This window comes from Sphaerodactylus townsendi, linkage group LG02 (genome assembly GCF_021028975.2).
Source record: "Sphaerodactylus townsendi isolate TG3544 linkage group LG02, MPM_Stown_v2.3, whole genome shotgun sequence".
NCBI lineage: Eukaryota > Metazoa > Chordata > Lepidosauria > Squamata > Sphaerodactylidae > Sphaerodactylus > Sphaerodactylus townsendi.
Window position 1 is genome coordinate 152196277 of NC_059426.1, and position 71347 is coordinate 152267623.

At 46.5% G+C, this 71347-nt stretch overlaps 2 protein-coding genes and 1 long non-coding RNA gene across 4 annotated transcripts in view; 1 reads left to right on the plus strand and 2 right to left on the minus strand.

The window, feature by feature from the left end:
• Nucleotides 1-24646: 24646 nt before the first annotated feature.
• On the minus strand, nucleotides 24647-26446 carry LOC125426637. Its single transcript, XR_007243553.1, has 2 exons — nucleotides 25820-26446; nucleotides 24647-24835 (listed from the first exon to the last, which is right to left on the minus strand). It is a non-coding gene; the product is annotated as an uncharacterized LOC125426637 (long non-coding RNA).
• On the plus strand, nucleotides 26431-38413 carry PSMC1 (proteasome 26S subunit, ATPase 1). Of its 2 annotated transcripts, none has more exons than XM_048485184.1 (11): nucleotides 26431-26519; nucleotides 28645-28698; nucleotides 29704-29800; nucleotides 30501-30625; nucleotides 31755-31940; nucleotides 32383-32511; nucleotides 33979-34075; nucleotides 34534-34723; nucleotides 35970-36121; nucleotides 37766-37920; nucleotides 38089-38413. In XM_048485184.1, exons 1-11 carry the CDS (start codon nucleotides 26517-26519, stop codon nucleotides 38221-38223), a joined length of 1323 nt encoding a protein of 440 aa, XP_048341141.1. In that variant the 5' UTR covers nucleotides 26431-26516; the 3' UTR covers nucleotides 38224-38413. The 2 variants fall into 2 exon arrangements, with proteins under 2 accessions (XP_048341141.1, XP_048341142.1); XM_048485185.1 differs by lacking the exon at nucleotides 26431-26519 and adding an exon at nucleotides 26595-26613.
• A 7091-nt stretch (nucleotides 38414-45504) lies between these two features.
• The window catches only part of NRDE2 (NRDE-2, necessary for RNA interference, domain containing), a 31482-nt gene continuing 5639 nt past the window's right edge, over nucleotides 45505-71347 (minus strand). Inside the window, exons 4-14 of the mRNA XM_048486227.1 lie at nucleotides 69979-70125; nucleotides 67106-67565; nucleotides 65035-65440; nucleotides 61322-61455; nucleotides 58278-58401; nucleotides 56403-56575; nucleotides 54829-55215; nucleotides 52369-53270; nucleotides 50516-50654; nucleotides 48364-48435; nucleotides 45505-46209 (exon numbers count right to left, since the gene is read on the minus strand). Of these exons, the coding sequence (XP_048342184.1) occupies nucleotides 46084-46209; nucleotides 48364-48435; nucleotides 50516-50654; nucleotides 52369-53270; nucleotides 54829-55215; nucleotides 56403-56575; nucleotides 58278-58401; nucleotides 61322-61455; nucleotides 65035-65440; nucleotides 67106-67565; nucleotides 69979-70125 (3070 nt within the window). The 3' untranslated portion in view covers nucleotides 45505-46083. The remainder of the gene's footprint in view (nucleotides 46210-48363; nucleotides 48436-50515; nucleotides 50655-52368; nucleotides 53271-54828; nucleotides 55216-56402; nucleotides 56576-58277; nucleotides 58402-61321; nucleotides 61456-65034; nucleotides 65441-67105; nucleotides 67566-69978; nucleotides 70126-71347) is intronic.

A 71347-nucleotide genomic window follows, 5' to 3' on the forward strand; every position in this document is an offset into this window, starting at 1 on the left:
CCTATGTTCTCATTTTGTTTTGCAGCTTTAGAATCTCACGAGGGGGCTGGGTATGTGCTTTACATGCTGCAGATTCCAGGTTCCATACTGCTATAGCATTATGTTCTTCTGATGTCCCTCTCATCTCCAAATCTTGCCCAACACTTGGGGGGGGGGGGGGGTGGGGGGGGGGGGGGGTGGGGGGGGGGGGGGGTGGGGGGGGGGGGGGGTGGGGGGGGGGGGGGGTGGGGGGGGGGGGGGGTGGGGGGGGGGGGGGGTGGGGGGGGGGGGGGGTGGGGGGGGGGGGGGGTGGGGGGGGGGGGGGGTGGGGGGGGGGGGGGGTGGGGGGGGGGGGGGGTGGGGGGGGGGGGGGGTGGGGGGGGGGGGGGGTGGGGGGGGGGGGGGGTGGGGGGGGGGGGGGGTGGGGGGGGGGGGGGGTGGGGGGGGGGGGGGGTGGGGGGGGGGGGGGGTGGGGGGGGGGGGGGGTGGGGGGGGGGGGGGGTGGGGGGGGGGGGGGGTGGGGGGGGGGGGGGGTGGGGGGGGGGGGGGGTGGGGGGGGGGGGGGGTGGGGGGGGGGGGGGGTGGGGGGGGGGGGGGGTGGGGGGGGGGGGGGGTGGGGGGGGGGGGGGGTGGGGGGGGGGGGGGGTGGGGGGGGGGGGGGGTGGGGGGGGGGGGGGGTGGGGGGGGGGGGGGGTGGGGGGGGGGGGGGGTGGGGGGGGGGGGGGGTGGGGGGGGGGGGGGGTGGGGGGGGGGGGGGGTGGGGGGGGGGGGGGGTGGGGGGGGGGGGGGGTGGGGGGGGGGGGGGGTGGGGGGGGGGGGGGGTGGGGGGGGGGGGGGGTGGGGGGGGGGGGGGGTGGGGGGGGGGGGGGGTGGGGGGGGGGGGGGGTGGGGGGGGGGGGGGGTGGGGGGGGGGGGGGGTGGGGGGGGGGGGGGGTGGGGGGGGGGGGGGGTGGGGGGGGGGGGGGGTGGGGGGGGGGGGGGGTGGGGGGGGGGGGGGGTGGGGGGGGGGGGGGGTGGGGGGGGGGGGGGGTGGGGGGGGGGGGGGGTGGGGGGGGGGGGGGGTGGGGGGGGGGGGGGGTGGGGGGGGGGGGGGGTGGGGGGGGGGGGGGGTGGGGGGGGGGGGGGGTGGGGGGGGGGGGGGGTGGGGGGGGGGGGGGGTGGGGGGGGGGGGGGGTGGGGGGGGGGGGGGGTGGGGGGGGGGGGGGGTGGGGGGGGGGGGGGGTGGGGGGGGGGGGGGGTGGGGGGGGGGGGGGGTGGGGGGGGGGGGGGGTGGGGGGGGGGGGGGGTGGGGGGGGGGGGGGGTGGGGGGGGGGGGGGGTGGGGGGGGGGGGGGGTGGGGGGGGGGGGGGGTGGGGGGGGGGGGGGGTGGGGGGGGGGGGGGGTGGGGGGGGGGGGGGGTGGGGGGGGGGGGGGGTGGGGGGGGGGGGGGGTGGGGGGGGGGGGGGGTGGGGGGGGGGGGGGGTGGGGGGGGGGGGGGGTGGGGGGGGGGGGGGGTGGGGGGGGGGGGGGGTGGGGGGGGGGGGGGGTGGGGGGGGGGGGGGGTGGGGGGGGGGGGGGGTGGGGGGGGGGGGGGGTGGGGGGGGGGGGGGGTGGGGGGGGGGGGGGGTGGGGGGGGGGGGGGGTGGGGGGGGGGGGGGGTGGGGGGGGGGGGGGGTGGGGGGGGGGGGGGGTGGGGGGGGGGGGGGGTGGGGGGGGGGGGGGGTGGGGGGGGGGGGGGGTGGGGGGGGGGGGGGGTGGGGGGGGGGGGGGGTGGGGGGGGGGGGGGGTGGGGGGGGGGGGGGGTGGGGGGGGGGGGGGGTGGGGGGGGGGGGGGGTGGGGGGGGGGGGGGGTGGGGGGGGGGGGGGGTGGGGGGGGGGGGGGGTGGGGGGGGGGGGGGGTGGGGGGGGGGGGGGGTGGGGGGGGGGGGGGGTGGGGGGGGGGGGGGGTGGGGGGGGGGGGGGGTGGGGGGGGGGGGGGGTGGGGGGGGGGGGGGGTGGGGGGGGGGGGGGGTGGGGGGGGGGGGGGGTGGGGGGGGGGGGGGGTGGGGGGGGGGGGGGGTGGGGGGGGGGGGGGGTGGGGGGGGGGGGGGGTGGGGGGGGGGGGGGGTGGGGGGGGGGGGGGGTGGGGGGGGGGGGGGGTGGGGGGGGGGGGGGGTGGGGGGGGGGGGGGGTGGGGGGGGGGGGGGGTGGGGGGGGGGGGGGGTGGGGGGGGGGGGGGGTGGGGGGGGGGGGGGGTGGGGGGGGGGGGGGGTGGGGGGGGGGGGGGGTGGGGGGGGGGGGGGGTGGGGGGGGGGGGGGGTGGGGGGGGGGGGGGGTGGGGGGGGGGGGGGGTGGGGGGGGGGGGGGGTGGGGGGGGGGGGGGGTGGGGGGGGGGGGGGGTGGGGGGGGGGGGGGGTGGGGGGGGGGGGGGGTGGGGGGGGGGGGGGGTGGGGGGGGGGGGGGGTGGGGGGGGGGGGGGGTGGGGGGGGGGGGGGGTGGGGGGGGGGGGGGGTGGGGGGGGGGGGGGGTGGGGGGGGGGGGGGGTGGGGGGGGGGGGGGGTGGGGGGGGGGGGGGGTGGGGGGGGGGGGGGGTGGGGGGGGGGGGGGGTGGGGGGGGGGGGGGGTGGGGGGGGGGGGGGGTGGGGGGGGGGGGGGGTGGGGGGGGGGGGGGGTGGGGGGGGGGGGGGGTGGGGGGGGGGGGGGGTGGGGGGGGGGGGGGGTGGGGGGGGGGGGGGGTGGGGGGGGGGGGGGGTGGGGGGGGGGGGGGGTGGGGGGGGGGGGGGGTGGGGGGGGGGGGGGGTGGGGGGGGGGGGGGGTGGGGGGGGGGGGGGGTGGGGGGGGGGGGGGGTGGGGGGGGGGGGGGGTGGGGGGGGGGGGGGGTGGGGGGGGGGGGGGGTGGGGGGGGGGGGGGGTGGGGGGGGGGGGGGGTGGGGGGGGGGGGGGGTGGGGGGGGGGGGGGGTGGGGGGGGGGGGGGGTGGGGGGGGGGGGGGGTGGGGGGGGGGGGGGGTGGGGGGGGGGGGGGGTGGGGGGGGGGGGGGGTGGGGGGGGGGGGGGGTGGGGGGGGGGGGGGGTGGGGGGGGGGGGGGGTGGGGGGGGGGGGGGGTGGGGGGGGGGGGGGGTGGGGGGGGGGGGGGGTGGGGGGGGGGGGGGGTGGGGGGGGGGGGGGGTGGGGGGGGGGGGGGGTGGGGGGGGGGGGGGGTGGGGGGGGGGGGGGGTGGGGGGGGGGGGGGGTGGGGGGGGGGGGGGGTGGGGGGGGGGGGGGGTGGGGGGGGGGGGGGGTGGGGGGGGGGGGGGGTGGGGGGGGGGGGGGGTGGGGGGGGGGGGGGGTGGGGGGGGGGGGGGGTGGGGGGGGGGGGGGGTGGGGGGGGGGGGGGGTGGGGGGGGGGGGGGGTGGGGGGGGGGGGGGGTGGGGGGGGGGGGGGGTGGGGGGGGGGGGGGGTGGGGGGGGGGGGGGGTGGGGGGGGGGGGGGGTGGGGGGGGGGGGGGGTGGGGGGGGGGGGGGGTGGGGGGGGGGGGGGGTGGGGGGGGGGGGGGGTGGGGGGGGGGGGGGGTGGGGGGGGGGGGGGGTGGGGGGGGGGGGGGGTGGGGGGGGGGGGGGGTGGGGGGGGGGGGGGGTGGGGGGGGGGGGGGGTGGGGGGGGGGGGGGGTGGGGGGGGGGGGGGGTGGGGGGGGGGGGGGGTGGGGGGGGGGGGGGGTGGGGGGGGGGGGGGGTGGGGGGGGGGGGGGGTGGGGGGGGGGGGGGGTGGGGGGGGGGGGGGGTGGGGGGGGGGGGGGGTGGGGGGGGGGGGGGGTGGGGGGGGGGGGGGGTGGGGGGGGGGGGGGGTGGGGGGGGGGGGGGGTGGGGGGGGGGGGGGGTGGGGGGGGGGGGGGGTGGGGGGGGGGGGGGGTGGGGGGGGGGGGGGGTGGGGGGGGGGGGGGGTGGGGGGGGGGGGGGGTGGGGGGGGGGGGGGGTGGGGGGGGGGGGGGGTGGGGGGGGGGGGGGGTGGGGGGGGGGGGGGGTGGGGGGGGGGGGGGGTGGGGGGGGGGGGGGGTGGGGGGGGGGGGGGGTGGGGGGGGGGGGGGGTGGGGGGGGGGGGGGGTGGGGGGGGGGGGGGGTGGGGGGGGGGGGGGGTGGGGGGGGGGGGGGGTGGGGGGGGGGGGGGGTGGGGGGGGGGGGGGGTGGGGGGGGGGGGGGGTGGGGGGGGGGGGGGGTGGGGGGGGGGGGGGGTGGGGGGGGGGGGGGGTGGGGGGGGGGGGGGGTGGGGGGGGGGGGGGGTGGGGGGGGGGGGGGGTGGGGGGGGGGGGGGGTGGGGGGGGGGGGGGGTGGGGGGGGGGGGGGGTGGGGGGGGGGGGGGGTGGGGGGGGGGGGGGGTGGGGGGGGGGGGGGGTGGGGGGGGGGGGGGGTGGGGGGGGGGGGGGGTGGGGGGGGGGGGGGGTGGGGGGGGGGGGGGGTGGGGGGGGGGGGGGGTGGGGGGGGGGGGGGGTGGGGGGGGGGGGGGGTGGGGGGGGGGGGGGGTGGGGGGGGGGGGGGGTGGGGGGGGGGGGGGGTGGGGGGGGGGGGGGGTGGGGGGGGGGGGGGGTGGGGGGGGGGGGGGGTGGGGGGGGGGGGGGGTGGGGGGGGGGGGGGGTGGGGGGGGGGGGGGGTGGGGGGGGGGGGGGGTGGGGGGGGGGGGGGGTGGGGGGGGGGGGGGGTGGGGGGGGGGGGGGGTGGGGGGGGGGGGGGGTGGGGGGGGGGGGGGGTGGGGGGGGGGGGGGGTGGGGGGGGGGGGGGGTGGGGGGGGGGGGGGGTGGGGGGGGGGGGGGGTGGGGGGGGGGGGGGGTGGGGGGGGGGGGGGGTGGGGGGGGGGGGGGGTGGGGGGGGGGGGGGGTGGGGGGGGGGGGGGGTGGGGGGGGGGGGGGGTGGGGGGGGGGGGGGGTGGGGGGGGGGGGGGGTGGGGGGGGGGGGGGGTGGGGGGGGGGGGGGGTGGGGGGGGGGGGGGGTGGGGGGGGGGGGGGGTGGGGGGGGGGGGGGGTGGGGGGGGGGGGGGGTGGGGGGGGGGGGGGGTGGGGGGGGGGGGGGGTGGGGGGGGGGGGGGGTGGGGGGGGGGGGGGGTGGGGGGGGGGGGGGGTGGGGGGGGGGGGGGGTGGTGGGGGGGGGGGGTGGGGGGGGGGGGGGGTGGGGGGGGGGGGGGGTGGGGGGGGGGGGGGGTGGGGGGGGGGGGGGGTGGGGGGGGGGGGGGGTGGGGGGGGTTGGCCTAGTGCACAGCTGAAGCTATCTGGGTGCCAACTCACCCTGTATAGAACATGGAGGTAACCGTTTGCAGTATAAGAAAAAGAAACACTCACAGACAGTAGATTTAGTTCCAACAGGAATATTTCATCTCTTGTTTCTCAAAGGAACAAAAAAATAACAATAACTATCCACCCCCAACTCTGACAACAACAATTCTGAGTTCCAACTCCGAAGGTGAAGGAGAGGTACTGAATTAAAAGTAGTCTTCTTATATAGTTTTGTCCAGCAAATCATTAGCTAGATGATCTAATCATCCTGGCCTGTGACCTTTTCACTTCTGCTGACTGTTACATGCCAATCACTGCAGACCCAGACAGAGAGGCTCCGACCTTTACAATTCTGCTGACTGTTACATGCCAATCACTGCAGACCCAGACAGAGAGGCTCCGACCTTTACAATTCTGCTGACTGTTACATTCCAGTCATTCTAGACCAGCATATGACCACCTTGCAATTTTCAATATCCTGACAACTTAACTATATGATACATAGTCCTCATATTTCCCACATTTCACCCATTTTGTTACCAGGGTGTACGCTAGCAGTCTCATGCTTATTCCCAGGCATATGTAATTTCTAGCTGCAGTGCACAATTTTCCTACATCTCCCTCCTGTGACTATCCAACATGTCCCATAAAATCCTGTTTCTAGGAGTTCCCTGCCTCCCAGGAACAGGATTTTGAAGGGCATTTAAGAGTTCAGGAGAGGGAATTATGCTCCATCGGCAAAAATCCTTGCATTTCTGGAGATTCTAGTTAGAATCCCAGCCCTAAAAGCCTGCATTAATATGATGCACAGCATCTACCCATGACAGACCCACATCTGAAACCTGGATAATTGTGGCACATATAAGGTCCTTTTCTCCAGTGTCCTTTCCCATTTCCATGCTGGATAGGAAACAAAACCAAGGGGTAAGCTTAGATTCCCAAACTTATGAGGGCCTGCAGGCAATCATCCACAGCAGGGGTCTTCAAACTATGGCCCTCCAGATGTTCATAGACTACAATTCCCATGAGCCCTACCACTTGGCCATGCTGGCATGGGCTGATGGGAATTGTAGTCCATGAACATCTGGAGGGCCATAGTTTGAAGACCCCTGATCCACAGGGACAGGTGGTTAAGACTTCCCCATCATGGTTGTTTTCCCAACTTGACATTGTCCCATGGAGCCACTGTGGAAACTTATGTGTAGCCCATCGGTACTTTTCCAAGCAGCTTAGAACAAGTTAGCACAGAGCACATCAATCATCCTTCAGCCCATCCATTTCTGATGAGACTGAACATAATTTGGAATTAATCATGGTTGTGGTGATGTTAAATTAGGATCTGGCACTCGGAGCCCTCTCTGTGGGCACGCGCACACAGAGTTCATCATATGGGGGGCGGAAAATCACCCCACACACACACACACACACATCTAGGCTGACCTGGGCCACTGAGCACGACATGCGTGCACTGCGGTGAGGAAGGAGGACTCGGCTGGCGGGCCTGGTGACTGTGCTCTGGGTGGCTGCTGCCCGAGGGGGGGGGGCGCAGAAGAGACAGAGATGCTAGAGAGGCACAGAGCAGTGCGCACCAGACTTGCTGGAGGCTAGAGCAGGCTAGCCCCTGCTCGAGCAGGTGGGGCGGAGGAAGAGGGAACCAACCGGTTTTTTCTAAACTTAAACCTCAGCATTCAGGTTAAATTGCCGGGTTGGCATTTTGCGATAAATAAGTGCGGTTTGGGTTGCAATTTGGGCACTCGGTCTCAAAAAGGTTAGTCATCACTGTTTTAGGCGATACACCAAATTAATTTTACTTTTGACCCTAACACAATTGATTGGAAACTAGACCGCCCTCTGTAAAAGATGCATCAAAAACACAATTAAGCCTGACATTCAAAATCAAAGGGTGTTTGAAAACTGTATAGTAGACTGGTAGAGCATAGTAAATACCGTCAAACTCCCACCATCAAAATAGTTATCTTTCAAATTAATTAGGAAGGAGGGATTGAAGAAGAAAATAGTGAGAGTTTAAAAATTCTGTTTATGATGGAGAGTCGTGGTTTCAAATTAAATTGTTTTCAAATTAAATGAACATACACTGAGGATAGGTGAAGGTTTGACAAAACTGTGGTGAGAATAACTATGTACTTTCTGCCTGCCATACGGTTTCCATGTGAGGTGGCAGTGATTGTGTGTGTACATTGTTGTTTACTGGCAACATTTGTGGGATACAAGAGGAAAAGTATGGGCCATTTATGCATTCTAAGAAGCAGTCAGTTCTCTAACTTTGCTCCACAATAGGGTTGCCCTGTTTACACCATTCTTTTTTTCCCTTGCATTTTTTTGTTTCCCTACTTTAGCCAATCCACCATTTCCCCCACCCTTCGCCTCTTTGTTGTTGCCTTGCAACCTCCATTTGGGAAGTTGCCGGGGGGGTGGGGGCTTTTGCCTAATGATAGATTGCTGCAACAGCCTTATCAATTCCACTGAACCAGTCTACCACTCCAGTGATAGACTTTAAATGTTAATTTGTTTTTTAAAAAGAAGCCAGTGCAGGGAGGGGGTGTCTCCAAACCTTTTGATCACCCTGAAGTTGACCATTAGAGTAAGAGGAACTGCTGTGGGGCCAGGGGCGAATTGGGTAGTAGTGAGGAAACCCCCATAAAATGGTAATATATTGGGATCTTCTTTGCTTTCCTTATGAAGGAATAAAAAAAGTTGCACTTAAAGAACTTTCAGAAACCATGGGGATTCTCTGATTGGACAGCAGGATGAGTGTCAAAGAGGGGGAAATGTGTGCATTACCGAGAATCAAATCTGAAGCTCAAAGCGAAGAAGCCTCTTGCACTGCCAAGCTGAGTTATTTTCCCCACTGCTACTTTAAAAATATATTCTAACTGTTAAGCTAGGTAACACACCAAAGCTAACCAGCGGAAGCACAGATGGTGGGAAGTGCTGTAAAGCTGTAGCTGACTTATGGTGACCCAGTAGGATTTTTAAGGCAAAAGGTGTTCAGAGATGGTTTGCTATTGCCTGCCTCTGTGGCTTGCTATTGCCTACTCTGTGTAGTGACTCTAGACTTCTTTGGTGGTCTCCTATCCAAATACTAACCCGGGCCAAACCTACTCACCTTCAAAGATCTGACAAGATCAGGCTAGCATGAGCTAATGCAAAGAATGAGAATGTTGCTACTGAGAATGATGCGGTCCTGTTTTTAAAAGAAAGGACTGAATTGGACTTATAAGTCTAGAGAGAGTATCAAATATACCATGATCCTTTGAAAATCAATGAGAACAGGCACTTACCGGTTGCCCAGTGGAAACTTACGTCTCTTAGGCCACTTCCGTACATGCAGAATAATGCATTTTCAATCCACTTTCACAATAGTTTGCAAGTGAATTTTGCTATTCTGCATCGTAAAATCCAGCTGCAAAGTGCATTGAAAGTAGATTGATAGTACATTATTCTGCAGATAGTACATTATTCTGCAGAATAATGTTGGCGGAAGGGGCCAACAAGGAGAATCTACTTGTTGAAATTGTTTCATTTGTTTGAGGCTGAGATAAGGTAAAGGCTTCACTCTATTTTGTTCAAGCGCATTTTGTTTCTGATGGAAATTGTGTCTAAGTTCTAAAATTAATTTTTGGAAACTTTATTTGTACAAGTTAGCAGTATCACTTTAGTTTATATTGATGAAAGAAACATTATGTTAAACTGTTTTTATTTTGAGGTTATACAGTAGTAGATTACTGCAAGCCTTTTGAGTGCAGTGAGCATAGTACTGATAGCACCAGGCATGTATTAAAAAATATGCCACAGCAGCGGGGCAGAAATACTGTCCCTCAACTCCCATTACAAGTGCAATGTCATCTTACCATATATAATTCCCTAAGCAGCAACCAGTCGCTGCCTTCCACCAACAACCCCACCACCAATCTGCATGCAAAACTCAGTCCTGCATGCCCATTGGTGGGATGTCTGTCCCTTGCCCGCCTTCCCTTAACCCAGCAGTAAGCCCGGTCTGCCAACCAGGGCACCAGTATGCAGTGCTCCCACCAGGCTCCCACAACTCTCTCCACCCACAATAACCCTCTTGTCACCCCGCCCGCACATCCCGGACAAGGCACCTGGTTCAATGGAAAATGCCGCTAGCCTGGACAATCTCCACCCTTCTTCCCCAAGTGCTGGAAAGGTTCATTCATCTTTATTTGGGGGTGCCCAGACAGTGATGGCAGAGCGAGCAAGAAGGTCAGCCGTTGAGCAAGTGGGCTGGTGGGGGGGAGGGCATGGGGAAAGCCCGTTGCTGGGGAAAAGCTTCCTTGCCTCCTTTCCTAGAGCCCATTTCATTTCCACATGAAATGATTTTTGCCACTAGTCTAAGATAGCAGTTCTGTAACCCATATAGCTGTCACTAGGATAGCAGTTCTGTTACTCATCTAGCTTAAAACCCAGTACACCATATTAACTTTGTTAAAGATTCTGAATCTGCCAAGTTTTAATTTCTATGGCTGCAGAAAATATCCATATCTCAAATGGTTCTGGCATATTGGGCTTCTTTCTTTCTGGAGGTACTGACTGCAGCTTCTTCTTTACTACACAAGTCAAACCATTGCTTGCAGTAGGGTCTATGTATGCAGTAGCCTCTGTATGCAGTAGCCACTATACTAATGAGCAGTCCCAGATTTTGGCTTTTTTTCATGTGAGCAGCCACAGCAGTGCAACCCAAGTGAAACAGTTCACTGGCAGCTGCTCAAACAGCTGTAGAGATGGTTTCTGGAGTGGGAGGTGATTTCTGATTCAAGCAATTAAGTCAATTCAATTTGCAGTTATTAACAGTAAACATAATTATACCGGTGTGTTAACCTTGCTACCTCCCAATAAGCATGGCAATCAGTGGCTGATTGAAACTAAAGATGCAGTTATTCAGCAGCAGATGTGAACATGCCGAGGTGCTTGTGTAACATGAAATTACAAAGCTTTGGGAAGTAATGCTCAGCTTTAATTATATTCTACTCCTGGAGAAAGCTGGATGTCAATCAGTCCCTGGATGGACCACAGCCCTGGACACAGAGGACACTAACCATGCCTGGCTCATGTGGTTTGCACCTTAACTTTTTAACTGTTGTTTTATTTCTTCATTATTATTATTATTATTATTATTATTATTATTATTATTATTATTATTATTATTATTACTATTATTATTATTATTACTATTATTATTAATCTATTAATCTATTTATTTATTTATTTTATTATACCACCCATCCCCGAAGAGCTCTGGGCAGTGTACAATAAAACACTTTAAAAGGTATAAAAACAATTAAAACAGCATAATGTAAAAACAGAATTCAGAATCTAGTGTTGGATGGCAACCCATAAAAGACTCTCTGGGAGAGGACCAGGTGCGATAAATCGCAGCCCGCAAAGATGGTCTACGTGGGCAGTTGGATGGATGGCTGGGTGGCAATTTATTTGCACGCATAGACATGGATTTTGAAGAAGACCTCATGCAAGTGGGGGGGGGGGGGGGGGCTAGGTTTAGAACTCTTGCATACACTAAGATATTAAACTACATAAAGCAGCTTCACACAGTTGTCCTAGGTGTGACTTTTTAAAAAACCTGTTCTATGAGTTTTATGTTTTCAAAGACATGCAGCCCACTCCCTTCCATAATAGGTAACGTTACTTTATTTTTTGTAAATTTGCATTATAAATATAAACAAAACAGAAACCAAAAAAGAATCAAAAGAAAGATTACAATTCTATCGGAAGACTAAGAAAAAAAGAAATTGAGCATAAGTTTTTATACACAATAATCTGATAAACAATAGACAATCATAATAGCTGGTATATTGCCAATAGCAAATGACATGATAATAAACATAAAATTATGCTTATTATAATAATCTAATAGAAGTAATAAAATATCTTATACAATATATGGTAAACCTGATGATAATATCAGGCAATGTTATAAATTGAAATAGATGAAGTAGACGAAAATAACTGATAAGTAATTGCTATTATAAATTTCTAAGGATATTTTTCACATATTAAATATTGAATATACATATTATTGCCATCTATTCATAATATATTTAAGCAATTATATATGCCTTTTCTTTAGTCCCCTTTTCAGTATTTAGCATATCATTAATCATATGTTGTTTTTCACCATCTGTAGATATGCTGGTTTTAGTAGTATTGTCTGTGTTAACATTTATTTTAATGTGTGTTATTTTATATGCTATTAGCTGCCCTAAGCCTGACCATGGTCGAGGGGGTGAGGTGCGGGTGGCAGAATATAAATGTAATAAAATAAATAGATAAGTAATTTATGTACAACATTTCAACAATCTCCTTCTCAACTCATCATTTTTAAGAATAATACAGATAATAAGCTTTCATTTATCTCAAAATTCTTTGATTTGTCTCTGATATGTTTTTTGTTATTCACAAAACACAGTCAAAGTGCATTTGCATGCCTCCTAAATGGAAAAGTATGCATTTTAAAGTCCCTCATTTATACTATTTTCTTTGTGCAGCCCTTTGCAGCAGCCACTTTCCCCACTGCACAAATGGAGGGATTAAAAAATCAGTAATTGTTATAGCACTATTGTGCTTTAAAATGGTAACAGTCTATTGCCACAATCTACTAGCTTTCTGAATTCCTAGCTTTCATATTAAAACAAATCCTCTAAAACAAATCTTTCCATTACAGGGATATAGGGGGAAAGGTGCAGGCTATTTTTATCCAGATTATCTTGAAAGCAATTAGGAGGGAAAGCTGCAAGATGACTGGTACAGGCAGAAATCGACTGTTCAATCAATCATGTGGCAATGGGAAATCAGAGATACAGCCTTTGGTTGTTTACCACACTTTTATTTTTATATGAATAGCTTATTGTAAAGTAACCAGAGATTTATAGGCAGTGCTCTTTCACAGCAGGATAGATGCATAATACACAGTGAGTGTTTGCACAGTTCTATATACCGCCTCTTTCCTGAGCATCCACACAAATAGAACATTGCAGTAAACAGTATAAAAAAAACCTCAAGCTCCAGAAATTAGATTTACAAATTAAATTTGATTTAGTCTTTCCAGTAGTCTAACATCTGGCAATGAAAAATGCTTGGCATCTAGATACATTCAATATTGTAATCTGGCACATTCAATATTGTAATCTGGAGACAAGCAGGAAATTAAGAACCTAACAGAATCCACATAATACTTACATGGCCAATAGATGTGACAAGTGGAATAAATTTGTATTTAAATCTCTTGCATCAATAATGACCCCTCTTATCCCTACATCATTTATTTTGCACTTGAAATCCCATTTTATTGTTTGAATACTTACATGGCTTTTCAAAAAGATTTTGAACATATATGCATAAAAAATGTTGAGCTCATTGTGTAAGCTGAACATTGTCTGAGGGAGAAAAATCAAGTCTTCTGTCCCAAGAACTAGAAATATAATCTACAGGAAATTTGGCCATTTTTGATGGAGACCTCTAAACCACACACACACCCAGCCACACATACACAGCCCATGCTTCCAATCTGAACTATGCCCTTGGATTTTAAAAACTGCTGGGAGTTCTGTCTGAAACTGCCAACATCCAATATATAATTGACTGTATATAATTGACGTAGGGACCATAGCAAACATAAAGCCCTGATGCTACATAAAGCCCTGATGGCAGACATCAGATCAGATCTTTTCCTCAGCTGAAGTGTTCTTTGGGGAAATGGAAGATGAGACTTTAGGCAAACATCAGAGGATGCTGCTGGTAAGTCTCTTCCCCCAACCTGCCAACCCTATGGGAGGCCTAGCGTTCCTTTCTTTGTCATGAATAAAGTTATACTGGATTAACTGAAGGGAACCCTCAGCATGTTCCTTAGCAGGGCTGCCAAGTGCCGGCCTTCAGATAGAGCCTGGAGATCTCTCAAAATTACAGCTGATCTCCATGCCATGAAGACCCTTGTACAAAATGGCTGCTTTGAAAGGTAGACTGTATTGCATTATACCCAGCTGAGGTTCATCCTTTCCCCAAACCCCTGTTAGATTTCGTTTAGAGTCATGGATATGCCCAGTAGTGTGTGTGAATGCAGTTTGTAGAAACTTCTCCAGAGACATAAATGTAAAAGGTAAAACTTACATTTATTCAATCATCTTCAGTTCACAACTTTGTTCCAAGAAAAGTAAATAGAAAGAACCCTAGTCTAAAGAGATTACTTTCCCTATGACAAGTGGGCACAACTAACGCGCCATCACGTGTGTGGAGGTGAGAGAATGCTGCAGTGGGAAAGGGCCCACTGAGCAGGCTGCCATTGACCATGCGCTCGGTTCAAAGGCTAGAGCAGAAGTGAAGCTAGCATGGGGAAGAAAGGAAGTTAGTGGGCGGTCTCCTGGCCCAGACAAGGAGGGTAAACAAGAGAGGCAACATCACAGAGTGAGATACACAGCACCCCCCAGTGTCCAGGCATGCAGAAGTCGCTTATTCCAACAACCCCACCCTCCCCAGGTTCCATGCCCAGAATCACAAGGAAAATTCTAACCCAGAGCTGGAAACCCCATTCCTGAGTGATTGCAGCATCCCACCCCCAAGCTATTTGAAATCAAGAAAATAGTGTGGGGTGAAGTTGACATATGTCTGCTGGGGGTGGAAGATCTTCAGCTGCCTATATGAGAAAAAATGTTTTAAAATGTTATGAGAAAAAATGTTTTTAAAACGTTATTGGTGATAGCATAACATCACTTCTAGGAAGAACACGGAAGTGACATCATTCCCCACCTGGAATCGTCAGAAACTCTATGGCAAAACTACACAGCTTTTGCCAATTCCTAGAGAGGACTGACATCACTTCTGAGGAAAACCAGATACCCTCTCATGTCCATACCACCCCCCAAAGTCTCCCTGACAACTCTACCATGGGGGATGGGTAGAGGCCTCTCTTCCTCCCATGCAGTGGTGGGATCCAAAATTTTTAGTAACAGGTTCCCTCGCCAGCTCCCCCTCAGCAAAGGGGGCAGAGGCGTACCTAGGCAAACCTGAGCCCTGGGCAAAACCTGAGTTGGATGCCCCCCCAATGGGCAGTCACCCCACCATGACCCCAAAAAAATTTTTTGCAACAGGTCATTTCTAAATCATCATCACATTATAGAAAATGCCCCAACTCACAAATCTGAACACAGCAATGGTGAAACACACAGGTTCTTTGATAGAGACTGGTGAGATAAAAGGTACGAAAGGCTGAGAATCAATGAATTGCAGTATCTGAAAGGGATTAACCCAGTTCAGGGAGTTACATTATTAGTCACAATTGATATATGGAACCTTCACGTTCAAAGGCAGGATGCCTCTCGGGGAGGCGAGGGTGTGGAGATGGAAAAGCGGACCCAATTAGTAACCCCCTCTCGGCACACACAAATAATTAGTAACCCACTCTCAGGAACTGGTGAGAACCTGCTGGATCCCACCTCTGCTCCCATGCCATGGCCTTATCTGATCAGGCCCCTCATGCACTTCTAAATAGAGTGGTCATGGGGAACTCAGAGATGATGTGTGACTGGAAGTGCCTGCAATAATCACATGTAAGGTTCCCAACTCCAGTTTGGGAAATTCCTGGAGATTTGGGGCTGGACTCTAGGGAGGGTTTGGGAGGGGAGACAGAGCTCAGTAGGGATATAATGCCACAGAATCTCTGCCATTTTTTCTAGGGGAACTGATCTCTATAGTCTTGAAATCAGTTGTAATTCCAGGCGAACTCCTGGCCCCACCTTGAAGTTGACAACCCTAATCACATTAAAATGTAACATGTACTTGACATCTCAGGCAGGTAAGACACTTGTGCATCCCCTTTGTTTCCTTCACCTTGTATCTAAAACTTCCGTGAGGGGTGAAATAACCACCTTTCAAAAATGTGTCATGGAACATGTTGCTACCACCACTGCTATCTTCTGTGAACAGCATTCATGTCAACAACACAGAGACAGCTCTTCATCAGGAACAGCCTGACAATAAAACCAGGCATCTTGACAAATATGAAGACCTTGGTTACAGGATAATCTGGGGCCAAAAACTGAACAGGCCTGGAGACTAGGCTACAGGTTATATCCAATTAACCATGAAGGGAACGGCTCTCCCTTCCCCTTTTCTTGCAACCTGCTGGACCTTCTGAAAAACCACTCCTAAAGGACAGGAGACCTTGGGAACGAATTAGGAGGCTGCGGCTCAAAGAAAGGATTGGCAAAGGTTGCTTCCATACTCTCGCACAAGAGGATTGTGAAGGTGATTTCTACCAAGTTCTCTTCAAGCTGCATCCTCCTGAACCCCACCTCACTGTGAGAGATGGTAAAATGTTGCTTTTACATATACCAAAAAGGTGTTATAAGGTGTAAGACTGTATTAAATATTGTAAATATATTGTATGTAAATATGGAACTAAGAAAGAACAACAAGAGATATGTGTAGTAAATGGAAGGGGTGTCAGAAAATGTAAGTTAGTAAGAGACATTTACTGCACACATAGAGGCTGACTGACCCTGAGCAGAGATGTAGAGATAAGATGTTAGAAGAAAATATTGGCCTGGCTTCAAGACTAAGAAAAGTTAAAAGCAGCGCTAATTGGGACAGAAGAAATGGGTGTGTGGTGCTTATCATATCTTATTTGAAGTTGGTCAGTGGCTAATTGGGATACAGAAGAAAAGAGAACATAGTGACCTGTAAAGCACACCTGCTCTAGCAAGCAGAAGATGGGGTCAAAAGTTTAGTGGGGAATAGGTAACACAGAAGTTTATAATTATGTTGCTTTTATATTGTAGCTAATCATGAAACTTAAAGAGTATGTTAATCACTCATGTTCAGTGTATGTATCCTATGTTATAGGCATTGAATGTTTCATATGAATCTTTGTATAATCCTTTAATATGGTCAAAAGGAAGTGTTCCTCTCTCCGTTTGAAGTATAAGACAGCTAAAACAGCTTGCTTCTCTAGACCCTAATTAGTAGGTGCTATTGAGCTCCTTAAGGCCTCTAGCTAGTAACTGTTTGTCCTGAATATATATTTTATTGACTTATATCTCGTATATTAACCTAAATATAAAGAAACATTTTAAAATGTTTTTCTAAGATACTTCTGAAGCCTAGTGGGTCAAGGAGACCTGGGTTCTTGTGCCAAGAGGCACCCGCTTATAGGAGGCTAAGATAGAAGGCCTTTGGTCACTGGCGTAATGCCCATTGGGCAAGGTGGGCAGCTGCCCAGGGCATCACCTTGTGGGGGGCATCAAAATGCTGGGTTCGTTTTTGGGTATTTTAGTGGTTTTCCATTTTCGGCCTGCAGGGGGCGCAGTTTTTAGGCTAGTGGCACCAAAATTTCAGGGTATCATCAGAAGACTGTCCTTATGCTACCCCCCAAGTTTGGTGAGGTTTGGTTCAGGAAGTCCAAAGTTATGGACCCCCAAAAGGGGTGCCCCTATCCCCCATTGTTTCCAATGGGAGCTAATAGGAGATGGGGGGTACAGTTTGAGGGTCCATAACTTTGGCCCTCCTGAACCAAACTGCACCAAACTTGGGGGGTACCATTAGGGAAGTCTCCTGATGAGACCCTGAAATTTTGGTGCCAATACATCCAAAATGCGCCCCCTGCAGGAACATCCCAGAAATTTGCCCAAGAATCTTTGTTCTGCATTGAGTTTTCTGTATTGCTGTCCATGGGGGTTGCAGGCTGGGGGGGGGGAGCATTTCTGAAGGCACAGTCTCAAAACTTTCAGGGTGTCTGTCAGGAGACTGTTCTGATGATACCCCCCAGGTTTGGTGCAGTTTGGTTCAGGGGGGCCAAAGTTAAGGACCCTCAAAGGTGTAGCCCCCATCTCCTATTAGCTCCCATTGGAAACAATGGGGGATGGGGCACCCCCTTTGGGAGTCCATAACTTTGGACTCCTTTAACCAAACCTCACCAGACTTGGGGAGTAGCATAAGGACAGTCTCCTGATGATACGCTGAACATTTGGTGCTGATATGTCTAAAAATGCAACCCCTGCAGACACCAATGTCCTGGTGCAAAAAAAATTGGTTGTGGTGGAGTGGCCGCCCATGTGGGGGGGGGGGGCATCCAACTCAGGTTTTGCCCAGGGCTACAGTTTGCCCAGGGATGCCTTGTTACACCCCTGCCTTTGGTTGAACCTAATGAGCTTGTTAAGGGGGGTTTGAAATATGGCGGTGTCTTCACAGTAAGATATGGGAACCAAAGACGTGGCAGGTGCATAAACTGATAAAATGGATAAATCATGAAGGCACTAATAAAGGGTTCACAACTAAGAAGAACCAAAAAACTAATTACAGGAAATGACCATATAGAGATGTATTAATTGAAGGAGATACCACCTGGTATATTATTATTATTATTATTATTATTATTATTATTATTATTATTATTATTATTATTATTATTATTATTATTATTATTATTATTATCATTATTATTGTTATTGTTGTTGTTGTTGTTGTTGTTGTTGTTGTTACAAAACAGTTATACACAGCAAACAAGATCAATATGCTGGATTTTGTATTACATCACATGTCGGATACTTCCCAAGCATCTAGGACTGTGTGATGTATCGACGAATAATGCGTGCAGAGCCAAGTAGGGTGGCCTTTTGCAGCTGACATATGGTGGTTTTGTCAGCGTAATTGTTCAAGTGCCGTTCAAGATCTTTAGGCACTGCACCCAGTGTGCCGATCACCACTGGGACCACCTTTACTGGTTTGTGCCAGAGTCTTTGTAGTTCAATCCTTAAATCCTCGTATCGTGTAAGTTTTTCCAGTTGCTTCTCATCAATCCTGCTGTCACCAGGAATTGCAACATCAGCCTATCACACTTTCTTTTCCCTGATAGTGAAGGTCAAATTATTGTGTTCCAAAACTTTGTCAGTCTGAATTGAGTCCCAGAGTAGTTTCACGTGTTTCATTTTTTCAGTGACCTTTTCAGGTTTGTGATTCCACCAGTTCTTTGTCACAGGCAGATGGTAGTTGTGGCACAAGTTCCAGTGAATCATCTGAGCAACAGTATTATGCCTCTGCTTGTAGTCCGTCTCAGCGATCCTCTTTCAGCAGCTAAGTATGTGATCTATTGTTTAGTTCCAGTTGCAGAATACCTAGGATCTGTAGTTGAAGCTTGCAATTCAATCGCGTTGTTCAATTGCTTGTTCTTGTGCTGCAAAATCAAAGTTCCATTTGTCAGCCTGGCAGATGGTAGTTTTCCTTGTGTTTGTCCTCCAATCTTTTCTAGGAACATCTGAGTCCACAGTATTATGCTTGCTTTAGATTTTCTTGTTTCTGTCCTAAGGATCATCCAGCTTGCTTCCTTGCAGAGTCTGCACTTGGGATCTGTAGTTGACTTTTCAATTCTGGCTTTGATGGCGCTTATGTCCGAATTGCTTGTTCTTGGGCTGCAAGAATCAAGCTCCTCAGTCTCCTTTTTCAAAGTTCCATTTGTGAGCCACAACCAGGTTTTCCTTGTCAATTTTGTGGTCCTCAATCTTTTCTAGGAACTGTCCATGGAGATTTTGCCAGTTTTCTCTTCTGCTTTGCAGTGTATTTTAACGGTATTCACTCTTTTGTCTTTTGCACTTGAGCAGTTTCTGCTGCTGACTTCCATCAATGTTGGTTCTTCACTGTTTTTTCACATAATCTGCCAGTGCATGTTTCTTCCACCGCTTGTTTCCACTTGCAGAAGCCCTCTACCTCCTGATTTTCTGGGTAGGTAAAGTTGGTCAACATCACTACGCTGGTGTAATGAGTAAGGGATTGTCATCAGTTTTCTTGTTTTCTGTCCAGATCATCCAGCTCTGCTTACATTCATTATTATTATTATTATTATTATTATTATTATTATTATTATTATTATTATTATTATTATTATTATTATTAATTCAATTTCTATACCGCCCGATCCCCAAGGGCTGGGCCCTCATTCTTTAGTTTAGGTTGTTCAGGAACTACAATTCCCATCAGCCTCTGTCAGCATGGCCAATTGGCCATGCTGGTAGGGGCTGATGGGAATTGTAGTTCCTGAACATCTGGAGAGCCGCAGGTTCCCTACCCCTGTCCTAGCCAATGGAGAGGTGAGGAAGGGATTGGGTGGTCCTGAAAAAGCAATATAAACTGCTGTAGAACAAAGAAACTGTGTGCCTACCACTGGGCGGATACCCGGGCTTGCAAGACCACAAGACCGTAAACCAATAAAAGCTTTGTTAACTGCTTCACCAACTTTGTCTAAAATGTTTTCTGGGTTCTTGGACCCACGTTTCTTACACTCACTATGTTCTTAAGGGTCCCCCAGTTCTGAGGAGTAGCTTGAAAGAAGGAGAGGGAGAGGACCAGATTGAAATAGGAAGCCTTTAAAACTCCACTGTCCACGATAACGGCCCTTCTGGCTTTTCATTCCATCCATCCATAGTGCTGACAATCAACATGCAGTAAGAGATCACAAAATAAAGGGCATCAAAGCATGTTTTTTGGTCTGGGGGCTTAAATAAATTTCATCTGTAGGCCTTAGAAAATGCGAGATTCTTTAAAGGTTAGATTTCTTCCTTCGTTTTTTTTTTCATATACCGTAGCATCCTTCTCAGTCTCTGCTTTTATTTTTCTTTCTTTATTTACATCTACAGTAAATAAACTCACAGTCAGCCTGCACTGGAGATTACCTGAGAAACTGAAAATCAACTAAGTAAGCTGGGGGTGGGCGGGGAGAGCAAAGCTCTTTGCACTTCCAATAACATTATCATTTACTTTATGTTTTAGGCTTCCAGAACAGTCAACTGAGAACAAAGCAGCCATGAAGGTGTGGGGCCAGAAGAATCTCTGGTCCTACACAGCTGAATTAGTTTAAGAAAAACTTAGAATTAGCAAACACCCAAGAAACAGTTTTGAAACAGAAGATAAGTTTACTGGACAGCATAAGAATCTGGCCAGGGTGTCCTCTTAAGGTCAAGAGGCACACCCTTGCTACAAAGGGACCAATTTTTAAAGGCACAAAAAATTACAAACGTCACACAATTATCATAGTTCATACCTCTCTCACGTGATACAAGCATGTTCAAACTCCATTGGTCAGATCTGACTCCTGGTCACGAATAAAGACAGCCTATATTCTACGTCACACGCTGCATGCTGTTAGTGCGTGCTGTCTCTCTGTGCATATACAGAGGGCAGCAATAAAGTAGCTTGTTGTCTTCAAGAATAACTTGTTATTCTTGGTTGGCTCTCAGAGAGAGCTATACCTCCAGGGCATCAGGCTAAACATACTTTTAGATCATAAACCTTTCTTTACCATTTAGAAATGATTTAACTTCAAATGATTTACAAATATAGATTCTAACAACAATTATACCTTCGATTCTAAGACAATAGAATTATGATCAAATACAAGTAAATGTAAATCACTCATTATCCTTTATGTGTTCATTTAACATAAATAGAAAAACACTTTGTAATTTAACTAATCACATTGATTTAACTATCCCGTATTGTGGGTCCTTACCCACAAAAACAAGGTAATAAAATTTATATGGCTTCTGTCATATAGTAACCTGTAGTTACAGGATTCCAAAGATGTTATCTGTAGTTGCCTGCATCTCTGCTAGTAAGCTGGTAAGATGCAGGCCTCTGGTCACTTACACAGAGCCATTTTGATTCAACAATCCTTGGTTCATGTGAATTAATGCTCCTTAATTAAATACAAATTTCACACATTCAGATCCATCCCCACAAAGGCAATGTTTCCATAGGGTAAGATCAAACATCTTCCCTTGGGAAATGATCCAGCACATTATGTGTACCCAGTATGGTTCATGTAAGACAAAACGTTTTGTCCCCTTCCAATATTAACACATTGATTGACTTTTAAAAAATCTTGCACAGACTTCAAGCTCTTTATAAAAGACCATTTTTTTGGGCAAGAAAAATATTTTTGTTCTTGCTTTATTTCTTTAAGCACATCTAATCCATCAAGCAAACATTCTTTTATGGATTTTTTTTTCTTGGTGAAACTGGTGTATTTTGCAGCAAAATTGAGTAAATTGATTAGGAAAAACTGTTTCAGTTATCAAAGGTTAAAATTCAAACCAACATCCTTTCTCATCTTAAAGAAATAAATTTATTTTGAAGCAAGTTCAGTTTTACCTCAGAGGACCATATTTTTCACCGTATGTTGAGTAACATAACACAGATCTGATAAAGTGGTTTCATGGCTCATGAAAGTTTATGCCAGAATAAATTCATCAGTCTTTAAGGTGTCACAAGCCTCATCACTGTTTCTGGCCATTACCCATATATCTAATTCTTAAGCTGCCCCCATGTGGATTGATAGACCACAAGAATGGGTCTGGATTCAGATATGGGGTGTTCTTCTGAAGGACCTGCAGGGAACACCCCCCCCCTTGATTTTCAGAAAAATAAAAAAAATAAAAACAAGGGTGAATTAAATTTCCCTGAAAGAGAGTAATGTTGCCTGTGTTTGAACAGATAATGTAATGAAGTAACCCTGTGGGCCAGAAGTGGGCAGGGGGAGCAGAAGTTGGAGCCACGGCTGTCTTAGCTAAACAAGTGGCCAGAGAAGAAGATGAAGAGGAGGAGGACTTTGGATTTATACCCCACCTTTCTCTCCTGTAAGGAGATTCAAGGTGGCTTACAAACTCCTTTCCCTTCCTCTCCCACAACAGACACCTTGTGAGGTGGGAGGATGGGGGGCAAAGCTACCGCCACCAGCACATAAAATGGGCAGGTGAGGAAGAGGCCAAATGCTAGAAAGCCTGCTGCTAATACCACCGCCACTGTCAGTCCCTCTATTAGGCAAATAGGCCGATGAGAGGGGGAAGATGAGAAGGAGAAGGAGGCAGTGCTGCCCTTCTGCTGATACCAACACTGCCAGGCCTCATCTGCTAGAGAGGGAGGAGGAATAGACATTGCCCTAGTCTCTAATGCTCCCTCCTCCACCAGTAAGACAGTAGTCCTGCAGGTGAGCAGAGAAGGAGCTGCAGCTGCCACTACTTCCCCCTCCACATCCACACCAGCCACCTCTCCTCTGCAAGAGGGGGGGAGGAACAGAAACTGTCTCACACCCTACCACTCCCCCCACCCTCTGCTAATGAAGTGACAATGCTGTAGGCAAGAGATGCCCCTCCACCATGTAAGCCAGCTGAGGGTTTAGACTGGAACAGCAGTGGTGTTGTGAGTGGGAGCTTTGCTGAGTGGCTGGCCCAGCAGGTGAGTGCAGGGAAGGACAAGAGCACTCTGAAACTCATGGATTCCCTCTTGTCACTTTATAAATTCTGTGACTGAAAAAACTAATAACCACGAAAATAATATAGTCTTCTTATCTTAAAATACTTCATTGTATCTCTGGTTTACAGCTCAATTTGATAAGAGTGTGCAAGCTTACACATGTGTGTACACATGATACTCAGGATACGTTTTCTGATAGGACGCTCTCCAGGGCTTGACTTACAAGATGCGCAGTGCCCTCCTGGACGCAGTTATGCTTGTCTAAGTCCATTCAAGTCAGTAGGCTTAAAAGGGTGGATAAGTCTTATTAGTATTGCACTGCTGGATGTCCATAAGAGAGAAACATTTCAGAAGTGTGAAATTTCAGTACAGATTGTTACGCTGCTGAAGTAAATGTGTGATAACTTGTAGTCTGAAACACAGCCACTACCATTCAGTATGTTGGACCCTGCCATGAAACAGCAGCAGAGGACCTCTACTGAATGCAGTTCCATATGTGCAAGAACTATATGACTGAGCTCGTATTTTTCATTTCCAATGTGTTATGTGCAAAAATCAAAATGCAAAAGGCTCCTTGATGTAGTCATAGAACTGAATTTGGAAGTGCAAAATTATTTAACTGATGACAGTCATGATTGGGGGTAGGACTGCCACCATCCTGGTGAAGCCTGGACCTCTCCCAGAAGTACTGCTGATCTCCAGACTACAGAGATTAGTCTCTCTGGAGCAAATGGCTGCTTTGGAGGGTGGATTCTGTGACATCACATCCCACTGAGGTCCCTCCCCTCCCCTGTCTCTATCCCAATTCTCCAGGAATTTTCCAGCTCAGAGTTGGCCACCCTACAGGGGAGTATGCTGACAAAAACGTGTGCAAAACAGAATTCCAATCGAGTTGCTTGCATTTCTGCTAATGCAAGGCCTCGGTGTTAGTAGAAATGTTCCATGGAAACGGACCCATTGTCAGAAAGCAAATCTGTCTTTCTAACTTCCTTTTGTTCCATTTCTAATTATCGAAAGACAACTGGTATAGCCTAGTGGCTAAAAGACTGAGCAATGGATCAGATAGTCTGTGGACTGAATCTCACCTGAGGCAAGCGTTCTTCACTTCAGTGTCCCATCAGCCATAAAGGAATAATAACAATTATCTCTCTTACACGGCTGTTCATAAGGATTATAAGACCACGCACATGTAGTGTTTGAAAACACTATATTATCATTATCACCACAATTGCACACCAAGATCCAGAACGAACACCCAGCTTAGCATCTAGAGATCCTATTTAATGCCATGGTCTATTTATATGCCAGGGCCCACTAACTTTGTCTTTAATGAGATTTAATGCATAATGAAAAATATCCAGTTACTCTCTTGCCTTCCACATTGCCCTGTTTTATTCTATTCTAGACACAGAACATGGACCAGGAAGAGCGCCAGAAATGAAACTAGTAGCTAAGCAGCACAGAGAAAAATCATACAAAAGTAAAGCTTTAAAAAAAATAGCCTTATGAAGATGTTTTTGTGATTCTTTTCCTGGGTTGTCTAGTAGATGCACATGCTACCTTACAGCAGCTGGAGAGGTAGTTCATGAGCTACCTATTGCCAATTCCTGCTATATATGTTACCAAACATGCCCCTTATCTGTATGCAACGTGTACTGAAAAAAAACAAGGATGTCAAAGTTTTGTGGGAATCCACAATCTGGAAGTGGCTTCTTTTCTACTGATTAGGAACCAGCATTATGAAAAGTAGTTACGTAGGGCCCTCTGCTGTTTATTCGTTTGACTGCATTCATTCTTAAGAGCAGTTTTTTCTGCAAATGCAGCTATATCTTGCCCACCCCCAGTCCTATCTTCACCCTAAATTCTTCTGAGAACAGTGAGAAGGATCTAGGGAAACTAGGAAAAAGCAGAAGATGACAAGGTGTATTATTCTTAAAAAGGAAGAAATAAAACACTAAGCGACATCTAACCAACAGGAATAAAATATTTGTACTTGGTATGAATGGCAAAAAGCTGGGTTTCCTTCAAGAAGTCTGAAAAATGTGGCAGTGACTTTTCGCCCAATGTGCATTGCAGACCAATCAATCAATATCCTCACCACTATTTCCACCATTCAAAACAAATCCAACAATGATCAATAAAATTTGTCATTACTTCAAAAAAGGTAAAACAGGAATCTGATGACACTTTAGAAACTAAATTTATTCCTACACAAGCTCATACATAAGATACAGCATGGTGTTGTTGTTGGACTAGGATCTTGGAGAGCCAGGTTCAAATCCCCACTCTGCCATGGAAGCTTGCTGGGTGACCTTTGGCTAGTCACATACTCTTGAGCCTTATCTACCACTGTGTTATTGCAAGGATAATCTGGGGGAAAGGAGAACAAAGTAAGTTGCTTTGTCTCCCCACTTGGGAGGAAAGCAGGGTATAAATATTATAAATCAGACCACTCATCAAATACATGAAGTACTTTCATTAGGCCAACCCATTTAAATTAACAACAGAAAAGTGGAGGGGGGGATTTCTATGGAGGGACAAGTTTAAAACAATTACAAGAGTAATATATCAAATGCTATTGGCCTCCTGTTTTAGTTTACTGCTCACATGCCTGCCTATCTGGAAGCACAAGAATAGTTACACTAAATAATACCTCTCTGTCCACTATACAATTCCACATATAAGAATGCTAACTTGCTAAAAAAGATCAAGTTACTTTCCAGTTGTTCTGCAGTGATCTTTCTGATGCTTTGTTCATCTTTGTTATCACAGCAATACCTGGAACATGTGGGATTATTATGTCTAGGATAAAGGTGAAACTAGTCCCCTGTGCAAGCACCAGGTCAATACTGACTCATAGGGTGACATCACATCACGTTTCCAAGCAGATTTCGTTTACAAGATGGTTTGCCACTGCCTTCCCCAGTCATCTTTACCTCCAGCAAGCTGGGTTCTCTTTTTACCAACCTTGGAAGGGTGGAAGGCTGAGTCAACCTTGAGCCAATTACTTCCACTGGGATCAAATTCTGTTTGTGCATAGAGATTTTGACTGCAATACTATAGTTTATCACTCTGCATCACAGAGCTCTTTTATGTCTATTGCTTTATTTTGTGTTAAAAACATCAGCACTAACTGATCTAAAAACCTTCCTTCTGTTCTCTGACCCTTTTAACTGTTCCAGGAACTGATGCCCTGGAAAAGCACTAGGGGCTAACTGCAAAGTGAATCAAGAGGGTGCTGTGTGCTGGCACAGGGGCCATTGGCTTAGATATTGGTTGCAGAGACATTGTGTACGCATTGTTGTGTACACACTGTTCTTGCAACCAGATCTTGGCCCTTGTTGCAATCCATACCTGACCAGTTTCCTTTCCTGTTGTTAGCACGCAGCAGCTAAATGTCCATCATCCAATATCACTCCCAAATCCTTCAGAATTCACAAGGCGAGCTGAACGCCATGCAAAGGTAATGATTTTGGAACACCTGCAAGCAGAATCAAGCCCATTGCCCTAAACCGCTCAGAGGAAAGATTGGAAAACCAGAAGTGAAGGATATGATCCGTTTGCCGGCTCTGGCTTGGCCAATTTCTGGACATTCAAGGGTGGGGCCTATGGAGGTCAGAATTTGGGCAGGGAGCTCTGTGGAGATGCGAAGATCTTATCTTCCGAAGCTGTCACTTCCAGCAGGGAAAGGGATCCGTCACCGTGTAGTCTCGAGATAAGCTGTAAAACTGAGAGAACTCCACTCTCCTCATTGAGGGTGACAAGCCTGGACAGATCAATGAAACCAACTCTCTAACATAACAGAATATAAACAGCTTCTAAATTACGGGCCGAAAAATCTCCCGGAGGGGGTCTCATCGCCATGCTTCACTAATAAGCGGACCTTCTTCCCGCCCTCTCGAACCGGTACCTAGGAAACCCCGGCTCTGCTCAGGCACGCGTTTTGCGCTTCGCTTTTTGCCCCTCGCCGGGACCCGTACCGGGCTCGTTTCCTTCTCCGTCATCCTTGTGCGGCGCCTAAACTTCCGGTGGACGGCTGTGAGTGAGCGGGATGGTGAGTGAGGGCGAAAGCGGTGTTCGGCGGGGGTGGTTGCCTCCGTAGGACCCCCGACCTTAGTGATATTGGGGGAAAGAAGACAAGGCGACTGGTTGGCTGACTGGCTTGCTGAGGGGAGGGAGGCGGCGGCAAGGCGGGACCTTTCCTGCTTCGTCATGTTCTGCGGTGTCATTGTGCTTCTACGGCGGGGTGGGCTCCACAGTCCAAGTCTTCAGTGGCAGGGGGATTTGGTTTGCTCAGTGTCCCAGTGGAGAGGGAAGCCTAAAACAGGAGCGGGAAGCCTAAAACAGGAGCGCTCTCTGTAAGGAACTGGGCGGGAGAATGCTCTGTTGTACTGGAGCCTCAGCGATCAGTTCTTTAAAAGCCTGTGTGTAGTGGTTACTCGGCAGGGCCATCATCACTGGGTTGTTTTGTGGGGATAAACTGGGAGTGGGGGTATCCATGACCATGAATCCTCAGAGGGAAGAAAGGGATGACGGTGCACTAGCACCATAGACAGTGGCTGAACTTCAAGGCTATTTGCTGTCACATCCTCCGGTCTGGAAACTGTTCCCTTCACAGTGTGTGTTTTGTGCAAAATACTATTTAAAGATGCATTTTTGGTATTGGACTGCCTTCTTTCTTTGTTGTAAGCTGACATGGAAGTTTTAAATGATTCATATTTATAGATGCTGCTTTTGACAAAGCGCATCAACCACCTTTGTGGCAGATGTGTGACTGCCATCTGTACATGGGCATTTCCCATAGCAAATTACACATTTATCCATGTAGGAATAAGCAGCTAAGAATCCTGACCAAATTAGAGTTCACAGGGATGTGAACAAATATATCTAACAACATATTTATTTATTAAAACATGTGGGCTTGTCCATGGTTTACTGGCTGTTGCAGGAAGTTTCAGGTTACATACAGTTGTTACATCTGCACTGTGATTTGAAAAAAAAAATAGAATTGTAAAATTGTCCAAAGCCCTAAATAGAGCATGGACCCACTTAGCAGATTAATTTTGACATATTTTAGAAAATGATCTTAAATTATCTAAAAGGATCTTATTTAAATGTTATGTTCCAATAAGAAGAAATATTTTAACTGAAATATTGGATCATGGAATTCAAGTGTAATTTAAAGGTTATATTTCAAAGCTTTATGGAAAATTATTTTTATTGAAGTCATACTTGTAAAAATGTAAAAGCAATATAGCATGCTGTTCCCTTAGATTTTTTTACATTGTAAGGAGAAAAGCTGTAAGGCACTGAGCGCACACCAGTTGACATACTAATTGTAGCCCATGAATTTGGTTGTCTGCTCATGTGTTCAACAGAAAATTTGACTCTTATCCACATAGGTCATTGGGGCACCTTATTGTTTGCATTATTAGTTAAGTCCATATCAGATTGGGGATTAGAATATGCACAACAGATGAATTCATAATTTTTTAAGAAAACTTGGATTCTGGTATGCATTTGTGGTTTTATTCCACCAGGTTTCAAATCAATAAAATCTGTGTACAGTTGCACCACAATTTTCAGGTATAATCACCTGACAAATATTTCAGGTATAATCACCTGACAAATATTAATTACAACTTTAAAACTGCCCAACTTGTGTAATGTATATACTGTAAGAGTTAGAAATGGCACCTGGTGGGCCACTGCGAGTAGCAGAGAGCTGGACTAGATGGACTTTGGTCTGATCCAGCTGGCTTGTTCTTATGTTCTTATGTTCTTAAAAAAGTACTGTGGAAAAATAAAGTACTGGACATTTTTCTGCAGCACATTTATGTCTGCGGTCTCAAGTGTAAAGCTTTTGGTCTCCAGTATTCAAAGTACATGCTCCAAAACAATTGTTTTACAGCGATGTAGACGATAAATACAGTTCTAAATACAAGTGCTTCATGATCCGAAACATATTTATGCAAAAGAAATCACCACAGAATTTAATGAGGTTTCTTTTCCTAGCATGTGCATTTATGTTTACAGCCTTATTTTTTTCATTATGTTCCATTGAAATTAATTAATATTACTGAAAGGGACAACGTAAATCTTTTGAGTACCAAGATGCTTAAGGACAAAAGATTATTTTTGGTGTGTTGTTTGATCTTCATCTCTTTCCTTCTCTCAAGGGTCAAAGCCAGAGTGGAGGACATGGTCCTGGAGGTGGCAAAAAGGATGACAAGGTAAATATGAAAAAAAAAACAGGTGTTTTGTCAGGTATTGTACAGCTTTGACAGTAGCAGCAGATTTCTACAGTGGTAGTTGGGAAAATGAATTTAAATCATATGATGCTTTAGTATATAAAATCTTGAATAATTCTAGAAGTAATTTGTTTAAAATGCTGTACGTATAAAGCAACTAAAATACCTGGATAGCAATAACTTTTAATCTCTCTTCTCCAATGCTGGAATTTGAGGTCTTAATTATGGTGGTTACCAAAGAGATTTTAATTCAGAATTACTCATGCTGTATATTAGAATAGGCTAAACTGAAGAGCTTCCCTTATCTATTTTAGCTCTTCACCATCATAATGACAGATCCAAAACAGATCCCTATGCATTCAGACATTTTCTGAATACCCAGCTTTGTATGTGCTGTTGTTTGGGAGCAGAAGACAAATTGGTTGGGTTTCATGGGTCCTTTTAGCCCAAACATTTGTTCCCCAAAACATATGAGGTCTTTGAAAGCAAGACTCAGGAAGGCATGATTCCAATCATTGGGAGTCTCCAAATTATAACCCTCCAGATGTTCATGGACTACAATTCCCATCAGCCTCAGATCTGATGGAATTTGTAGTCCATGAACATCTGGAGGGTCATCGTTTAGAGATCCTATTGTACACTATGTCTGCTGAACTTTAGAGAAAGCAAGAGACAGTAGTTGTAATTTGTGGGCTACAGAATACTTGAGCCATCTGTGAAATACTACAGTATGTACCTGGGGACCATCAAAGAAGTGTTTGTATTTGTCAATGGCTGACATTTATACTTTGGCTGGAGCTTCAGGCTTCTTCACTGTGTTATATGGGTAGGGCCAGGGCAATTATGTGGAAGAGGTGCATAAAGCTCCTTCCCCTGGAATTAATACCATTTCTCCACACTGCAGTGCTTTCCTAAGCAAGTTCCCTTGGAGCCAACTCTATACCAATTTTCACTTTCTTATTGTTTCTGTTTTTTAAAAATAAAAAGGATAAGAAGAAGAAATATGAGCCTCCTGTTCCAACTAGAGTAGGGAAAAAGAAGAAGAAAACTAAGGGACCAGATGCTGCCAGCAAGCTCCCACTGGGTAAGCACAATTGATTTGAATGTATGCCAAAATGGATCTACAGCTCAGTTCTAGAGTAGGTGTTTCATGTACAGAATGATCCAGGTTTAGTTGCTGGCCATTGCTAGTTCAAAAGATATCTGGTCTTTGCCTGTGACCTGGGGGTGGGGATCACTGTCTGTTTGAGTAATTGGTACTGGCCTAAATGGACAAATTATCAGCCTCAGAGTCAGATAATAATTTATACTATAGTTCCAATGGCCCACCAAGATGCAGATGATAGAAGAACTCTGAACTAATGTGGGGATCAGATTACTTGGTAAATACTAGAGGTAAAATCAATTCATACAACACATTGATTCAAATTTTAGCTACTTTAAAACAATGATCTGTGCATTTTCATTAATCCACTCTCAAAATTTAAGTTGAACATAATATGGTAAAACTTCATCACAATAGCAAGACATGTAATTAAGAGCCTTGTGTTGGCCCAAGTGCTCTCAGGCATATGACTTCTGTCAGTAGAAGACTCTTGAAATCCCAACTTTGGAAGTTGGTTGTGGCATCATGTAGTTCAAGTCCAGTAAGACTGCTTTCTGGTGAGGATGCAGAATGATTTTCCAGTACAAGGGGGAAAGGGTGGAGAATCTTGAAGTCCTTTTAGAATCGAGAAGAACAAGCTGTAATTGAATGTTGTTCTTAACTTTGTCTTTAACTGCAGTAACTCCTCATACCCAGTGCAGACTCAAATTGTTGAAGCTGGAACGAATTAAAGATTACCTCTTGATGGAAGAAGAATTTATTAGAAACCAGGAACAGATGAAACCATTAGAAGAAAAACAGGAGGTACCTATCAGGAAGGGAATTCCTTTTTCACTACCAGTTGTCTTATGTTTAGTTCTCTGTTTGTTAACATGTTATGTTGCCAGATGCTTGTTTAGAAGCGTGCTATCCCCTGGGCCTGTTCCATTCATCAAACGAAGACTTTGTCCCGAGACAGTTGGGCTACAATAAGCAATTTAGCCTCTAATGTTTCAAAACTGCATTTTTATTTCAGCAATTTTAAAGGTTCTGTGATCTGTTTGATTCTATAGAAGGGTTTTATTGATTGATTGATTGATTGAACTTATATACCGCTAACGTAAAGGACAGCAATTAGTTGATTCAAATAGAAAAAATTGAGCCAGTTTTTGCAAATAAATGGAAAAGTTGTGCTTAGAAGGTCATAGTAGCAGCTTTCTTTGGCTGCTGAGTTACCTGCCACCCTTCCTGCAGAGATGGGGTTGGTTATGATTATACATACTGAATCACCTTCAGGTTAGATTACTGAAATGTGCTTTATATGGGGCTTCCTCTGAAGACAGCTCAGACACAAGTTGGCTCCAAAATTTATTGATTTGCACCAACTGTATGGATTGTGTCTCACTTGTATTAGAACAGCTGTCTTCCAGTTGCTTTTGGGCACAATTCAAAATGCATGTTCCTTCCTTTGAAGTCCTAAATGGCTTGGAACTTGGATATTAAAAGAACCATTTTCTCTAGTTTAATTCTGCCCACTTTAAGGTTTCTCTTGGAAACAAAGTTGATGACAACATACTAAGAATAGGGTTTTTTAATTGTAAGATCCCCACTTTGGGATGCCCATCTGCTACCATGCTTATTTTCCCATCACTATAAAAACTATAGTAAATATTTTTCTGCTCTCACAACCCCTCTCTGAAATGTTGAATTCTGGCTTTGTTTCTGCTGTTCTAATCCTGCTGAATGTTTAAATTTTACTAAATATTATTATTATTACTACTAAGTATAGGTCTTAATGATTATATGAATTTTGTTTTTAAAATTTATGAGAGCCTCTCTAGGAACCAGATGCCAGTTGAGATGCACAGTAGAAATACTTACAATAAATAAGTCAAGATTGGTGAGGATAGCCGGCAAACCTTACCACACAATTGCGATTTCCTTTTGTATGCAGGAAGAGAGATCCAAGGTAGATGATCTGAGAGGAACCCCAATGTCTGTAGGGACTCTGGAGGAGATAATTGATGACAATCATGCCATAGTGTCAACATCGGTGGGATCAGAGCACTACGTCAGTATTCTTTCCTTCGTTGACAAGGATTTGCTAGAGCCAGGATGTTCAGTTCTACTTAACCATAAGGTAAGTAAAACTTTGCCTCTCATCCAAAACACAGGAAACATAAAGGTTCCATGAACTTTATATAACATTTTGCATAAATTTCCAATACCTATTGATAGATAGTTGTGGTGCATTTTAATAAAGATGTCCCCAAAATGAAAACAATTCAAAGAGAAGTAGCAGAGATAGTAGAGACCCTGTTGTGGCAAGAGCTAGTCATGCCTAAGATCTTTTGTAACTGGGCAAGTTTTGTGACTTTATTGGCCGATTGATATCACTGGGAGGTAATACTGACCATGTAAACTAGACTGCAGGCGAGTGGAATTTTAGTTAACCCTTGTTGCCCGGTATGCTACTAAGCATGGGAAGATCTAACTAACTTGTTATTTGCTTGTAGTGAGCCAGATTAGTTTGCTTGTGTGATGCTGTCCCTCATCTGCTTACGCTGCTGCCTTTTACTTAGGTCCATGCTGTGATAGGAGTTCTGATGGATGACACAGATCCTTTAGTGACCGTGATGAAGGTAGAAAAAGCCCCACAGGAGACCTATGCAGATATAGGTGGCTTAGACAACCAGATTCAAGAAATCAAGGTATTTATGTTTCTGGAATTGTTCAGTGCAAAAGAAGCTGCCTGAAGAGCTGTTCCTGTTGGCAGCAGAGGATAGGGCTTTTGCAATTATGGGTATAAATTATGAGGAAAAAAGCTCCAACTGAATATTGGGAAATAATTTTTATAGCAAGAGTTGTGCAAGACTGGAATCAGCTGCCTAGGGAGATGGTGAGCTCCCCCTCACTGTCAGTCTTTAAGCAGTGGCTGCACAAACACTTGTCTGGGATGCTCTAGGCCAGTGGTGGCGAACCTTTGGCACTCCGGATGTTATGGACTACAATTCCCATCAGCCCCTGCCAGCAGGGCTGATGGGAATTGGGGGGTGGGGGGGGGGGGGGGTGGGGGGGGGGGGGGGTGGGGGGGGGGGGGGGTGGGGGGGGGGGGGGGTGGGGGGGGGGGGGGGTGGGGGGGGGGGGGGGTGGGGGGGGGGGGGGGTGGGGGGGGGGGGGGGTGGGGGGGGGGGGGGGTGGGGGGGGGGGGGGGTGGGGGGGGGGGGGGGTGGGGGGGGGGGGGGGTGGGGGGGGGGGGGGGTGGGGGGGGGGGGGGGGGGGGGGGGGGGGGGGGGGGGGGGGGGGGCGGTGGGGGGGGGGGGGGGAGGGGGGGGGGGGCGGGGTGGAGTGCGGCGGGGCGGGGGGGGGGGGCGGCGGGGGGCGGGTGGGGGCGGCGGGGGGTGGGGCGGGGGGGGGGGGGGGGGGGGGGCGGGTTGGGGGGGGGGTGGGGGGGGGTTAAAGCTACAATATGATTTCCAGTTCAGTATTTCTTTAAAAGATACTGTGGCTTCGTGACTCACTGAATTCCAGTTATGGTTCAGTTAATTGCAGACAGACAAGTGTTATTATGGTAAACTTTTATCTTCCTCTTCTTTCTGAAAAGTAATGGCACATAGGTTAGATTGAGAGTGGCCCAAGCCTATCCAGGCTAAGTGGAGCTTTGAATTTTTGTTTCCCATCTTAATGTTTAATCTCTACACCGTTCTGACACTGTTGCAGAAACTTCAATTGCTAGAATAAATTACTTGATGTCTTCGGGAGAAAACATCATAACATTTAAAGAAACTAGTTAATTTGACGTCTAACTGTATTATGCAGAGAGCCTTGTTTCCAGGATTTGTTGGGCAGCTTTGTTGCAAAAATTAAGGCGCACACATGTTACACTATTTGGTTTCCTTTACTGTATCGAAACGTGATTATCTGTTAGTTTAATTCTGAATGTTTCCTACAAACCTAATCTGGGGAATTACATCGAGAATGGTCATCATCGGTAATCTCTTAGATTAAAGGTTGTCCATATGCAAAACTTTGGACCGCATGTAAATTGCCTTCACTTCTGAAAATTCTGATCTTGACAATTATGCAACGTACTCATCTGTTATTTCAAAACTAGAAACAGCTACTATGATCCATCTCCTTGGGCTGATATGTTTTGAAGACATTATTTTTCCCTGTAGGAGTCTGTGGAGCTCCCTTTGACCCATCCTGAATATTATGAAGAAATGGGTATAAAGCCACCCAAAGGAGTCATTTTGTATGGACCTCCTGGCACAGGTACTGATTATTTCTCTTCTTGTTGGTCAGTTCTAAAGACTGTTGTGAAAATAACTAGCATAGTGTATCAGTCACTATGAAGATCTACACACTTTCTTCAGGGAGTTGGGTCCTGTTTTTTTGTCCATTTGGACAACCTCTTGTATGAGGGGAGAGAAAGAAAGTTGTTTTCAGTGTTGACGGTGCCTGGGATCCAAGACAACAGCTAAGGCTGTGGCAATGTTTAAAAGCCATTCTTTTCAGGATCGTCTTTTCGCCTCTCAGAACTCCTCTGGGAAGCCGACATTCAAACAAAAGTTGCAGAGGCGATTTAAATTAGTTGAATTGCTTATTTGCTTAACAAAGAATTTTAACTTATCATAGCTGCTCCTTAGTATCCTGAATGGCATGTGTCTGTAATACAAATGAGCAACAATCGCTGTGAACTCTAACTTTGCTGTCTGTTGACAACAAAACAGGTAAAACACTATTAGCCAAAGCAGTGGCAAACCAGACCTCAGCCACCTTCCTGAGAGTGGTTGGTTCTGAGCTTATACAGAAGTACCTGGGAGATGGTCCCAAGCTTGTCCGAGAATTGTTTCGAGTAGCGGAAGAGCATGCCCCTTCAATCGTCTTCATCGATGAAATTGATGCCATTGGTACCAAAAGGTAGGGAGGGCATCGTTGTCAGTCTTTATGTGGAACATTAAGGCTAATTTGAAAATGGGATTTTCTTTCTCTATTTGTTGCTAGGCTGCTTGCAACTCATATTTGCTGTGGGGTAGTCCCCCAGAGTATCTTTTGTATTGCTTACAGGCTCTTGCTCTTGTTTGGAACAGTTTCAAGTCCCCATTGTATGACTAAGTTTTAGTACATAAGAACCCTACTGGATCAGACAGTCGCCCTATCTAGTCCGGAATCCTGTCTCTCATAGTGGCCGAACAATTCCTCTGGAAGTCCAACAATGGAGCATCAAAGCTAAGGCCTTCCCCTGATGTTGCCCCCTGACGCTGGGATTCAGAGTCTGACTGCCTCTGAATGTGGAGGCTCCCTTTACTCACCAAGGCTAGCTATTAGCAGCTGATAGACTTGTCCTCCAGGAATCTGTTTAATACCCTTTTAAAACCGTCTGTGCCTGTGGCTGTCACTATCCCCTGGCAACGAATTACACATTTTAATCACCTCCTGTGCAAAGAAGTATTTTCTTTTGTCCATTTTGAATCTGCTGCCCATCAATTTCTTTGGATGCCCTTGAGTTCTAATATTTTGGGAGACAGAGAAAAATTCCTCTTTGACGACTTTCTCCACCCCACGCGTAATTTTGTTAACCTTTATCATATCCCCCATTAGTTGTCCCTTTTCTAAACTGAAGTGTGAGACACTTCAACCTTAATTCAACTCCCTAATCATCTTGATTGCCAACTTCTGTGCTTTTTCCAGCTCTCTTTTTGAGAGATAGCAACCAGAATTGTACACAGTATTCTAAATATGACCTCACCATAGATCTATTCAGAAGCATTATAATAACGGCCATTTTATTTTAGTCCCTTTCCTAACAATATCTCACATGGGAAAAAATCCTCCTTTGATGGAGTTGCAGGCATGTCTTTGCCCTTGTGGGCCAGTTTTAGACCATCTCCCTTCCATCCAGTTCTGTTAGGCTAGTTCTGCCTCTGGGTTGGGGGATTCAGAGGACACTGGTTATATTGCTGATTACCTGTGCCACAGACACTGGAGTTCCTTCCCCAGCAAGGTGGCGTTGAACAACGTCACATGTTAAAATGGCATCCACCACTTTCACCAAAACCCATTGGGTTGTGCCCTGTGGACTTCATTGCCCACCAAGTGAAATGCCATCTTCTTTGGAGAGTGCTGCCTGCATCACGCTTAGATTCTGTTCTCCTGTGCTTCAAAGGTATGATTCCAATTCAGGAGGTGAAAGAGAGATCCAACGAACGATGCTGGAGTTGCTGAACCAGTTAGATGGGTTTGACTCCCGTGGAGATGTAAAAGTCATCATGGCCACTAACAGAATAGAAACGCTGGACCCAGCCTTAATCAGGCCAGGTAATGGCTTTTGTTTTTGTTTCACTACTGGCTAAATGAAGATGTAAACATTTCCCCTCTTGTGGCTTGCAGTTAATAGGCTACAATGCCATTGTTGTTCATGGCACTTCACAGAGAATGAAGTCTTTTCTGGGGAGTACATAGTAAATATTTTGGGGACGATCACAACATGGGGGTGGCAGTGTCCACAGGAGTCATTGCTATGTGTTGTGCTTGTGGTGTAATATAGTGGTTTGAGTTTTAGACTGGGACCTGGATTTAAACCACCACTTCTGTCATGGAGCTCATTGAATTGCCTGGGGCCATCTGTGCTCTGTTAGCCTAACTGACTGCACATGACTGTTAAATAAGGAAGGCAGAATCATGCGTACCACTCTTTGTTGGAGAAAGGGTGAGATAAAAATGTATTGGCTAGATTGTGGTGGGTTTTCCGGGCTGTGTGGCCGTGGTCTGGTGGATCTTGTTCCTAACGTTTCGCCTGCATCTGTGGCTGGCATTTTCAGAGGTTTATCACAGAGGGAAGTCTGTTAACACGCTGTGTCCAGTGAGAAGGGAATGTTTAGTGGGGTATATATTGTCCATATCCCAGGGTGGGGAACCAATCAGTAAGTGTTTGGGTGGAACTTGCTATGCAAAGGTGTGGTTGATAGTATAGTATTGCAGGTGGGGGTTTTCAGTCCAGGGAGTGATTCACATTTGCATTCCCTACAGCAGCAGCAGTATTGGTGAATGCAAATCCTGTGTACTGATTGGTTCCCCACCCTGGGTCATGGACAATATATACCCCACTAAACATTCCCTTCTCACTGGACACAGTGTGTAACAGACTTCCCTCTGTGATACACCTCTGAAGATGCCAGCCACAGATGCAGGCAAAACGTTAGGAACCTGATCCACCAGATCACGGCCACACAGCCCGGACAACCCACCATAACCAGTTGAATCCGGCCGTGAAAGCCTTCGACAATGTATTGGCTAGAGTTTGCGATGTACAAACAGCTGGTTTAAAAAAACCCTGATCCCATTAATCTATTTTGGGGGTTATATCAGTCGGGTTGGAGAAACGAGTTCCCTTTAAAACAGAGATCTTACTGTTAAATGGTGTTGCTGATATGCCTAAAATATTCAAGCAGTCATGTTGCATATGCTACAGCTAAAATGGTATCTGCTAGGAATTGTGTTGAAAAAAATAAAATAAACCACAGATTTATAATGGGCTGGTGAAAATAAGAAAGGCTTGGTTTCACGAAGGGATAGCAAGGGCCTACTGGCAAAAACAACTATATTCAGAGCAGACTCATTATGGTAGAGAGTTGTGAAAAGACTGGATCTTGTAGATCATAGGTGTCAAACTCAGGCCCTCCAAGTGTTCGTGGACTATGATTCCCATCAGCCCATGCCAGCAGGGCCAATTGACCATGCTGGCAGGGGCTGCTGGGAATGGTAGTCCATGCACATCTGGAGAAGCTGAGTTTGACACCTATGTTGTAGATCAGGGGTCTGCAACCTGCGGCTCTCCAGATGTTCATGGACTACAAATCCCACCAGCCCCTGCCAGTGTGGCCAAATCACTACTGCACAGAAAAAGGCTTCCAGGTCTTGACTACCAAAACTGCACTTACATTTTTTTCCTGCTCTCTCCAGGGCGTATTGATAGGAAAATTGAATTTCCTCTCCCGGATGAGAAAACTAAGAAGCGCATCTTTCAGATTCACACCAGCAGGATGACTTTGGCAGATGACGTTACGCTGGATGAACTGATTATGGCTAAAGATGATCTGTCTGGTGCCGATATTAAGGTAAGAGATGTACAGGCAGCCTTCAGTGGCAGGCTTTGGTTTCCATTTTAACCATGTACTATAGCACGAAACAACCCTAGACTTGCCTGAGAAATATTTTCACAGCATTTTGATGATGTGAGATCCCGAATGGTTTCCAGTATGCTAATCATTTCTCCTCTCTGGCAGGCAATTTGCACAGAAGCTGGCTTGATGGCTCTGCGAGAACGGAGGATGAAAGTAACAAATGAAGACTTCAAAAAGTCGAAAGAAAATGTTCTCTATAAGAAGCAAGAGGGCACCCCGGAGGGCCTCTACCTTTAATTGCTTTCTCACTTTTGGGGGTGGGGTGGGGAGGATTCATTGGGACCGCCTTTTGGAATGCAGGAAAGATTCAAGTCCTTTATAGTCAAAAAGCAAACCCTGGGGTGCTGCTTAGGGCACAGTGGCTAAGTTCCTCTGTTATTGTCAGTGACTCACTGTATTTGTTATTAAAATGATGGTTTCCAAATTACCTGGAATAGTTGGGTCAGACTTTAAGGTGGCTTTGGATGATCATATTGGCTTGCCTTCATGCCTATCATTCCACAAACTGATGGAGTGGCTAAAATTCCAAAAATGTCTCTACAGGGAAGCGCTGAAAATAAATTACAAAAATACTTTAAGAAGGCCCTAGCTTTGGGGCAGCCCACCTAGATAAACTGCTAGAAAATGTGTTGAAATGGCAGGGAAATAAATTCAGGGTGAGGTGAGTCGGAAGGATGAACAAAGTCTTGCTTCGTTTCAGGAAGCATCGTATTAACGATGTGTGTGAAGGCAGAGATTCATAGCCAGAGTTATTTGCTGAGGGAAAAGTAGATCAAATCCATTTTAGTGATGCAGAACCAGCAAGCCGCCAGCAAGAAAATGGTTATATCCTACCATTTTGTTCCGCTAAAACTGGTGCATCCCACCACCGTCAGGTTTTCTTGCACCAGAGGAATGTGCCTGCCTCTGGTAGAGGTTGTCAGCTTGGCTTGAGGTTGAGTTATGGAGCAGTGGATGTTGGTGGCAACGGTGGTGTGGGCAGAGTGGTCAGGCTGGGGCAGGATGTGGAGGGATGCCTGTGCGTGCTGGCCAGTCTGGGAGCTGCTGACTGCCTGCTCAGTGATCAGTGCCCTGGGCTTGCTGCTGTGCTTGTGGGACAGGAGAGCCAGTGGATACAGAGGCTCAGAAGCTGGAGCAACGTCTGCCCTGTGTCGCCGTGGGAGCCACCAAAGGGCAATAACAATGGATAACATAGTGTCACGACTGAAGCAGCTGACTCCTGATGAATTTAGAGAAGAAACTGTCAAGGCTTATTACACTAACTGCTAAGTCAATTTTTGAAGGAAAAAAAAAAAAGATTGGCCCAATCACTGTGAGAAGGAGAGGCGTGTGTTTCAAATGGTGATCTCACTGCCCTTGGCAGAGTGGACTGGTAGGTTTCAACGGTTGTCTGTCTTGGGCAAATATCACTGCCTTTTGAGCTCCTCGGTCACACAGAACATTTTCCTGCTGATAGTGAAGTCATGGGGATAGGAAGATGGGACATAAGGCAAGTCATGATGTTTAACTGCCTTGTTTCTTTCAGTAAGGTAGAGCAGGTACTATTATAGTTGCACAGAAGAGTAGAAATAGGATGCCAAATCCCTGTTGACCCAGTGGTCCAGTTCAGATCTACTGGCCAAGCAGGATATTTAACAGAGTTGTTCAATAGTTGAATCCGCTACTTGGGGAGGACAGCCTTATTGGCTGTCTTTAAACAGTGGCTGGACAAATATTAGTCTGGGATGCCCTAGAGTACTGCATTTTGCAGGGAATTGGACTAGATCAGGAGTCTGCAACCTCCAGCTCTCCAGATGTTCATGGACTACAAATCCCATCAGCCCCTGCCAATTGGCCATGCTGGCAGGGGATTATGGGATTTGTAGTCCATGAACATCTGGAGAGCCGCAGGTTGCAGACCCGTGGACTAGATGTCCTGTGGTGATCCCTTCCAACTCTGTTATTCTATGATGCATATCACTTTTGGAAATTACCTCTCACTTTTTAAAATTAAAGGTTTCTGTGATGCCCGAATCAGGCAAACTAAGATAATCACAACTTGTATTTTGCTTCCAAGCTGGATTTGGAAACCTACTTCAAACCTAGCTTGGAGGCAAATGATAGCTTCTAATGGGCAAAATTTGCCTGAACAGTGTGGATCAGAGAGGATGGGAATGTGGTTCAGTCCAGCCATGGCTGGTCTTGTTGGAGCTGGGTTGCTGGCTGGAGCAATGTCTTCCTATCAGAAGTTAAACCAGCCACCATGTATGGAAGATGGAAGAACAGGCAGAGGGAGAATCCTGGTCTCAAGTCCCTATGAAGACCTGCCCCCTTTAGTGTGTCTTCTAACATTTAGCCTGCCTTCAGTGATACTTGTTAATTGATTTTTTTATATCTGTACAAGAGTAGTACAGGGCCTCTTACTGTCCCTGTTCTGTTGGTTACTTTCCCCTTCCAAGTTCCCTCCTTAGATTTCTGATCAAGTTTTTGGATCGCTAAGTATAAACTTCGTATGCATTCAGAACAATGGGGTTTTTTGTTTATATGGCTAGGAGGGTGGTTTTTTTTAAATCTCTGCAATGCTACCAACACACCATTAAGTGGCAGCAGATTCCATTTGCTTATGAGTTATGAAGTATGTATTGTAAGCCTGAGGGAGCTTCTCATAGCTCCAAAGAACAATTTGAGCCATGTAGAAAGCAAATTGCTTCAGTGTGATCTCAAGCTGGACAAGGCAAGTTTTGACAATACGCAGTACTAGAAATAGACCTCGCCAGAGGGGTTATAATCACGAAAGTGCTGGCAGGAGCAAGTGTCCTTCTGCCTATTGTATTTCAGTTACATAATATTTAAAATGAGGGCTACATTGTGTCTTTAGTAAGCGCTGAGTTGAGCTACAAACATTTGACTTTTTAACCAGAAGTTCTTTGGGCAGTCATGTGCTGCTGAGGAGCTAATTGGGCCAGGTTGTTGGCCCTAGTGCTGGAAAAGCTACTTTCCCCACACAAGTCAAGCTGTGAGAATAAGGGCTAATTTTCACCTACACTCATAGGACATTGGCTATAGTTAGATACTGGGCTGCAGGTGCACTTAGCTGATCTTAGCTGATTTGTGAGAATCAGGATTCACTGTTAACCACAACTTGAAGATAGTGTTCAAATAATAGCACCTGCTGATGTAACCCTAAAAGACCCTTTCTTGCCTAGGCTTTCGTCATGGTCCGGCCTGTAGGGGAAGGAAAGGCTCCCAGCAAAGAAGAAGCGAATGGTCTTGTCTGCTACTCTTTTAACCTTGATTACAAAACTGGGAGAATCTCCCGTGCTGCCGCTCCCTGGCAGAATTCTGCACTATTTTAAAGCGTTGAATGCTTTTGTTTTAAAAGACACATTTGTATAATAGGAAGCAATGTGGTAAATGACCACAACTAGTTGATAGCTAAAGGGGACAGTCTGTTGAGAGGCAGACATGCTGCTTTTGCACCTATTTGTAGTAAAGCTATGCCACAAATCTAGACTAGTTTGAAATCTGAGTTAACTGCTATGGTTCCCTTACAAAAGAATGATTTTTGAGTGCACAAAGAGTGTCTTCTGACTGAGTTTTCAAATCTAGAGTACCCGGGATTCTTTAGGTGGCAGAAATCATAGCGAAACAGCAGGACATAGAGTTTGCTTTACTCCATATGGACAAAAATTCATGATGCCAAAAGCAACAAGCTAGACCTTGAGCAACCATATCATAGGGGGTTAGATAGTGGCTGCGGAGATCTATGTTGAAATCCCCTCATGACATCAAATTCATTGAGTGACCTGCAGCCTGGCATTCTATGTAACCTACCCTATAGGGTTATGGAGAATAAAATGGAGAATGGGAGAGAACCGTGTGCTGGTCTGAAGAAGGGCAGGATAAAGATGTAAAGTTGACTGTACTTTCAAAACAAGTAAACTTCAAGAATAGCTGGGGATATTTCTAACCTTGTCCTTAAGGAAGAAAAGCAGGCTAGAAAAACTTGCCTGGCAAACGAGCGGCATCCTGAGTTGAAGAAAGCTTGTGGTGAAACAGAATTCCCTGTCCACACCGCTGAATTACCTCAGCCGAAGCAAACATTTCTGTGTAAGAGAATCCTACTGTGACTCCACTGACATCCAGTTTACAGCCTGTTTTACGATCAGACCCCCTCATGCTTGAGCAGCTTGGTTGTTAATGACCCGTATTAGATTTCAGGCTGGTCAGAAGTTTTATTTAGACCATCTTTCTTTACAGCAACTGCTGAGATACATTAGAGAATAATAGCTACTTAATTAAAAGCATTAATGTGTATTAGTTGTTGCTTCCTTGTGAACTCTGGCACCATGAAAGCCCCCCTTCATCTTATCAACCCCAGCCAGGCTGCCCATACGATGTTATGACTATTCAGATACCGTCACAGTTATTACTATATTTCTAACATTGGCATACTGCCCCTGTAGTTGTTATAACACATGGTGGAAGTCTTAGCAACCTCTGAAGTGGCTTTGGCTTGCTCCAAATTCACTTGCAGTTAACGGAGTTTTGTAGTGGTTTTAAACTGCTAAGAATATATGTTTGTGGTTCTTCATAGTGTTATTTTAACAGCCTGGCATATGAATTTCCTGTTGTGACACCGTTAGGATGGGTACATCTTAGTCCCTGCATTGCAAGAATGTTTGCCATCAAATCCGTAAGTTTCTGGAAAGAGGAGGAAGTGCTGTTCAGGAGGAAATCTGCAGTAGCACTTTGATGGACTATATTCCACTACTTAATAGTTAAGTTTCTGCAGTTGTATCTGGTTGTGTTGATGAAGGCCATTACATTCATGCAGCCAAATCCTTTGAAAACAACTTTTCATAGACTCTGTTGCTTTGGCTTCATGTATCAGCACTCTTCCACTCTCCTCCCCTATCAAGGCAACCAAACCACAAACACCTAGAAAGTGTAAGAGGAAGATGGCCTATTTCTCTCTCCCACCCCCCACCCCCCACTACATAGCAACGTAACAGCTTTTGTTATGGGGAGCATACAAGGACACAACCTTCTCCATGTAATTTGAAGGGGGTAGAAGTCCACAAAATATCTCTGGGTTCTGTTGATTAAGCTTGCCCTAATTTTATCTGGTGTCCACATCTGGGTCTAGCTACCACACTAGATGGTACAACACATTTCATCTTACAGAAAAAATCCACATCAGGTGCCATTCTGGGCTCACTTTGACCAGAAAAGTCATCTGGACGCTTTGTGCCTGGAAACATGTACAGAATCTGTACAAAGCAGTTAGCATGTGTGATCTCACTGTCAGGGGGATTGTATCTAGGTGACTGAGATGCATTCCTCACTCAATGTAATTGCTACAATATGTAACCAACCTACTATAGGTTACCACTGCTATTCTGGGGCATTCTTTCCTTGATCATTACTTTATGGCTTCACACACCAAAGAGTAGAGGCAACTAGAGGGTTTCCCATGCTTGTAGTCTCATGAGAATGGATTGTTTCCTGTTATCTCGGAGCCCAGGATGCCGCCAGAGTGGCTGGCTCTATCTCTCATCTCCGTTGCCTAGGACCTTGCAGCAGAGGTGCCTCAGCTCCAAACTAACTCTCACATTTTTTGGGAAAATGGGAGGGGGGACTAACATTGGAATAATGGGGATAGCAAAAGTCAGGTACCACAAGAACTGGCTTTGTCAAGCTGGGTGTTTCGATGCCTATTAATAAACACTACTGATCAACAACACAGTCTCAAGGTTCAAGACCTAACACTCACCCAGTGAAAATATAAAAACTAAACCAGATTATACAACATCCTACTGCTGCATAGCAAATTAAAACACAAAAGAAAAAGAAGAATCCAGAACAGGCTGATGATATTTTCTGCTATAAAACAGGAATCCGCCTATTTGTCATGACAGAGCAAGCATTACATAGTGCCATTCAGTAAGGCACTAACTTCCCCTCCTTTTAGGGAATGTGGCCCTTTAAGTGCCTCTCCCTCTGCTGTGTACAAGCAGTGAGATAAATATTTTGAAACAACTAACAGTCTACCCTGACCTTAAGACTGGGGTTATTGGAATGCTCAGCTTCAATTTCATAGCAAAACTAAGGCAGCAGTTTTATCACCATCTCATAAGAACATAAGAACAAGCCAGCTGGATCAGACCAAAGTCCATCTAGTCCAGCTCTCTGCTACTCGCAGTGGCCCACCAGGTGCCTTTGGGAGCTCACATGTAGGATGTGAACGCAATGGCCTTCTGCGGCTGTTGCTCCCGATCACCTGGTCTATTAAGGCATTTGCAATCTCAGATCAAAGAGGATCAAGATTGGTAGCCATAAATCGACTTCTCCTCCATAAATCTGTCCAAGCCCCTTTTAAAGCTAAAAGTTTCCCTGGAGAAAGTTCCACTGAACTATCTGGGACAGATTGACATGTAAACACGCAGAGGCGTGAGATATTAAATGTATTTGTTTTCTTTACAGCATCTGTATGCTTGCTTGTTTTCTATTGAACACACTGTTCAGTAGCAGTAACATCCCATAGTCTTTCCGTGGTGGGAAGCCTGAACTGCAGAAACCAGTGGGTACCAGACTGTTTGAACCAGTGCTCACTGGCATCTTTTCCACTTTGAGACATTCTGACAAAATAAGTCCATATCCCCCCCAAGCATAACATGCAAGAATCTCATGTCTGTTAATACTGACAGAAGTTTATTGTTAATATTTAGAAGTATGGCAGAGCTTTATTATTTGGTCCTTGGTTGTCCAAAATGTTCAGTTAACCGGCATCACGCACAAGGGCAAGCTTCTTCCCTTCGGCATGTGCATGACCCACTCTCATTTAGCCAGCTTGTTATTCCAGCTATTGCAGAGCTTCTGACAGCCAGCTCTGGCTGCTGACATCATCCTTGAACGCCTCCCCACCCCCTCACCTGCCAGAAGGCTTCTGAGCAGCTGGTGTGTTGGTCTGCCTGCTGTGCAGGGCAGATCTGTGACTCAGGAGACAGGGAAGGATCCGGCCAGGCTTGGGCGCTGTTACCAAGATCCTCCTGGTGTCAGGGGCTCGGTCACTTTGGATTCCTCGGGGTTGGCTCGAAGAGCATTAAGCTTAAATATCCAGCACACATGATAAACAGGCAACTTCTGATCCCTGTGAGTGCTGGATAAGAAAGCTTTTTCATTGACATTTCACACATTAATACAGATTTAATTACTTGGACTTAGATCTTCCCATGCTAAGTAGCATATTGGGCAACAAGCGCTCTGCAGCAGTTCTGGTCTTGGGAGAGTGTTTCAGCCTCACCAGGATCTGCCATCAAGCATCACAGAGCCTCATCTCCTAGTTCTTACTGTCCTCCCTCTCCCTCCTGGCCTCTTGACTGATCTGCGAGAGAATCGCAACCCCATGGGAGAAGATAACCCTGAATTGTACTGAATGTTCATCACAGGAAGGTCCTTAATGACTGTACCTTTGTCTGACAACTGTGATTATAAATAATCAGATCCAGTTTATACATAGACCTTGAGCAACTAACGTCAGTTTAAAATTCTAATGTATTACCCAGAAAAGTATTCACTTAAAGCAGTATTACAAAAGTTTGCACTGTTAAAAACAAGTCACTCCATACTCCAAAGGAAATAAACTTTGTATTTTTACAAGCAATATTTACATCACAGCTGCCACGTGTCTTCACGTATTTATAAAAATCCCATCACAAGGTTTTCCTTTCCTTGTGAGACCAGTCACATTTAGTGAACATCTCATTCCGTTAAACCTGCGAAGTAAACATTGGTAAGAGTCATGAGAGGGTGTTCACCTACGCTATAGCATATTGGAGGAAAATAGATAAGTCTTTGAAGTTCCCTTGCCCTGATCACGACATCTGAAGTGGATAGATCACAGCATAAGAGCTGGAAGAAAGTCCACTTGGAAAAAAATGACAAATTATATACCCTGTTATATACCCAACCTAAACTTTCTGGGTACAAAACACATACAGAAAAACAGTATTTTCTCATCAGTTAAAATGTGTACAATACACGGAGGTCTCTAGCGGTAATCAATGAGTCTTTGAAAGACAATTCCTTGACTTCACATCTTTCAACCTATCGTCTTCAGTCTTCAAGCAACAGCTCCAGTTCTTCAATGGGTGCCCGTACTCTCAGCTCTTTCTCAGTCATAAGATCAATAATCTCTTGCAGCATATCTGGAAAATATTCTATGGCATCCATGTACAATACCTATGAACACAGTGTTAAAAACAACAATCACCTGTAAGTTCTCAAGGCACTTTGTTCGATGAAGAAGTTCATTGTCTGAAACATGAACCATTTGCGAGACAATCACAGATTTCTCCCTCTTTCCCCTTCTCCCAGAAGACTCCTGACATTGCCAGATAGTTGATGCTCAATAATCATGAAAGAACCATGGACAAAAATGCCATAGAGGGGCTGCTGAGAAAAGAAGGGATCAAGTAATATCACTCACAATTCTTTGTTGCACTGACAAAGGTTCTTGAATTGGGGGTGGGATGAAAGAATGAGAAGATATCACCTAATACCTTCTCTCACAGCCCCTCCCATGGAATGTCCCCATGACTCCAACCATCATGGGGTAGGAAATGTTGACAGAGAAATTTTTCTCTCTTTCTCACAATACTAAAACCAGGGGACATACATTGAAAATGCTGGGGGGAAGAATTAGGACTAATAAAAGGAAACATTTCTTCACACAACGCGTGTTTGGAATATGCTGCCACAGGAGGTGGTGATGGCCACTAACCTGGATAGCTTTAAAAGGGGCTTGGACAGATTTATGGAGGAGAAGTCGATCTTTGGCTACTAATCTTCATCCTCCTTGATCTGAGATTGCAGACCAGGTGCTCAGGAGCAGCAGCAGCAGCAGGCCATTGCTTTCACATCCTGCATGTGAGCTCCCAAAGGCATCTGGTGGGCCACTGCGAGTAGTGCTGGACTAGATGGACTCTGGTCTGATCCAGCAGGCTCTTTCTTATGTTCTAATCAGCTCTTAGAAATTCTTAGGAGGTCACTGGGGGAAGAAGGTAGCCTTCTGCTTCAACTCAGTTAATCCGGCCACCTGGATCAACACCGTGGTAATATCAGGACTAGACTACTGTAATGCCCTCCACACAGGTCTTCCCTCAGAGTCAACCTGGAGACTCCAGTTGGTTCAGAATGCCACAGCTTGGCTATTCTCAGAGCTACACAGAACCAGGATGGTGTAGTGGTCAAGAAAGTTGGACTCTAATCTGCAGAACTGGATTAGATTCCCCACTCCTCCACATGAAGTCTGTTGGGTGACCTTGGGCCAGTCACAGTTCTCTCATTACTCAGTTCACAAGGAGGCAGGCAATGGCAAATGACAGCCCTTTCTACCACCAGGCAGAGCACGGATATTACTCCCACTCTGCAGTTCCTCCCTCAGCTGCCCATCAGTTATCGAGTTCAACTTAAGGTATTGGTTATCACATACAAACCCCTTCATGGCACTGGACCTGCATATCTGTGCCTCTCCCCCTGTATTCTGCCACAACAACTTCATTCAACTGAGCAGGGGCTTCTGCACATGCCACTCTGCACATGGGCAAGACCAACAACTGCCTGTACAAATGCATTGTCTGTTGTGGCCCCCACCTTGTGGAAGAGCTGGCCTTATGAGGTCAGGATGGTTCTCACTCTCCTAGCATTTCACTCACAAACTATGCAAAACTGAATTATTCCAGAAGCATCATGTCACATGTAATAGGGCTATGCTATAATGGAATGGCTCAGGAAGTTACTTTAAAGAACAGGACTGAGGACTATATTACTGAAAAATAAAACCTCCTATCTGGTGCTGTATGCATTATGCTACTATGTAATGTGTGCATCATTTAACGTGTCTTATTAATACTTATTTTTGTAATCCTAATCCTATTACATTTTTATTAGATGCCTCACCCTGTTAACGGTACTGATTTATACTGCATAATCTGCCTTGAGTCTCAATGAGACAGGAGGACTATAAATATTAACTTAAAATCACGGGTGCCCTTGAACTAATGGTTCACAGGATCCAATCACAAATGAGGAGCTGAGCAGGGTGTAATAAAAACTAAACAATTCAAGGCATTCAGAGAAAGGCGCCTTCCACAACCCTGTTTATTTACTCATGACTCCCAAACCTAACACATTAATGTCTTCACCAGTGCTCCATTCCTAGATCTTGTTTCTTCAAGTTAAGTCCCACCCTTACCTCAATGCAAAAAAGGAAAAGGAAAAAAATCCTGTAAAATTTTAAAAAGTCATTCTGCACGATGTAAAAGAAAACCACTCTTTTCTTGGTGGTTTATTTTTTTAAAAGGAAGGTACATAAAACAACTTCTTGAGACTTACCTTTGTCCAGGGGCAGTTTTGCAGCGCTCTGTAGAACAGTCCTTTCCCTTTTTCCTTATTCCCCAAAGAAATCTGAAACACACATTTTAAATATAATGAATCATTCAAAATGGCAATGTTTTGAGTGCATAAATAACACTGTCTTCATGTAGTCCAGAAATTCTGATTGGGAATTGTTCCAGGGATGTTTTTTTTAAAATGTGGATTGCTACCATACAATATGGCATAGTATCACAATTATTCTGGTGACACACATTTTAACTGAAATGCCACATTGTGCGTTTTCTGCTTCACATCACTAAATGCACATGACAGATCATGTAAATGCCAATACTGAGAGCAAAAAAATTGTTCTGAAAGAGACCCATAATGCACTATTCTAAAGCATATTATCATCTTTTCAAATGCCAGCCCTCTAGATATTGTAAAGCTCCGAATTTAAAGAGGGAAAAAAATCCACATTTACCAGTAACTCTTTAAATTAAAAATAGGGGTTGCTCAGGCAGACTCCTCCACTGGTTTGAAGTTCAGAACACACAGTACACTGATGTCGTTCAACTGTACTCGGATCAACCGGACAAAGTGTTAAACACTTCTAATATTCCATGGATCCCAAAGAGATTAGCACATTTTAATTGGAAGTCTGAAGTGCTTATCCTTGCTTGGACTGTGCTCAAATGTTCATCTCTCTGGACAAAAGCATGATATTGAGCCAAGGCCTTTTAAAAAAAAAGTCTCCTTAGGCACAAGAGAGGACTTCAAGGACAATACGGCAAAAACCTCCCTGCACAGCTGGAGAGCTGATCTATGGTCGCCTGCAGAGATTTATGCTTCCAACTGGTTTACCAAATGCTCTGCAGGATCCAAGGGCTCCCAGCAACTTGTTAGCTGTGCTGATAGAGGACTGGCGTGGCTGGCTCTGTGAACCTCTCCCTGCACCAAATTAGTCCTCTGGTATATCTTGGAGCTGCGGAGGAAGAAGAGGGAACTAAGAAGGCTAGAGCGAGTTTGGTGGAGAATTTGCAATGAGCTGGTAAGAACATATTATGGGACGCTTCAGAAAGCCTATGACGTGGCAGTAAAGACTATGAAAAAGGAATACTTTGGGACCACCGTCACATCTGCTAGCTCTTGTCTTGCTCATTTATTCAGAATAATTTGATCCTTGCCAGCCCTATCTGAGAGGCCCCAAATTATTAGAAACTCAGCCATTAGCAAGCTGTTTTGCAGATACTGGGCATCTTTATCACTCCACCAGACCCTCCCCAGCCTATTTGGGTCTAGTGGTAGTAGGAGTGACCCCCCAGCACTCCAGATGTTAAGGACTACAATTCCCATCAGCCCCTGCCAGCATGGCCAATTGGCCATGCTAGCAGGGGCTAATGGGAATTGTAGTCCTTAACATCTGGAGTGCCAAAGGTTCGCCACCACTGGTCTAGTGAGTGAACTAGAGGCCACTTGGCCATGGGGACTCCCTTGGGGAATATTATTAATCTGATCCTGAGTTCAGGAGCCTTCCCTAAGGGATTGAAAGAGGTTGAGTTAAGGCTGTTCTTAAAGAAACCATCTTTGGATCCTACGGATTCCTCCAACTACTGTCCAGTGATTCTTCCCGTCCTGGCTAAGGCAATTGAGAGAGCAGCTGTGACATCTTGACCCACCACCTTGCTGATGCTGGAATCTGGGGCACAATCTTGCAGTGGTTGCACTGATTTCTCCAAGTTTGGGGACAAACAGTAGCTGTTGAAAAGAAAACTTCTACATGCCACTCACCTACCTCACAGGGTGTTTGTTGTGAAGGGGGAAGGGAAAGGAGTTTGTAAGCCCCTTTGAGTCTCCTTACAGGAGAGAAAGGGGGGATATAAATTCAACTCTTCTTCTTCCTTATTGACAATCTTATAAAAATGGAAAGTATGCATAAAGGGACCAAACTGCTGACACTTGCTCCTGCCAGCATTTTCGATATTATCATGGAACAATGTGTGAAAAAATATTCCTGTCGCCAAGAAATGAAAAGCCTTGACGAATGGCTGATGACACTCTTAAAGCTGCTAAACCAGATGAGAAGCAAAAATAAAAGGTGACAGAAACAGAATGAAAAGTCTGTATGCAGCATGTGTGTATGATGTGGGGGGGGGGGGTCCTTTCTTACCATAAAGTGTATGTATAGCCTCCACAGCAAGGGACAATAAGCACCATTTTCAGTCTCGATGGCCCGTTCAAACAAAGCTTTGATTCGATTTGTTAATCCAGTTTCAGGAATTGTTGCATACACGTCTCCAGTGGCTACCCTAAAACAAAAACCAAAGCAAAAACAGTTGTGCTGTCATCCAATGTGAACGTTTTCATCAGACAAGGAGGGTACATTATGGGCAGAACAACTGTGTGATTTGTGTTTATGGTAAGAGAACCTGCGATACGGTGTCATAGTTTTCCTTTCGAAACCTGCTGCGGACAGAACAATCCCCAAAATGCAACATGTTCCACAGGCAATGCTAAGTAGCCACTTTAGCATACTGACCTCTACTGGAACACCAACTATTTCAGTAGCAGTAACAAACTGCTTTAAAAAGAAACTATCATAAGCACAGATGATTAGACATTAAATCACTGCAGGTTTTGCTTCCTTGATTCCCAGCAATATGTGCCTCAGGAGATCACTGCTTTTGGTCTTAGTTCGGAGAGATAAATGCATGAACATAATGCTCTAAGAATGTGTACTGCTATGTACCCACTGAACTTCATGGGATTTAAACTGGGACCTTCTGAGTAGGACTCTGGTTAAGATCCCATGGAGTGTTTCCACAGTTGGAAAGATTTCTGCCCATGGAGAATGACTTTCTTCCCACCCCCTCCTGCTGCAGCCCAAAATGGGGAACTGATGACCCACCAAGAACGGTCTTTCAGGAGGACATTTGGGGCTACAGGTGGAGAGAGGAGGTGAGAAGGTCATCCTCCACAGGTAGAAATCCTTCAGCCTTTAGAAATGTTCTGGTAAATCCAAGCCACTGTACTATCCTCAAATCGCACAGGCCAACCTCTATGTGTGACAAGAATTCAACACATGCATAGAAACAATGTTCAGGATAGAACAGCAGCCCTGCCGTGTGTTGACTGAAGGAGCCAAGAGGGAAAGCAGTCTCAAGGTCGCTGACCCCACCATCCCACCTCTGTGTGATTACCAGTCTGTAACCACAATGGCTATGCACAGAGAATGTGAGTATTCTCACACCTTTGGATCAGCAACACTCAGACGGTAGTGCCCCCCAAGCACTGGGAGGGAGTGTACCCACAGACACTTTACACATCTGCACCATGCAGACAACCTGGTAATCATGCAGCAGAGGGCAGGGCCAACATGCTAAGCTCCCCTTCCCACACATTCAATAAAATGTGAGGAGTCCTGCGTTGAGGACTAGAGACACGCAAAGGGTTTGAGGTCATGTCTCACTGTGGGAAATTCAAGTTTATGCCCCCACTACCGTGTTTCCCCGAAAATAAGCCCTACCCTGAAAATAAGCCCTATCATTTTTCAGGATTTTTGGAGGAGGCTTAAAATATAAGACCTACTCCAAAAATAAGCCCTACCGGTAGTTACAGATCAGGATGGTGTGATCCAACAGGGTGCTCCCTGCCAATGAGGATGCAGCTTGCATCACCCGTGACAGGGAAGCAACAGGGCTGTCAAGAGTCCGCCTTAATGGATTGTGAAGGTGCCGTATTTCTCCTAAAATAAGCCCTACCCCAAAAATAAGGTCTAATGCATCTTTTGGTGGAAAAATTAATATAAGACCCTGTCTTATTTTCGGGGAAACACGGTAGGCTACCAACCTTACCACCGAGCCTTGGGCACACCACAGGGCCGTATCAAGGACACAATGGCAAGCCTGGGCTAGAGGAAGAGCTGGGGGGATAAAGGCATGAAGAGTCTTGCGATAAGGGTCAGGACTCCACCAATTCATTATGTTGAAGTCAACAGGCAGCACTGCCAGGCTGCGCTATTACCTCTGGATGCTTTCTACCAGCTTCTTCCTCATCAGTTCTGCTTGGATGGCAAATAGCCATGGCTCCAGAGACTTTGTAGACCTTGTCATGCTGTCAAAAAACCGCCGTGCTTGGCTTGCATCGTGGGACTTGCTTTGGACCTGGATATATGCCCTCCAAAGAGACTGGTTGCTAGGATACACCTTCAACGCCTCCAACAGCGCTTCTCGAAGGGGTCTCAAAGGATACACGCTTGTTTTCATGTGGTAACAAAGCAGACTCGTGTGCATCAGCGTCAGGGCTTCAACAGCTGTGGTGAAGGTCTGATGACTACCAAGCCGCTCACCTTTAAGTCTCTCACAAGCTTGCCTGCATATCAAGACAGCAGCATTGATCCCAAGAGTTATATACTGGAAAAGGGCATAACAACCAACCAAGCTAATTAGGTGCCTGGAAATGATGGTCTGCTCTGGATCAGGAGCAGAGTTTTTGTTCAAGTAATCTTGCAGCAAATGCTCATACGTCTTCCGTGCTTTCAGAATGCTCACTGGCAATATCTGTCCACCGTACGGCACGTAAGGCCCCTTTTCTGTTAATCTGGTCAATATGTGAGTGGCACGTGATTCCAGAGCACCTTCCAGACTTTCCAGCAACTCTGCTTCCAGTTCAGCATAGAGCAGGCTGACTGCACACAACTGGGGATTGCTGGGTCCAGCAGTTCCTCCCATGCTCAAAGCTGTATCGAAAACTTTTCTAGCCTCTTCTATATTGCCAAGTAACCATTCCAGATAGGCATATAACTGCCAAAGGGAAAGGTTGTTCCTGTTCTCGTGTGCCTTCAGAAGATTTTTGGCCAGCTTTTTGCTCTTCTTGCCTTGAGATTTGAGTTTCTTTTTATTTCCTGTTTTCAGACACTGAATGACCTGCATGTTTGAAATAAACAAGGGAGGAAAGACTCTTCTTTTAGAAAATCAAACATTTGGAGTCATTATTTTGCTGGTTTTTATGCAGTTCAATACAACAGACTTGGTAGCCCACAGAATCATCAGAATTAGCCATGTTAAACCCAACCCCATCAATTAAAAACCTGTGAAGAGACACAGCACAAATCATGTGTTACTGCTGGGGGGAAAAATTGGACTTTTTACAGCTACCTCTTTTTAACTTATCTTGATACCCCAAAAATTCTGCTTTGTCAGGACATTTCCACTTTGGTGCTCGGAGTCAAATATTCCTGGACTGGGGCTCTCTGAGTTACTCCAAAAGCAACAGAGCACTGTCCTCCCCAATTTCCATTTATCTTTCTTCTGAATTTTTAAATACCGAACATTCACTGGAATGAACATGAATTGGTTGGTAATGTGGTTATCCTTGCAAAAAAACCCCAAACCTGGGATTCAACACTAACACCAATTCCAGAGGATTGGTTAGATGTTTTCATAAGATGACATAATCATCAACTGAAAACAAGAATTTGAGAGTCTTTTCTGACTTGCACCATCTTCCCCTGGGCTCCTCCCCCACGTCAACAGATTCCACCAGTGGCCCTTCATCTGACAACAGCCAGAACGTGCATGTCAGAAGATGAGAGAGACTTATGCTAGCCAGTTCATGGATTCTGCTAGCCCAGAGCTGTCTAACCAGACTGGCAGTGGCTTTCCAATGTCTCAGTTAGAGCTTTTCCCCATCCATTCTAAATGAGACCCTTTAAACTGGAGCCACCAGTGACTGATTGGAGGACCTCTTGTATGTAAGCCACGAAACAATCCCCCCTCTACTTTAAAGTGAAAGATAATTAGGTCTTCTTCCTCCGACTGTACATAAATGATCTCACTTTAAATGATTTTATCTTGGAGCCAGACTAAATTAGTGGAATGGCACTTCAATGGCCCTCTCCTTCAATAGTGGCGTACTGATCTCCATGAAACGTCACTGCTGAAGGATAGGGGATCCTAAGGAATGACATGTGGAGGTTTTGCAGAGAAAAGGAAATAAGGGGGGGATGTTGTGGGCTGTGTGGCCGTGGTCCGGTAGATCTTGTTCCTAACGTTTTGCCTGCATCTGTGGCTGGCATCTTCGGAGGTGTATCACAGAGGGAAGTCCTCTCTCTGGGATACACCTCTGAAGATGCCAGCCACAGATGCAGGCGAAACATTAGGAACAAGATCTACCAGACCACGGCCACACAGTCCAGAAAACCCACAACAACCAGTTGAATCCAGCCATGAAATCCTTCGACAATTTGGGGGGAGGGGGTGCTATTCTCCTTCCTCTACTAGAAACTTATTTTGGATTCTTTTCACTCCACTGTCCCTTTTTACTCCTGTGGCATGTCTGTCAGACTGTAAGCCCTTGTGCCCAAAACCTGCCTGTTGTGATTCCTTGTGCAGTTCTTAAAAGATACTACAGATGTACAGCTGTATTACACGTATGTGTCTATATGCCTTATTCGTAGAAGACATTTAAAAACTCATATATTACCTTAGAAATTTCATACTGAAGCCAATAGTTGGAAAGTTTAGATTTTTCCTCTCCTGAGAAGAGAGGCAACATCGTATGAAAGAAATTCTGTATGAACTCCTCCCCTTCCTTAGAGTGGCCAATGAGCTTTCTTCCTTGGGCAATTGAGTCCATCTGACCAATACAACTGACTCCAGAAAGGGGCAAGTCAAAGGAACTCAGAGGGCTTTGCTTGTGCTGCCCATGGTCAAATATGTCATTCTCATCCATTGCCATGTAGATGAAGGAAGGGAGGAGTCGGCACCCACACGGAACTCCTAAGAACTGCAAAAATGAGCACAGCAATTGGAACTGAAGATCCCGGCTGGAAATTCTTATTAAGGATGGACCCAGATCATCAAACAAAACCTGCAAAAGGACATAAAATGATGTTATGTATGAATGGAAGATTCGGTTTAAAGCAGCATCCCCATTGGGGATTGGGGGGATCCAGCCAAACCATGCAATTGACCTTCCCAAGTCAGACTGCAAATCTGAGGTATGAGCACATGTTCCCCATTTCATCTTTTTAAATGGTTTATATTTTTGTCAGTGGTTTCAGTGTTATGCTGCTGGTTCTATGACTTGTCTTATGCGCAGATGTGTGGTTTCTATATGCAATTTATATAGTATGTATATACACAATATAGATAGTAGAATGCTGATTTAATAGTGCTAAAAGGCATACATTTTATGAGAGGAATTCCATATAAGGAACAAAGAAAGGGCATAAAAATAAGCAGCTGAATGCAGCAAAACTGAGGTTTAACTGAAGAAAATTTGTTTCCAACGAAGGAAACAATATTTTTATTAGTCAGCCTGATGGCTGAAAAGACAGACCAACAAACTGTACAGCAAGCCACACCGTCCCCTTCAGTTACTTGCAGCTAATGGAACTTTTGCACAAATTCCAAAACTTCAGACAGTGCTTTCAAACAAAGAAATATTTGGCAGGAAAACAAACAATGGATATGTTTAAAATGACACGTTTCAAAACCTTTTTGAAGGACATTTCATAGTTTGTCAGCACAGGCTATGTTTCTCCTAATTTTATCTACTTTTGAGGAAACTCAAAGTGGCTCAAAATTGCCTCACCATCCAACCTCCACCACCCACAACAGACACCTTGTAAGGCAGGTGGGGCTAAGAGAGTTCCAAGGCCACCCAGCAGGTTTCATATATAGGAGCGAGGAAAAACACCGGGTCTACCAGACAAGAGTCTGCTGCTCACAAGGAGTGGGGAATCAAACCGAGTTTTCCAGATTAGAGTCTGCTGCTCTTAATCACTAGATGACACCCAAAATGAAAAGGGAGAACTATAGAAATCCAGTGTATTGGATATATGGATGCACATGTAGCAACACTACGAATGATAGGGGATCTATTTCTTATGATTAAGCACATGCTTCCTGTGAAGAATGGGTTTAACTACATAAGCTTCTATAGCACAGCCAAATGCTCATCTTTTTAGGGCGCAAATGCAAAGTGTTAAGAAACAGGCTCTTCCATTTGTCCAGTTCAACAAGCAGGTTTGAGTCTTAGGGCTTCACACTAACCTGCCTCTCTGGATCTTCACAGTCTTCTTCTGCCTGCTTCTTGGTTTTGTCAGGCCTCCAGGGCAACCAGTGCCTTCTTTCCCGGGAACGTTCTACATGAAGCCAATTTTGCCATTTGGGCAGAGATTTATCCTTTATTTCCTGTTCTTCCTCCAGGTCTTCCTCTTCTTCATCTATCCAAGAGTCAAAACACAGAAAATGTTCAAAACTTGCTCTAAAGAAACTCCTTTAGCTTGATGCATGCAAGTTCCTAAAAAGAGATGAAATCCACGCCTTACATTTGAGTAGCCTCATTAGAACCTCATTGGTTTCTTTAAATCAGTTGCAAAGATAACAGCTTGTGGTCACAGCTCAAAAAAATTCCCTTGACATGTGACTGACATGTAAAAGATGTAAATTCCCCTGACATGCAAAAGGTGAAAGATGCTGGCCTAAATATTATTATAGCAGACATACAATTTGTGTACAAAGGGTCCAGAACTCTTAACAGGGAGAGAAAATTCTTCTGAGCTCACACTGTATCTAATGCAGTTTCCAAGGGACGCATCCTTATGGCTGAATAAAGTCTGATCACACCGGTTACTCACTGTGCTTTACTCTGAATATTCATTCACACCAACCCACAATCAACCCAGGTATCAAGTGTTTTTAGAATCCAGAACTGTAAAAATTGTGGGCAGAGACAAGCAGCGAACAGCCCACAGAAAGTGTATTAACTTCTCTGAAAGCAATTGGCATAAGTATTATTGTGTATTAAGCATTATTGAATTGATGTTGGACTATGTTAGGGTTTATTGTAAATGATGTCATTATTATGCCTAGTCCTATTGTACTGATGTATTGTTGTTCATTCATGATGGTTTATGCCTAGTCCTACTGTATTAACGTATTGTCGTTTATTCATTATGTTGTATGCCGCCCTGAACCCTTAGTGGGAGGGCGGTATGTACATTATATTTCAAATCAAATCAGAAAAATAAAAACTCAATTGTGCACTTGAGTGACTCTAATTTCAATGGGAACTCAATACAAGGTGTGGGTATTGACCTTTAAGGCCTTACGCGGCCTGGGACCCTCGTACCTTCGGGACCGCATTACCCCATATGTCCCAGGTCGACCTCTGCATTCAGCAGAGGCCAATTTAGTGGAGATCCCTGGCCCCTCAATGACGCAGCTGGCCTCCACTCGGGCCAGGGCCTTTACGGCTCTGGCCCCTGCCTGGTGGAACACTCTACCACCAGCTATCCGAGCCCTGCAAGACCTTGGAGAATTCCGCAGGGCCTTTAAGACCGAGTTGTTCCACCAGGCCTTTGGAGAGACCAGCCGCTGAGGATGCCTCCGCCCCCGCTCTACAGGGGTCCCCAACATCATCGGGACCCACTATTTTGCTCTTAGGAGGGTTGCATATGGGTTTTTGTGGGACATTGTTTTAGAATGTAATTGTTTTTAACTTATATGTATGTTTTTATATATGATATTCTATTGTTCACCGCCCTGAGCCCTTCGGGGATAGGGCGGTATATTAAATCAAATAATAAATAAATAAACAAGTTGGGAGGCACTCATCTGCCCTTCTTGCCTGCCCTAACCCATCCATCACGCAATGGTTCTCCACCTTGTCATTCTGCTACAGCAGCCTATGAAGGCTCACAAGCTTGATATTTTCTTGCCATGTAGCCCACTCTAGTTCTTGAATAATGCAAAAGCACACAAATGGTACCACACAGTGAGAACTAGCCTCCCCTCCGCTAAGCATCAAGGTGACCACTTGAATTACGGCAGAACGTTCTTGTGTTCAGAAAGAGAAACAAGATGCTTGGGAATTCAGACTGCAGAATTCTGTGCATTGTGTATGCTTCGGTCAAAGAGATTTACCGGGAGGGTTGATGACAATCCAGCCCCCTTTTTCTTGTTGATGCATCCAGGCCTTCCAGCCCTTTGCTCCTCTCTCTCCAATCCGTGGCTCGCCACTGTCCCAAAATGGTTCAAAGAACTCCACCTGTAGTCAAGGACAAAAGATACACATTCTTCAGTCATTTTAGATCTGCAAAACTACAACTAATGTGTTGTGTTCAAGAAAGATGCTGGAAATTTTATTTAAACATAAATGGACTGGTGACAAAAAAAGACAAAGGACAAAGGTAAAGGAAACCGAAACATACATCTATGGCAGTTAGCGCTGCCAGCCTCCAGGTAGGGCCAGGATATCTCATAGAATTACAATGGATCTCCAGACGACAGAGATTACCGTTCCCCTGGAGGAGATGGCTGCTTTGGATGATGGACTCTGCCGATATACACTCTGTTGAAGTCCCTCCCTCCCCCAAACTCCACCCACCCTTGACTCCACCCCTACATCTCTAGGCATGACCCAACCTGGAGCTGGCAATTTTAAGCAGCACAAACATACCACACATGAACTCACATTCAAATTTCTAACCCAGTTGGAAAATGAGCCATCCAAAGAAAATCCATGTCATCTCCTAAAATGATTAGCTGCAAAAACTCATTTTAATGGTGGTGTTTTTAGACTGAATGACAAAAATGACAAAAATGACAAAATGACAAAAATGACAAAATTATTATTTGAGTCGTAAGCTACTTCGAGCAGGACTCTGCAGCAGTACAGAAACCTTGATAAATAAATAAATCCCTACCAGCCTCTACCTCACCTTGAAATGTCACCCTAAACTTTAAATATCTATCATTTCCAGCAGCAGCTCAGATTCCAGAAAGTCTGTTGGGAGAAGCGAAGCTACTGAGAAAGTGTCTTTTGAAAGACTTGCAAGCGTTGTCAACATAACTCAATGAAAATTGTGACCTAAATCCTACGACCCAATTTCGATGTGGGCAAGGTAAAGGTAGAAAACACTCAGAGGAACAGGTGAGCCAACAAGCCCAGCTCCACAAGGCTGCCTGGGAGCAGCTGCCATTTGGCTTTTCCTCTCCCAGAAGTCTTCCTTGTTGCAGGAGCCATTCGGTCTGTTAATTAAGGTACAGTTATATGAGACTCAGTACCTGTGCATTGCTTGCTTTCCTGTTCCTTTCTTGCGCCTCCCCCTTTTTTTTGGGTTGTGCCTTATCATATATTGGAAGCCGTTATTTTGAATTTGCAAACCTGCTTGACTACAGTGGAGGAAAGGCAGCACAGAAACATAGCAAAATAAATTCCCAGGAAAAGCTTACAGCTGAGGCGAGCTTCGAACTAAAGACCTTCCCAACTCCTTGTTGCTATGCTATACCAACTCTTTCTGCAAAACAAACATTTCATCCTCAATTGAATAGCCGTTCTAAACCATATTTAACTTTGCTTTTTGCTTGTTTTTATCCCTGAAAGGAAAAATAAGCAACCAAGTTGAATTCAAGGCTGGATTCAATTAGTATGAAAAAAGGTTAATCACTAAAATTACTTGGTCTGCAGTGTCACAGAAAGAGAAATGCCTGTTATTTGGTCTCCACAGTATATGCATTTCAGGCATTACATTCAATGCAGTCTTGAAAAAGGGAAAATAATAATGGCATGGATGAATATAGTTAAAGACATGTCGTCCGCCCCCCCCGCCCCGCCCCCCCCCCCCACATTTCCTTGTTCGGCCTTTGTTTCGCTCCAACCTGGGGATGAAAATACACTTGCTACCACTATATTTTAAATTTAGACTTGTTGGAATTCAAAACTATAAATAACAAAGCAGTCCTAATATGCCCAAAAGATCAGTGCTCCAAGCCTGAATTCAATTATTGTGCTATTTATTGCTAACTCAGGACACCACTGTCAAGACTTACAAGGCACATACAACCTGTGCCAAATTCTTGAAATGATGGAGTATGACTCAATTATGAGTGGCAAGGCCACAAGATGCGGGCTTTGCATGTTGCACACGTGCTCACTGAGTGGGCGGGCAACTGACCTGCCACAGAATAAGAGCCTTCATGCAACTACCCTGGGATAACAACATCTGGACTCAATTCTGCTCTGATTTATGACTCAAGAAGCAAACCACAACATCACTCATTTGTTCCAGGGTAAACAACTGTTTGATAAGTAATAAAGAATTAGCTTGTCCTCTGGGAGTTGGGGGTTCACAGTAACACATGAATAACCGAAATAGTCACTGCATGGTATTCCAGGCACCCTTGCTACTTCTTGTTTGCCCAGACAGGAATACAACTTCAGAGCTGCATGTGCATAAGTGAGTTTCTAGGAACCACAAGCCAGCAATGAACAGAAAGTTTTATGCAGCTGTTTCTCCCTACTGGGAATAGGAAAGGCCACCTTCAGCCTTTGCAAGATTTTCCCTACGTGCCATGGAATGACCAAGATCCAGGCCTCGCCGTCCCGAAGGATGATGAAGGCAAAACTAGATGACCACTGCCAACAGCATTCTGTGCCCTGTAGGGGGGCAATTGTAGTACAGTATCATGGAGCCTTTTGATGTAGCTGGTATGAACAACACCACACATGTGACTGGACCACCCCGGATACAATTTCTCAATTTGAACTGAACTGTGAGGTAGTTATGCAGCGAGCTTCCCTAGCAGAGCAGGGTTTCAAACCTGGGTCCCCTAGATCTCAGTCTGGCACTCCAGCCACCGATTCCCAAATCCATTCATCCAGTGCTTGTCACACAATTTGTAGAATGTATCCTAATCCAATACACTTAGGCAGGGGTGGCCAACCTATGATGCTCCAGATGTTCATGGACTACAATTCCCATCAGCCCCAGCTAGCATGGACAATTGGCACCGTAGGCACCGTAGGTTGATCAACCCAACACTAAGGTCTGAGATTTTATGCTCTTCTGTTGCTTTAGGAAAATGAGAAGGCTGGTGACAAACAGAAGGACTGAAGGAAATCAGGAAGGTCAGGAGAAGTAAGATAAGCAGATGAGAGGGGGGGGAAACTGAAGGCCTATTCCTACCTGTCCTCTTGTTGGCAAGTCCTTCAAATTGTCAGGTTTAAAGAAGGTAAAGTCCATCAGGGCTTGGAACAAAGACACAGCTTTCTCTGAATGGCCAGCTTGCCTCAGAAAATGGCACTGCTGAAGGTAGATGGCTGGGAAGAAAGAGAACAGCGTCATACAAGCACTGATCGAAATTAAGGGCTGAAACACTGAAGCATCCTCGGTTCCATCCAGCTTTTAGTGAGTTCACACAAGACTGTATTACAGCAATTACATCACATAAGAAGATACAGGTATCTTTATTGCCCACCTGAAGACAAGATTAGAGCTATCAACCCGCTGAAATTTTTTTAGAATGATCAACCATTTGTGCCAGGGTAAACCAATGAACAACCATGTGTGCCAGGATCATTTTTTAGAATGATCAACCATCTGTGCCAGAGAGTGAAACACCATCTTACTGTGGCACGTCTCTGAAGATGCCAGACGTAGATGCAGGAGTTAAGAATGTTAGAAGCTAAAACTACCAGACCACAGTCACACAGCCCGGAAAACCCACAACAGCCAGTTGATCAACCATTGTTTGATCAGTTACATTCAAATTAATTTGCACATTATCAATATGGATAACTTCCTCGGATAATGAATGATAAAACAGCTCTTTTTATTACTGGTAAAGCACCATTCATTGTTTGAAGGAAGTACAAAAACATTTTTCTTCACAGAAAAATTGTAGTCAAGTGATAGCAGTTGCTTAAAATGCTTTTCAAAAAAGATGCATCAGACAGCCATAATACTGGAATAGATCATCCATGGATAAAGGCAGCGTATCAGTGGATACTAGATGCTAGCAGAAAATGACAGAAATCGCCACCATACCCTGCTTGGGAGAACTCAGAGGCACCTGGCTGGCTACAGCTGAAAACAATATGCTGGACCTCTCTGATCCAGAAAGTCTCATAGAAGACCAAGGGAGTGGGAAGCAAAACATGAAGAACATAGCAAGCTGTTTAAAAATATAAATACATTTCATGTTTATAGCTTTGTAGGTAAGGGGATCTGAGATGCGCATTCTGGAATATTTTTCTTAAAGCAGAAAAAAAGCGACCTAAAAGTTTCAAGTTGAATCCAGCCAGCTTTTCTACTGGTGAAAAAAGAAAGGGAGTATTGTCTGTGACCACCCAAAAAGATTGTTCTGAGAATCACGGGTGTCCGTGACAGTACCATCAATCACAACTGACTTATAATGACTCCTAGGGTTTCCAAGACAACAGACATTCGAAAGTGATTCGCCATTGCTTGCCTCCACGTGGGCTGAGAGAGTTCTGACAGAACTGTGACTGGCCCATGGCCAACCAGTAAGCTTCATGTGGAACAGTGGGGAACTGATCCCAATTCATCCAGATTAGAGTCTGCTGCCCTTAACCAGAACACCACACTGGCTCTCTTTGAGAATCACATATGGTAAAAGTCATGGGGGCTGTAGCCCAGAAGAGAATTAGGCAGGGCTAATCAGACAGCTGGATCCAATGGTACTCATTCGATGCATTAGAAACAGAGAAGGGGCGGAATGGCGCTAAGTGACAAAGAAATGTTTATCTCAGCGATGCAGAGGAGGAGAATCAAAGCTTGCATTCACTGATATATTTAAAAACTGACCAATCAGCCTATTTAAAGGCCATCATGTCATGTAAGAGAGTGCTTGAAGTCAGGAAAGGGTGGGATACAAATCCAACAGACAGACAAATATAGGACAAGACATGTTTAGATTCCCCCTCTCTGTTTTCTTGTACCTTGAAGGAAGGAAGGAAGGAAGGAAGGAAGGAAGGAAGGAAGGAAGGAAGGAAGGAAGGAAGGAAGGAAGGAAGGAAGGAAGGAAGGAAGGAAGGAAGGAAGGAAGGAAGGAAGGAAGAGGGAGGAAGGAAGGAAGGAAGGAAGGAAGGAGGGAAGGAAGGAAGGAAGGAAGGAAGAGGGAAGAAGGAAGAAAGGAAGGGCGAGACGGACGGACGGACGGACGGACGGACGGACGGACGGACGGACGGACGGACGGACAGCCTCATCTCTGCCCTTGGGCCACAAGCAGGCTGTCTTCAAAGGGAAGAGGAGGCCGAGAGAGGGCATTTCCTGCATCTACCAGATCCAGCCTCCATCTTGAGCTGCAATCGTTTTTAAATCAAAATGTCAAGGATTTCTGGATGCTGAGGGTCATGTGTCAGTGAACACGATGGGGCAACATGACTTTCAGGCCCTTCCAAATCCTCCTATTTTCTTCTTCCATAGGGATGTGACAAGTAATAATAACACTACTGCAGACTCATTACATCTCACATCTGTTGTCAGGCCACTGATCAAAGACTGTCCTCTGAAGTACAGCATAACCCAGTAGCATCTTCACAGCAGAAGGATTTGGGCACAGTTGAAAGTGACTGACAATTTTGTAATTTTCTTAACAAGTAAATGGGACATTGTCAAGTCAAATCTAGCCCATGTTGGAGGTGGAGCTAAAAACAGCTCTCACAAACCCTCAGACCAAGACAGATCTTTCCAATAGTAATATTTTTATGTCCAGGGCACAATGAATTCTCTCCAGTATTCCAGAGTTTTGTACCTGTCCAGCAGAATTACAAATGAGGAATTTGTCAGAAGAGTAACTTCATGAGAACTCGGGAAATATTTTGGGATGATATTGTTGATCTGATGGCAGACAGCCTCTTCTGGGCGAGGCACAATTCCATTCCAAAAAGGAGTTTCAATGATATTGGCACCAGTTGGTCCAATTCAAAAGGGTCACGGGGGTTGCCACAGATCCTTTCGCTCTTCAGCCGGTGGCAGGTCCCCACAGGTCATAAGTAGTCACAGACCACAAGCAGCAACAGCAGCTTTACGTGCTGTTGCAAGCTACTGTTAATCTGACAACTTTCACCCAACACAAGCGGAGAGCCACAAGTCAAATAAGAAGGCCATCTCTCTTCTAACCTAGCGTGGCGTAGTGGTTAAGAGCAGGTGGATTCTAATATGGAGAACTGAGTTTAATTCCCCACTCCTCCATCTGAGTGGTGGAGGCTTATCTGGTGAACCAGATGTGTTTCCACACTCCTACATTCCTGCTGGGTGACCTAGGGCTAGTCACTGTTGTTCAGAACTCTCTCAGCCCCACCTACCTCACAAGGTGTCTGTTGTGGGGAAAGGAAGGGAACGGAGCTTGTAAGCCGCCTTGAGTCTACTTACAGGAGAGAAAGATGGGATGTAAATCCAAACTCCTACTCCTCCTCCTTCTATGGCAGGGGTCTGCAACCTGCGGCTCTCCAGATGTTCATGGACTGGCAGGGGCTGATGGGATTTGTAGTCCATGAACATCTGGAGAGCCGCAGGTTGCAGACCCCTGTTCTATGGGCTCCTATCACTACCCCAAATCCAGCCTGCCATCTCTTAAAAAGTACCTAGGAACATCTCCATTCAACAGAGGAAAGCGTGGGAAGGGACAGTGGAAAGAGAAGGGGTAACATTTAGCCGTTTCTCCATCACGCTATATTTATCACATTTTCACTCCTCTCTCCTTCCAAGGAGCTCAGGGTTTCTTTTTCATCATTCACAACAACCGTACAGGACAGGTTAGACTGAAAGTCTACAAAAGAACAGGGGGTGGGAACTAGTACAGAGCAACCATTTCTGTTTCAATACAAACAGAGACAAGAGATTCATGGCTTTCAAACACAACAGATCCCTCTTACCTAGCATAGCTTCTTCTGTGCCAGGCAGTGCAGGGTGAGATACCATACTGCCATCCAGCACTGCTGACAAGGTGCTCAAGCATTTTCCATACAGGCTGTGGACTTTGGAGATGACGAAGGTGCTGTACTGACTCTGGCAAAACAAGAGGTATTTCTGCCACAGAGCTGGGTTATTGGGATGCAAGAAAACCAATTTCTGCCATTCCTTGATGACAGCCGAAGGCTCCCAAAACTCTGTGCAAAGCTTCAGCCGGGCCAACTTTAGGTCGACGTTGTTGGGGTTGCTCTCCACAGCTTTCTCCAGGATAGCCAGCTTCTTCTCTAGGACTAGCCTGAACGACCTCTTTCTCTTTTCTTGTTCTCCGTCACTGATAGAGTAACAGCTGGGAGCTTTCATGAGTTCATCCTTAGAACAAAAGGGAAAGAAATCGTGAAACGGGATTGAGCCATAGAGTACAGGACTGTTTTGAAAAGTCCACCACCCTTGTTGACAGCAACCTTTTAGCAAAGGATGAAAGAGTCAGCAGCCTCAGGCTCTGACGTATGTCTCCTCCCAAGACATGAAGAAGAAGAAGAAGAGTTTGGATTTATATCCCCCTTTCTCTCCTGTAAGAGACTCAAAGGGGTTTTACAATCTCCTTGCCCTTCCCCCCCTCACAACAAACAGCCTGTGAGGTAGGTGGGGTGAGAGAGCTCCGAGAAGCTGTAACTAGCCCAAGGTCACCCAGCTGGCATGTGTGGGAGTGCACAGGCTAATCAAAATTCCCCAGATAAGCCTCCACAGCTCAAGCGGCAGAGCTGGGAATCAAACCCAGTTCCTCCAGATTAGAATGCACCTGCTCTCAACCACTATGCTGCTGCTGCTCCGGAAAAGGTGCTTTCACATGAGCAGCTACAGAAGCTTTGGGGAGAGTTTTTCCCCTTGTGTGCATGTCCCCTGCTAATCATATGAACCTACCATGTATCAAATCAGACCATTGGTCCGTACAGTCCAGTACTGCCCACTCTTTCTAACAGTGGCTCACTAAGTCCCAGGCAAAGAAAGGCTTTTTCCAAGAGTTGCTCCCTGAGTTCCTTTAAGTGGAGATCCCAGGTGCTGAAGGCCAGACCCTTCTCCATGCAAAGCCTGTGCTTCCTCTGTGAGCCACAATCCCTCTCCAAGACCGAGCCCCTGTTATTGCCCACGTGGCGCGTGCATCTATTAACAGCCCTTTTCCTGAGACTTGAGTGGACAACTGACATGCACATTAAAGCAAAAGGCCTGCCAATGTTGCTGTTCAGGCTGGGGAAGAAAGAGTTAAGAAGCTTCCACAAAGCACAGAGATGAGAGTCATAATGAGGGAGGTCCTTTGGGTCGGATGCAAGGCTTGATCTGGATGGAAAATTTCGGGAGGTCTAGTTGAGACCCCAGATTTCAATGCCTACCCTTACAGTATAAACAAGAATTTTATTATCAGAGACCACAATGAAGGAGATCCTCAGCAGCTGTTTAAACCAGGAACTCTTAGCATTCCAGACAGGTACTAGGCCTTCACTGAAGAAAGGGAAAAGGAAGAGAGCTGCCACATGGCTCCAACAGAACCAGATTGTAACACACAACTGCTTTTGTTTTTATATGAATAGCTTATCAGTTTGCCTGCAAGCCACCTCAAGCAGGATTATGATGAGGCGGCATGAAACTTTCCTGAATGAATGAATGAATGAATGAATGAATGAATGAATGAATGAATGAATGAATGAATGAATGAATGAATGAATGAATGAATGTGGAAGAGCTCCTGGTTCGGCTGACAGTCCTGCTGTTCTCAGGACTTCAGGAAGACGGACTGCCTTACTTCACAAAAACTTTAAAAACAGCATGTATGCAAGCATGCAGGTTTTTAAATTAATTCTCCACCTAACTAAAGGCAACATGCCTTTTTAAAATAGTTGCAAAACCATTCCAGAAATTGGGGGGCAAAGTGCGGAGGAGAGGGCCCCTTTGTACTGAGTACAGTGAGAGACTTCCTTTCAAAATGTTTCATCTTCTCACTACATGATACTGCAGTTTTAAATCTTGACACACGCTCACCTGAAAAGAAACAAAATCCATCCACATTTTGACGTCTGTAGGGTCCTCTCTGACTTTCCTGTTATATTCTTCCACTTTTGCCCTCAGGCCAGAGTTCCCATTCTCACAGATCACTTGTGGCTCCTCCTGCTTCGATGCATCGTTCTCAGGTGGACCCTTTCCTTGTAGCCATAATGTGGTCAGTGGATCATAAATCCCAAGAGGGTTTACGGAGCTTGTAGCAGGAACATCATCTGTGTCCACCTGTGAAACTGGAATCCAAGAACCTGAACAAGATGGGGAAGCCTGACTTTTGCTACGAACTGGAATGCTATCCACATTCACGAGCTTCAGGCCATCTTTTGTGTAGTAGCGTTCAGGCCGCCTGTGGGATCGCTTTTTCTCTGCTGTCGAATTTTCCCAAATTATATGTTGCCTCTTCTGATCAAGGCCAAGGCAGAAGTCACCTCTCCTCTTGTACCTTTAAAACCAAATTGTTAAAACTAAGTACTTCCAAGGCAGTGGGCAAAGAGGAAACCAACGTTTCTCAAACAAGATCATCAGGGTACTATCAAACGCTATGGAATAAGCAGCAAGATAGAAAAGGATTTAAATGAACCAGGGGTTGGTTCTAAATTCTACCACCTGAATAAAGCTGAGGGAAGAAATACTTATCTGCCTCTTTCAGTAGTCCACTAAGCCCCTCCTACATTACACTCCAGGGTGTGTCAAGAGATCCTTAGGAACAGGATGGGTAAAAAGATGCCTTTCAACCCAAATAGGGTTCACAAGGCAGTGAACATAAAAACATTTCATCATTAAAACATTGAAAAGTATATATGAAATGATTCAATAAAAACATAACTCCAAAAATCAGGGAGGATGATCAATAATAGTTAATGCAGATATAGCAAACAAAACTAAAGTCTTCACCTACTGGCAAAAGACAACAATAGAGGGAGACGGATGAATCTCCATGGAGAGGGAGTTCCCAATTTTTGGCACCACAACTGAGAAAGCCCATTCTACAACCCACGTAGCCTCAGACGGTGGAATACCCAAAGTAAAACCTACATAGATGACTGGAGTTGACAAGTAAGTTCATATGGCAGGAGGCAATCTTTCAGGTATGTTGTTTCCAAGCCATGTAGAGCTTCAAAGATCCATACCAGCACCCTGAATTAAGTCCACAAACATGATGGCAGCCAGTGCAGACAGAACAAAACTGAAATGATATATGGTCTCTTTGACCTATTCTAGTCAATGTTCTGACTATAGCATTCTGTACCAGCTGTAGCTCCTGGAGAACCTTCAAAGGCAGCCCTGTGAGGAGCATACTGCAGCAATCTAATCTAGATGTTAACAGGGCATGCACTCCAATGGCAAGATTCCCCTTCCCCCAAAGGGCCACAGCTGGCTTATTAGCCAGAGCTGGAGAAAGGCCAGAGCTGCAGCTGTGCAGTTGGAAGGGGGAGGAAACCAATAGAAAATGCCCTCTCCACCTTGGTCAGCAGAAGTCATTCCACCAGAAGAAAGGCACTTGTGGATCCAATCCTATCCATGTGGCTAGAGCCATCTACCTGTTCATTTGGTGACCCTGGGAATTTTGGGAATGAAAATAGGACTCAGGTGTTGGATAATGAACACAGTTCACAGGGTGCAATTATGGTTTTATGAAGCAGGTTTTCTCTCAAATGCCAGCTGGCGATATGGATCATTGCTGCACACTAAAAATCATCAGAGATTCTCAAGTAGCCTGTTCAAAACTGATTTTGCCACATTTCTCTTTTTTAGAATCACTTTTCACAACTGTCTTTTGCAGATTACAGCATCTTTGTATTTTTCTACTTGAAGATGTGAAAACAAATTCACTCACAGCCATACACAGACCAAGCCCCCAGATCTTAGCCACTGATTGCATTTCTAGATCACAGAGAAACTCTTAGTTGTGCAAGGAAGACAAAGCTTCATAACGGTAAGAATACTTTGGGCAACAACATCAATTATTCCAGAGAAAGGTAAGTCCACTTAGCCCAAAATAGCAAGAGCTTTTTCTGGTCGGTCGGTCGGTCGGTCGGTCGGTCTGTCTGTTTGTTTATTTATTTATGGGTTTTGTATACCGCCCTATCCCCAAAGGGCTCTGGCCGGTGCACAACATAATTTCCTCACACAGCATATACAAACAAAACCCCATTAAAATTAGATTAAATTAAAACACAGCAGTAATTAATAAAGATGGCGTCAGCAGTAAAACCCCAGTTAAAACCCTCCCAGAGAGGGGGGAAACAAAGCTGGAAAGTGGGTCCTTTAGATGGCAAGGCACTCCAAGTTGGAGGAATAAGTAAAACGTAGGATATTATCTAGTTTGGAGAGCAGTTAATTTGCATAGGTTTCCCAGAACATAACATTTTCTTGTGGTGTTGTTTATCATCACTGTTGGTCTGCAGTAGAACAGCTAGATTTTAGGCAAGCAGCGCCTTAGAGATAGACAAGATTTGTGAGCAACAAACCAACGCTTCCTTCATCAGATATCTCTGATCTGATGATCAGATCTAATACTTCAGATCTGATGAAGGCAGCTTTGACTCTCAAAGGCTTATACTCTCTCTGCTACTGGACTTGAATCCAGCTGTTTATCTCCATTTAAGTCTATCAAAAGACAGCTTGGTGGAAGGGTCAGAGTGTCAAGTAGGATCCAGGTTCAAATTCCCACTAAGCCACAAAGCTCACTGGGCCAGCTGCATAGTCTCCCCTTCTCAGGGTTGTTGCAAAAATGAAATGGTGGAAAGGGGAACCTCATACAGCGCTCTAGTTTTCTTGGTGAAAGGGCAGGATAAAAATACAAATGATGACCTTCAGCTCACATCCACTTCTCTAACTGTACATTTCATTACCTTGCAATGTTTCCTCTGTACAGGGACTTGTACTGCCAGTTTGCTGGATCTGGCTTCTTATCTGTTCTGAACAATTCTGCTGTCAGTGCCTGAACATCATCAAGCCAAATTGAGTGACTGATCACATCTGAAGTCTTGTCTCCTAAACTGGAAAAAAGGGGGGGGGGGGAAGTATTTCTTCAATAGATACAAAAACCCATTGTAGAACAAAAGGGATTAAGATTCCCACAGAAAATTACTAAACATCAAAAATCACCCATCCTGTGATAAGAAAACTGGCCTAATAGGAGAAGGAAAGTTACTGCTCAAGTAATACAGTACATATTCAGAATATGGATTTTAAATCTAACAATGTTTCCCTTTAATCTGACTATTCTTCATTTGGAGTTAGTTTGCTTACAAGAAGCTCTTTTTTCACGAACTGGACTGATGTACAATAAGTACATGAACCGTTTCTAGTTTTGCAAACTGTACAGTTGCTTACCATTTTGATGCATATTCTGATATTATCATGACATTGTACACGGAAATTATTGTTGCTATTAATGAAGGTAATTGTTAATTTGTTAAGGAAAGAACAAGTATTACATAAGTAATGAACCATACATTTATGGAAATGTTTTCATATACAATGTAATGTGAACTAATGTGTACTAATATACTGTGCCTTAACGGCAGATATTAATATCGTGCTGATTGGAATTAAAATTATTGGAAGATTTTATACTGATCTAGTTTTTAAACTATAATCCGATCACAATTTTATGTGTTAACAATATTGTTTATACAGAAGGCATGTGAAGTTTACAGATCTTAACAGGCAAAGAACTGAGTTGTATTAACCTACAAGAAAGAAGATTCCACAGTAAAGAAGGGAGGAGTTGAAAGAGAAGGACACTATCTAGTTTGGAGATAGTGTACTGTCGAAGGCTTTCATGGCCAGAATCACTGGAGTGTTGTGTGGTTTCCGGGCTGTATGGCCATGTTCCAGTAACATTTTCTCCTGATGTTTCGCCTGCATCTTCAGATCCTCTGAAGATGCCAGCCACAGATGCAGGCGAAATGTCAGGATAAAATACTACTGGGACTACTGGAATACGGTCACACAGCCCGGAAACCCAACAACACTCCACTGAAAGAGAATTCTTCAGTGTCAAAGAGAAAACCACAATAAATTAAATTGACTTTATTAAATTTAAATTTACTAGATACAACAATGGATAGACTTGGGTACTGTGTGGTTTCCGGGCTGTATGGCCGTGTTCTAGCAGCATTCTCTCCTGATGTTTCGCCTGCATCTGTGGCTGGCATCCAGCCAGCCTGAATGCAGAAGCAATGAAAGAATGCTATGCCGCTTCGACCCTTATTC

Excerpts from the sequence above, each read along its gene's own strand:
- PSMC1 (XM_048485184.1), top strand. Across the intron at positions 31,941-32,382 it reads CAGTTCTACTTAACCATAAG|GTCCATGCTGTGATAGGAGT; the intron begins GTAAGTAAAACT and ends CCTTTTACTTAG. Across the intron at positions 34,076-34,533 it reads GTATGGACCTCCTGGCACAG|GTAAAACACTATTAGCCAAA; the intron begins GTACTGATTATT and ends ACAACAAAACAG.